This window comes from Lactuca serriola, chromosome 4, assembly GCF_051521515.1.
Source record: "Lactuca serriola cultivar US96UC23 chromosome 4, Lser_US96UC23_V15, whole genome shotgun sequence".
NCBI classification, from domain to species: domain Eukaryota; kingdom Viridiplantae; phylum Streptophyta; class Magnoliopsida; order Asterales; family Asteraceae; genus Lactuca; species Lactuca serriola.
In genome coordinates this window covers 36407271-36479359 of record NC_136411.1, presented here as the reverse complement: position 1 = coordinate 36479359, position 72089 = coordinate 36407271, and the positions used below count along the sequence as shown (strand labels likewise).

Here is a 72089-nt window from a genome sequence, read left to right as displayed (position 1 = left end):
AAAGAAGAAATACCCAAAGACGGAAGAAGACAAGGAATAGATGAATAAAGTTCCCTATGCATCTACAGTTGGTAGCTTGATGTATGTTGTGGTATACACCAGACCAGACATTGCTCATGCAGTGGGAGTTGTGAGCAGGTTCATGTCAAATCCAAGAAAAGAGCATTAGGAAGGAGTAAAGTGGTTGCTACGCTACTTGAAAGGAACATCTGAGGTTGCCCTATGTTTCAAAAGAAAGGGTGTGATCTTAGAAGTGATGGGCTTTGAGCATTCTAACACTTCATAAGTGTACATGCAACCCTAATAAACCTTGGATCTATGTTTGTCAAAGATACATGCAAATAATTATTTTTCCAAGGTTCATATCCTAACTAGCATGGCATGGGGAACATGATTCAAATAAAGCTAGTAGAAATACTTACCTTGTAGTTGTAGTTGATTCCTAGGAGTTTTAGTGCCTAGCACCAATAGTGTGGATGCCTCATATGGAAATCAAAAATCACCACAAACTTGGAACTTTGAGAGAATAGTCACTACTATCTTGAAATCGGCCCTCTTGCTTTACTCACCTCAACTCGTGTGATTTCAAGAACCAAAGCCTCCTTTATATAGTGTGGTGGATTAGGGTTACATCCATGTAAACCCTAATACCCATGTCTCTTCCTTTCCATGAGATCCATGGGTTAAAGCTCCATGGAATATCCATGGACTTTCCATGCAAGCCTAGCTCATTCCAAATAAGCATTAGCCCACACTATATAAATATAGAAGCCCATATTTAATTAGTAATACTTTTGATCTCTAAATTAATCCTAGATTAATTATAGATCAATACTAATTAAATAATATGATCTTATATTAATATATTAGAACTTATAATATATTAATAAATCATAACTTGTACTATTCTCAAAAGCTTATCCATAAATTGTTCGGGTGAAGTGCAACCCAAATGGACCATGTCGGGTCGGGTCAAGTACATACCAAATATAGTTATGGACTTAGACACTATATCCAACAATCTCCCACTTGGATAAGTCTAATAACTATAGTTTCAAGTATGACTTCAGGAACCGATCAGCAATCGTAGCTCTTTAAACTCTGTTGAACTAGAAAGCGCCATTTTAGATAAGTGATCATATAATCCTCTGTTCTAGATATCAGCCGGACAAATACATGGAACATGGTCTTACTTATTGTCCAACATTTGTTTCCCGATTTCCGATTTGTTTGACATTGAACTTAACTGAACACATCAATTTAGTTCTGACCAGGCCCGGTACATAGGTCAAAACAAAATCATCGAGGGGCCTAGATATCGCTTCTAATCCTAGAAGGAACATATAAACTTCGACTCATATGTTTGTTCTACCACTCATTGAATTATACACAAAGGCAAGTTTTATAACATCGAGTTACCAATGCGTTTTCGTACAATCAATGCATAACCAAATCGTAAGTAAAAAACCATATCTCTAGGTTTGAAGACTTATATGATATTACCGTCTCACGATCACTCGAGATAAATTCCATGAAGTGATTCCAGTGAGCGTGGGTTGAGTCCAATGCTCAGAACTTATGAGCACTCATGATTGTTGTAGCCATGTCCAACAACTTAGACCTCTGCAACCAATCATGACAGTCTTGATTCATACCTACTTCCGACATATGACCGACTGTGGAGGTTTGAATAATATGATATACCAAACATAATTATTCTGGAAGTCAAAACATGCAAAAGAAATATAGTAAACGATCGACAAGAGATAGCAACACTTTACTCATAAATAAAACACCTTTTATTCATCATCTAATGTTAATTACACTTTACAAATTTCATAATTTATCTAACTACTAAAACTTATATCATCTTTCAGCCCTATGCTCCGAGCATGCTGGAGATGCTTAACCCTACTCAGTCCCTTCGTGAGGGGATCTGTTGGGTTCTCATCCGATGATACCCTCTTTGCCATGAGGATTCCTTCTTCTATGCGATGTCTGATAAAATGATATTTTCTGTCGATGTGCCTGGATCTCCCGTGATCCCTTGGTTCCTTGGCTAAGGCAACCGCACTATTGCTGTCACAGAAAATCTCCATTGGCTCTTTTATAGTTGGTACAACTCCAAGGTCTCCGATGAAGTTCTTTAGACATATAGCCTCCTTTGCTGCCTCGCTTGCTGCTATATACTCTGATTCACAAGTGGAATCAGCCACTGTCTCCAGCTTGGAACTTTTCCACGTAATTGCCCCTCCGTTTAGGGTAAAGACCCAGCCCGACTGAGAGCGGAAATTATCCTTGTCAGTCTGAAAGCTAGCATCACTGTACCCTACAACTCTCAAGCTATCACTCCCACCAAGGGTAAGGACCTAGTCCTTAGTCCTTCGCTGGTACTTGAGGATATTGTTTACCGTAGTCCAGTGTGCCTTGCCAGGGTTCCCCTGATACCTGCTAACCATGCTCAAAGCAAAAACTACATTAGGTCGAGTACACGTCATAGCATACATGATCGATCCTACAGCTGAAGCATAAGGTAGTTGACTCATTTCTGCTATCTCAGCCTCAGTACTAGGGCTTTGTGTCTTACTCAATCTGGCGTTACTCTGAATGGGTAACTCACCTTTCTTGGAGTTATGCATGTTGAATCTTTTCAACACTTTGTCCACATAGGTGCTTTGACTAAGTCCAATTAGTCTTTTACTCCTGTTTCTCAAAATCCTTATCCCTAGGATATAGGCAGCTTCACCAAGGTCCTTCATAGCGAAACACTTCCTAAGCCAGGACTTTACTTCCTGCAGGGTTGGGATGTCATTTCCTATGAGTAGTATGTCATCCACATACAATACCAAAAAGCTGACTATGCTCCCACTAGCCTTGATATAGACACAAGATTCATCTTCACTCCTTGAAAAGCCAAATTCCTTGACTTTCTCATCAAAGAAAAGATTCCATTTGCGAGGTGCCTGTTTCAATCCATAAATGGATTTCTCGAGTTTACACACTCTATTGGGGTACTCTGTACTGAAAAAACCCTCTGGCTGAACCATGTAAACATCTTCAGCCAACTTTCCATTAAGGAAAGCGGTTTTGACATCCATTTGCTATATTTCATAGTCATGAAATGCAGCAATGGCTAACAGAACCCTAATAGACTTAATCTTGGCTACTGGTGAAAAGGTCTCATGATAATCAACTCCCGGAGTTTGAGAATAACCCTTTGTAACCAGTCGTTCCTTATAAGTGTGTACATTACCATCCATGTCGATCTTCTTCTTGAAGATCCATTTGCACCCAACTACCTTTCGATCAGGTACATTGTTAACCAAGTTCCAAACTTGATTGTCATACATGGACTGTATCTCGCTATCCATAGCCTCTTTCCATTTAGTAGCCTCAGGGCCTGCCATGGCTTCCGTGTAGCTGTTAGGCTCATCCAGATTTACCAGTGTGTTATCACTGATAATTGTCTCACCTTCTCCAGTAATATGAAAACCATAATAATGCTCAGGTGCATTCCTAACTCTGGTGGAACGCCTCAGAGGTATAGATTCTTCAGTTGGCTCAACAGGAGTTTCCTCCTCAGGTTGAGGGCTAGGGTTTGAAGTTCCTTCACCACTTGACTCTTGAATTTCTTCAAGGTCAATTTGCCTCCCACTGTCTCCTTGGCTTATAAACTCTCTCTCTCTCTCGAAAGACTCCTCTTCTTGCTACAAAGACCACATTATTACTAGGTCTGTAGAAGAGGTAACCAAAGGATATTTGTAGGTAGCCGATGAAAATACACCTCTCGCTTCGGGGTTCTAGCTTATCATGAGTCTCGCGCCTCACAAAAGCCTCGCAACCCCAAATCTTGATGTGGTCTAGTTTGGGTACTTTACCAGTCCACATCTCGTGAGGAGTTTTGGCAACTTTCTTTGTAGGTACTAGATTAAGGATATGGGAGGCAGTCTCTAAGGCATACCCCCAAAATGATATTGGTAGCGAAGCTCGACTCATCATGGAACGAACCATATCCAACAAGGTTCGATTACGCCTCTCAGCTACACCATTCAACTGTGGTGTCCTGGGAGGTGTCAATTGTGAGACAATCCCACATTCCCTAAGATAGTCGAGGAACTCTGTACTAAGATACTCACCACCTCGATCGGATCGAAGCATCTTAATGTTCCTGCCCAATTGATTCTCGACTTCCTGTTTAAATTCCTTAAACCTTTCGAAAGTCTCTGACTTATGCTTGATTAAGTAGACATATCCATATCTACTGTAATCATCAGTAAAAGTCAAATAATAACGATTAGCATCCCTTGTGGCATGTTTGAATGGTCCACACACATCCGTGTGTACAAGGTCCAACAAACCTTCATCCCTCTCACACGAGCCTGTGTAGGGTGACTTTGTCATTTTCCCAAGTAAGCATGATTCGCAACTATCATCTGACCTTAGGTCAAATGACTTAAATACTCCATCCTTTTGGAATTGTCCTATGCGTTTCTTGCTTATATGTCCAAGATGACAATGCCATAGTGATGCTTTATCCAAGTTATTATTATTCACAGAATCAATACACAATACATTATTTCCTAAGTTATCAACCGCAGATACTGTTTCATACACGCCATCACAAGGTAATGCTTTAAAATAAAGAACATTATTAAAGAAAGCATTAATCGAACCAACTTCATTATCAAATGAAAAGGTGAAACCTTGTTTATACAATTCATGAAAGGAAATAATATTTCTTGCCATTTCTGGCAAATAACAACACTTATTCAAATCTAAGCTAAACCCACTACTTAGCGATAAAGTATAAACTCCAATCTTGGTGACAGGTGAAGCTTTCCTGTTTCCCATGATCAAGTTTATTCTTCCTTGCTCCACATTCTCACTTCTTCTTAGTCCCTGTTAATCAGAATAGATATGAATACCACAACCGGTATCAATGATAGAATGGGGTGAGTTATTAGATAAGATAGTGTAAGTACCTACATGGTTGGGTTTAACTTTCCCATCCTTCACATCTTGCTGGTACTTTGGGCAGTTCCGCTTCCAATGTGCCTTTTCATGACAATAGAAGCATTCAGCCTCTTTGGGGTCAGACGAAGGAGTGATGAAACCTTTCTTGGTTCCACTTGAAGAAGAGCCATCAAGGGTCCTAACCTTGGTACCCTTCGAAGAACTCTTTCTCTTCTTCCCTCGTCCTTTCCCGATTGCCAAGACAGGGGCAGAGTTTGTAGGAGTAGGAGTAAGAATCGCCTTACCCTTAAGACCACTTTCCGCGGTCTTTAAGAGTCCTTGAAGTTTGCTGAGTGTGACCTCTTCCTTTTTCATGTGGTATGTCATGCGGAATTGATCATAACATGAAGGTAAGGAGTGCAAAATGATATCTATTGCAAGCTCCTCGGGGAAGTTCAAATTAAGCTTCAGCAAACGGTCCACAAATCTTTGCATTTTCTGCATGTGGCCCGTGATGGGTTCACCATCCTTCATGCGAGTTGTTATCTTGGCAGAGATGATTTCATACCTCTCTTGACGAGCACTTTGATGGTATCTTTCCATCAAGTCTTGGTGCATATCATAGGGGTAGAAATCTTCATAGGATATTTGGAGATCCGCGGTCTTAGTGGCCATCATGATGCATGCCACCTTGGTGGCATCCCTTTCATGTGCCCTAAACTCAGTGATCTCTTGAGGAGTAGCAACTGTCTCATCAATCTCCTTAAGCTCCTTATCGAGGACATATTCCTTTTCCATGTAGCGAGTAATCATTCTGATGTTTCTGATCCATTCATTCAAGTTGGATCCATCAAAAGTGACTTTCCCACACAAGTTCATAAGAGAAAAGGAGCCACTAGGATTAGAGCCAGAAGCAGCGTTGTTTGCAGACATCTAAAAAGAGAAGAAAGAAAGGATTAGTTTAGATATAGAGATAGTCCTTAATAATTAAAACACCCAAATGTAGTATTAAGGCTAGGACCCAATCACAATATATTATACTTAGAAGAGGTATGCCGTAATCTAAGTAATAACATATTTGAAAGGTAGGTGAATGGCGATTCACCAATTTCCACAAAAGACGAAATATTAAAAATATTTAATTTGGTTCTTAGAAACTCCTAGATTCTTTTGAGATTCAATGAACTTTTCAAAGGCATGTTTCAATCTCGAGTGTGCCCTCCAAGTTTTGTGACTGGGATGCCGAGGATCACAAAATGAGGTGTGAAGTAACCATGCAAATTACTTGGTACCCTTAATGTATTACCCCTCAATCGATGTGCCGGTTAACCACACACGCTCCATTGATACTATGATAAACATTAAGTCACCCTTTACCTACCTTGTTAAATCCAAGTTAGTGTGCCGGTTAACCACACACGCTCCACTAACGACTTAGACAAAGTTTAAAGTGTAATTTCATGGATTAGCACCTTATTCACATTTTTCCTAAAGTAACTAAGATTGGGAATTTAATAAAACATTTAGTTACTTTATAATATTCATCATATTTTTAATGAGAATTTATAAGTCCTTGTCCTACCCGTTCGGCTAACGACCCTCCACCAGTCAAGCAAGCGGTGGGTGAGAGTGGACATCCATTAAGTTGCCATTTTATAGGCAACAACCTTATACCCACCTTATAAAATAGCTCCGTGAATGAGGCGCACTAGCGGTAAGACGACTTTGCTCTTATACACACACATATATATATATATATATATATATATATATATATATATATATATATATATATATATATATATATATATATTATTATTATTAACTTATAATATTATAAGTATAAGGGTTGAATTTTAACTTTTAAAATTCTAAGGGTTGGAACTAAAGTTTTTAATATGACTTTACTTGTTCCAAAACTTGAGGGCAAGTTTTGTAAACTTTCAAAACTTTTCATTTCTTGTAACTTATGAGTTAAATAGAGTAATAAAAATGAAGACTCTTCATTTTTCTAACTCTTGTGTTCTTTTAATGGTTTTAATTCAAGTGTGACTCTTGGTTTTCCATAACTTGAGGACAAGTTATGGACTGCATTAAAACACATTATGATCAAGAATTAAATTACCAAGTAGGTTACAAGTAATTCCTATGATCATCTAAATTCATAAGATCAAGAACATGAATATCCATATCAAAGTTTCAAGATCATATGAACACATATAATCATGAAAAATTGATATTAGCCATTGTAAATGGATTAGAACAAACATTACACCATCTAAAACAAGTTTTATAACACCAAAATAGTTTAGGGTAATTTTTCTAGTCCATTTCCAGCAGCAAAAGTCAAAAATCTACATTCTGTGGCTCCTACTCGTCGAGTGCACGAACCTACTCACCGAGTAGGATGAAGATACACATGAACTCGGCGAGTCCCCCCATGGACTCGGCGAGTTCATCAGGCAGACAACAAGTTTTTCGACTTTTTCCAATATTTTGCATCAAGTATCAAACAAACAAGCCTAGGCTCTGATACCACTAATGGGCTTTGAGCATTCTAACACTTCCAAAGTGTACATGCAACCCTAATAAACCTTGGATCTATGTTTGTCTAAGATACATGTAAATAATTATTTTTCCAAGGTTCATATCCTAACTAGCATGGCATGGGGAACATGATTCAAATAAAGTTAGTAGAAATACTTACCTTGTAGTCATAGTTGATTCCTTGGAGTTTTAGAGCCTAGCACCAATAGTGTAGATGCCTCAAATGGAAATCACAAATCACCACAAACTTGGAACTTTGAGAGAATAGTCACTACTATCTTGAAATCGACCCTCTTGCTGTACTCACCTCAACTCGTGTGATTTCAAGAACCAAAGCCTCCTTTATATAGTGTGGTGGATTAGGGTTACATCCATGTAAACCCTAATACCCATGTCTCTTCGTTTCCATGAGATCCATGGGTTAAAGCTCCATGGAGTATCCATGGACTTTCCATGCAAGCCTAGCCCATTCCAAATAAGCATTAGCCCACACTATATAAATACAGAAGCCCATATTTAATTAGTAACACTTTTGATCTCTAAATTAATCCTAGATTAATTATATGTAGCACCTGGTTCCTGGTACGTAAATCTTATTTGAGTATTTTCCATTTTTTTAGCCTTGGACTCGACGAGTCATAGGTCCGACTCGTCGAGTAGAGACGGGACCCCGTGACACGTTTAAGTTGGTGACTCAGCGAGTCCATATTCCGGACTCGACGAGTCACCGCTGTTGGATGAAACCCTAAGTTTCAGGGGTTTGCACCCTACTTAAACAACATATCCGCCCCAAGCCAGCCCCCATTCACCCCCCAGAGCTTCCAACCCTCGTTCTAAGCTACTCATTGAAGAGTTTGAAGCAATTGTTGTGTGTTCTTGAAGGTTTTGAGGCAAAAGGGAAGTAGATCAAGAGGAAGGGAAGGAATCCAAGCATCTTTGTGCTCTCTCAGTAGTTCCTTTGAGGTATAACCCGTTTTCCCCCTGTTTCTATGCTTATTACTTCATTTAAGTCATTCTTGAGCCAATCCCCAAGCTTGTATGTGAAAATTATTTCGTAATAAGCTGATTGGCCCTTAGATCTAGGCATGGTTGAGCTCCAGGAGCTCAGATCTGTTGCCTTTATGGACCCTCATTGCATGAAGACCCTAGATCTACCCTTTTGGGTGCATTTTGAACCCTAAAATCCTTATTGGTGAATATCTACATGTAAAGTTGGAAACTTTACGTGTGATTCATGCTCTAGGAACCCAGATCTGTGAATGGCATGGACTGGAATCGAGCAAATCCGTGTAGTTAATGGTTACATGGCAACGACTCGGCGAGTCGTTCATCTGACTCGGCGAGTCGGTTCGCGAGTCTCCGAGTTTTTCCCCTTTTCGGAGTGTCGAGTGAGCAGTGAGTCACGGGGTGTGACTCAGTGAGTCGGAAGCTGAACTCATCCATGGAGGAACTCGGCGAGTCAATGCCCTGACTCGACGAGTTCAAGGCAATCTCCTTAGATCAAGAACGGACTCGGCGAGTTGTTCATACAACTCGGAGAGTCACAACATAAGTGTTCTTCGGATGAAGATGAACTCGGCGAGCTGTTCATACAACTCGGCGAGTCTTAGCATAAGTGTTCATCGGATGAAGATGAACTCGACGAGTTGTTCATACAACTCGGCGAGTAGGATGAAAGACTTGAATATCAGTTTAGAAGGAGAACTCGTCGAGTCATCGCCTAACTCGACGAGTAGAAACGGGATTCAGGACAATCGTTTGGGTAGGGACTCGGCGAGTTGAAGAGCCAACTCGGCGAGTCGGGTCAACTGAAAGTTGACTCTAACTTTGACTTAGGGCATGATCAGGGGTAAAATGGTCATTTTACCCAAAGGACAGTTAGCAGTGTTTGATTGAGTATGTTGTGGGAATTGCAGCCGGAGGATTTCCAGAGCAGCAGCAGTAGTAGACAGTCAGTTCCCGATCAGATCAGCAGCTACTTCGAGGTGAGTTACCTTCCAGTAGCGGTGGGTCTACGGCCACAATGCCGGCCCACCAGTAGGAGTTGTATGTAGATGATTGTCTCTGTGATATTCATCTAGGGATTACTACTACCTGTGTTGTGTTTATGTGCTAGTATGATTTGATGCTATGTGCTAGTGACAGTAGGGGGAGATAGTCCCCGAGATATCCGGTCGGTAGGGCCGAAGGGGTAGTCATACCCAGCCATGTTAGATAGATTCTGATATTATGATACATGTTATGTAGTAGTAGTAGAGGGGAGAAATAGTTCCCTAGTATCCGGTCGAGACGACCGAAGGGGAGGCTAGCACCCAGATACGCTAGGCAGTATCCGGTCGAGAGGACCGAAGGGGAGGCCAGCACCCAGATATGCTAGGCAATATTCGGTCGAGAGGGCCGAAGGGGTAGGTCGGGCACCCAGATATGCCTGACAATATGTGTATGTTATGAGATTATATGGTATGTGGTACAGTGGGGGAACTCACTAAGCTTCGTGCTTACTGTTTTCAGTTTTGGTTTCAGGTACCTTCTCAGCTAGGGGAAAGGAGCCGGCGCGGTAGCAGCATGTCACACACACACTCTCTTGTTTCCGCAGTTACGAGTTTATTCTGGGATTGATACTCTGATATTTGATTGATCGAATGTTGTGGTTTTCAATTTGGTTTTCGATGTGAAATGGTTTAATCAAACAATGTTTTAACTATTAATGCTTTTATGTAATGTTTATAACGAAATTTTTGGACGTGAAAATTGGGTCGTTACAAGTTGGTATCAGAGCCCTGGTTTGAGGGATTCGGACACACCTTCGGGGGTGAACTCAAATCGAGGGATTAAAAGATCTTCTAAAAGAAAATGTTTTCTAAAAGTTAAGAAAAGAGTTTTGAGAAAGAACGAAGTCTGTGATGTGCGCGACCGGCCGAGCTCAAGTAAGTATTCCCCAAAGTACCCATACAAGTTTATGTTATGTTTATCAGCTTTTGTAGAACAGCATGCTAGGATAGGACTAAGGATCTAGGAGTGATGCCTTCTGTGCCTGCTTTATATGTTTCAGTTGTATGAGAATTGCATGCTAGTATCGAGTAGACAGCAGTAGGGTAGCCTGTTTAGGTTATGCCTGATAGTATGAGTTTAGCACTGTGTGCTAGTTCAGTTTTTCTCTATGAGAGCGGAGTTGCTTGAGGTTGTTTCCCTTGTCTGAATGCTGCTTGGTTCGTGCTATGTGGGACTCTGAATAATGGGAATTAACCATTAGGCGAATACGTCACGTCACATGTGATCAGGGTTGAATAATCTTAGAGTACAGATTTGATCCTACTGCGCAGCTCTTGTTTGAGTCCAACTGTTGTAGGGAAGAGTCGGGTACTCGAAGGATTATCAGAGCCTCGTCATGTGTGATGGTATTCGGGTAATGGCTAATTGGCATTACAAGGAGGTCTGCAGCAGCTGAGGACTGGATCGAGTAGAGTCGGAGATTTCCCTAGGGCGAGCCTAGGATGAGTATAGTAGTGATCAGCCATAGTGAAAGGGATCTGGTGGAGTCGAGGCAGTCCTTAAAGAAGGTACGGATAGATGTGGAAGGTAGTATGGGCCTGTACTACTGAAAGCAGAGGATCAGTACCCGAACCAAGGAAGGTCAAGATAAGACCAGGGAACTTATAAGTAGTTGTGATCCCTCAGGAAGTATCAGTATCACTAATGATTGTTGTGATGTATTGCAGAATGGTGGTACTTCGATCGAGGCCGGTAGATGGCGGTTCAGGAGAGGGGTCAGGTTCGGGATCAGGTTCCGAGCAGGTAGATGAGGGACTACGCGAGTTCATCGCGTCAGAGATCACCAGGGGTATCCTTGAGTCGACTCCCATTATCTTCGGGTCGATCAAGGAAGGGATCATCGAGTTGATGGAGGATCGCCTCAGGGCGTTCAGGAGCGACATGGCATCTGGCCAGTCGGGTCCTCGCACACTGTCCTTTAAGGACTTCAGGGGTAGTGGTGCGCCAGATTTCCACGGGGTGAAAGACCCCATTGCTGCCAGGAGATGGATTGCAGACATCGAGTCTGCACAGTTGACTAGCTTCTGCCCCGAGGGGTCGAAGGTGAGGTATGCAGCAGGGTGTTTACGGGACCGAGCCCGGGATTGGTGGGAGTCAGTGGGTGACTCGTTGGGAGCCTCAGCTATCGAGGCTATGACCTGGTCGGACTTTGTGACCAGGTTCAGGGCAGAGTTTACGCCGGCTGTTGAGCTTCAGCAGCTGGCCAGGGAGTTTCTGGACATGAGACAGACAACGGAGACTGTGACGGAGATCACCGCCAAGTTCCGGGAGAGGGCTTTGTTGGTGCCCCAGTATGCTGGTGACGAGGATATGAGGAGGACCCGCTATCACGACATTCTCCGAGCTGACATCCGGGAGCATGTTAGCTTTTCGGCTTGCCCTACCCTGGACTCCATGATTGTCAGGGCGAGGGAGAGGGAGATAGATTTGGAACACATCCGGAAACGGAAGGCAGAAGAGGGTCAGTCAGGAGGGGCTTCGGGGAAGAAGCCCAAGGGACCAGATGCGGGGCCGAAAGGCCAACAGGGACGGGGACGCTGCAGGAAATGCGGCAAGACGCACAAGGGGGCGTGCAGGTTGGGATCATCAGGCTGCTACAAGTGCGGAAAGTCTGGGCACTTTAGCAGGGATTGCACTGCTCCGGCAGCAGTTATTCAGACGTCTGAGTTGCTGTGTTTCCACTACATCCAGAGGGGCCACAAGAAGGCCAATTGCCCCCAGTTGACAGTTTCAGCGCCAGTGAAGGCGCCAGCTCCAGCGACCCTGCGGATCACGGATGGCCGGCAGGGCAAGGCAGAGGCTCCAGTGGTGAGGAGCCGAGCATTTCAGCTGACTACCGAGGAGGCACGCGCTGCACCCGATGTGGTGACGGGAATGATTCTTTCCCTCTCTTTTATTTTTATGATGTTATGATATTGATATGTGCTCCGTATGTATATGTATGCATTAGGATCGTTCCATGTGAACGGCATCCCAGTTCAGGTGTTGTTCGACTTGGGTGCATCCCGATCATTTGTTTCCCTTGCGCTTAGCAAGAAGTTTCATGAGACTTCGGGCGAGTTAGATTGCCCTTTAAAGGTAGAGATTGCTGATGATCGATCGGTGCGAGCATCGATGGTGTTTCGAGATTGCGTATTGCGTTTGTTTGAGGAGCGCTACTTGGTAGACTTGGTTCCCATTCCGTTGCGCGGGAACAAGGTGATTATAGGCATGGATTGGTTGAGCCCTAATGGGGCGGTGATAGATTGCGCGCAGCAGCTAGTGCGGGTCAGGACCCCAAGCGGGGGAGAGTTAGAGATTCATGGCGAAAGGCCGCAGTGTGGACCCGCAGTATGTTCAGCAGCGAAGGCGAGACGCTACCTTCAGCCGGGATGCGCAGGATCTGTCGCGTACGTGATGGATACCCGGGAGGCGGGTAAGGCGACAATGAGCAAGGTTTCGGTGGTGCGAGAATTCGCAGATGTTTTTCTAGAGGAGCTTCCTGGGATACCTCCGGAGCGACAGGTTGAGTTTAGGATCGACCTCGTTCCTGGTGCGGCTCCGATAGCCAAGGCACTGTATCGGTTGCCTCCTCCTGAGATGCAGGAGTTGTCTACACAGCTGCAGGAGCTGTTAGACAAGGGATTCATTCGACTGAGTAGTTCACCCTGGGGAGCCCCAATTTTGTTCGTGAAGAAAAAGGACGGGTCGCATCGGATGTGTATAGATTACCGGGAGCTGAACAAGGTAACGGTGAAGAACCGTTACCCGCTCCCGAGGATTGATGACCTCTTTGACCTGCTTCAGGGAGCATCTTGGTTCTCCAAGATTGATTTGCGTTCGGTTTATCATCAGATGAGGATCAGGGAGGAGGATACGCAGAAGACCGCGTTTCGGACACGCTATGGCCACTATGAGTTTGTGGTGATGCCGTTTGGGCTCACCAATGCTCCTGCCGCATTCATGGACCTCATGAACCGCGTGTGCAGACCGATGCTGGATCGGTTTGTGATAGTCTTTATCGATGACATCTTGGTTTATTCTAAGACTCAGGAGGAGCATGAAGAGCATCTGAGGGAGGTGTTAGAGACCCTGAGGAGGGAGAACTTGTATGCCAAGTTCTCAAAGTGTGAGTTTTGGTTGTGCGAGGTGAAATTTCTCGGACACCTTGTCAACCAGAACGGGATTCTGGTCGATCCGGCCAAGGTCGAGGCCGTGATGAGATGGGAGGTTCCGAAGTCTCCATCTGAGATTCGGATTTTCCTGGGATTAGCAGGTTATTATCGGAGATTTATTCAGGATTTCTCCAAGATAGCCGTACCCCTGACGCGGCTGACGAAGAAAGCCGTGGTCTTTCGATGGGGACCCGAGCAGCAGGCTGCATTTGAGACACTGAGACAGAGGCTGTGGGAGGCGCCGATCTTAGCCCTGCCAGAGGGCGTAGAGGATTTTTTGGTATACTGCGACGCGTCCATTTCAGGGTTGGGTGCGGTACTGATGCAGAGGGGGCATGTCATTGCCTACGCTTCGAGGCAGCTCAAGCCTCACGAGGCGAACTACCCGACGCATGATCTGGAATTAGGGGCGGTGGCATTTGCCCTCAAGATTTGGCGACATTACCTCTACGGGGTTCGATGTACCATCTACACGGACCACAAGAGTTTGAGGTACCTCATGGATCAGCCGAATCTGAACATGAGGCAGCGTCGGTGGTTGGACGTGGTAAAGGATTATGATTGTGAGATCCTTTACCACCCGGGGAAGGCCAACGTGGTGGCCGATGCGCTTAGCGGCAAGGCGACGCCGATCAAGGATATGTGCATGAGGATGTCTGTAGTGACTCCCTTGTTGGAGCAGATTCGGGAGGCCCAACAGGAGGCTATCAAGGAGGAACATCGGAAGAGTGAGCGTGTGGTGGGTCAGGTTTCCTCTTTTGATTATGATAGCCGAGGACTATTGACACTACACCGTAGGGTGTGGGTGCCGTATCACGGAGGAGTGCGCCAGATTTTGATGGAGGAGGCGCACAAGTCCCGATTCTCTATTCATCCCGGGGCGACAAAGATGTATAGGGATCTTCGTCCAGATTATTGGTGGCCCTGCATGAAGCGGGATGTGGCATGGTACGTCGAGCGATGCTTGACCTGCAGGAAGGTCAAGGCTAAACATCAGAGGCCACATGGCAAGATGCAGCCGTTGGATATTCCACTGTGGAAATGGGAAGATATCACGATGGATTTTATCACGAAGCTTCCCAGGACCGCGCGTGGAGTGGATTCGATTTGGGTCATCATGGATCGATTAACCAAGAGTGCTCACTTTATCCCGATTCAGGAGAGCATATCGGCCGAGAAATTGGCCGACATCTATATCAGGGAGATCGTGGCGCGGCACGGGGTGCCAGTATCGGTTATCTCGGACAGGGATGTGCGTTTTACTTCCAGATTTTGGAAGATATTTCATGATGACTTGGGCACTCGTTTGCATTTTAGCACCGCCTTTCACCCGCAGACGGATGGTCAGAGCGAGCGGACCATCCAGACTCTGGAGGATATTTTGCGGGCGTGCGTGCTAGACTTCGGTGGTAGCTGGGATACTTATCTTCCCTTGGCCGAGTTCTCCTACAACAACAGCTACCACGCGAGTATTGACCATCCCCCATTCGAGATGTTGTACGGTCGGAGGTGCAGGACCCCGATATGCTCGGGTGAAGTAGGCCAGAGAGTCATGGGGAGCACCGAAGTGGTGCTCAAGACGACCGAGAGGATCTAGCAGGTTCGGAGCAGGCTTCAGACTGCTCAGAGTCGGCAGAAAAGTTACGCCGACAAGCGCCGATCCGACCTGGAGTTCCAGGTTGGGGATATGGTTCTCCTGAAGGTGTCGCCTTGGAAGGGCATCATTCGATTCAGGAAGCGGGGCAAGTTGGGCCCGAGGTTTATTGGGCCGTTCAGGGTTGTAGCCCGGGTGGGCAAGGTGGCGTATAGGCTGGATCTGCCAGTCGAGCTCAGCTAGATCCATAGAACTTTCCATGTTTCTCAGCTGCGAAAGCGCCTAGTGGACGACTCAGCAGTAGTGCCGTTAGAGGATATTCAGGTTGATGACAACCTGAATTACATTGAGCACCCAGTCGCAATCCTCGACAGGAAGTCGAAGGATTTGAGGAACAAGAGGGTGGAGCTAGAGAAGGTGCAATGGCAACACCACAAGGGTTCGAAATGGACTTGGGAGCCGGTGGACGAGATGATGGAGCATTACCCCGAGCTGTTTCAGGATCGAGCACCAGACTTCAAGGACGAAGTCTAAAATAAGTGGGGGAGATTTGTAGCACCTGGTTCCTGGTACGTAAATCTTATTTGAGTATTTTCCATTTTTTAGCGTTGGAATCGACGAGTCATAGGTCCGACTCGTCGAGTAGAGACGGGACCCCGGGACACGTTTAAGTTGGTGACTCGGCGAGTCCATATTCTGGACTCGACGAGTCACCGTTGTTGGATGAAACCCTAAGTTTCAGGGGTTTGCAACCTATTTAAACAACATATCCGCCCCAAGCCAGCCCCCATTCACCCCCCAGAGCTTCCAACCCTCGTTCTAAGCTACTCATTGAAGAGTTTGAAGCAATTGTTGTGTGTTCTTGAAGGTTTTGAGGCAAAAGGGAAGTAGATCAAGAGGAAGGGAAGGAATCCAAGCATCTTTGTGCTCTCTCAGTAGTTCCTTTGAGGTATAACCCGTTTTCCCCCTGTTTCTATGCTTATTACTTCATTTAAGTCATTCTTGAGCCAATCCCCAAGCTTGTATGTGAAAATTATTTCGTAATAAGCTGATTGGCCCTTAGATCTAGGCATGGTTGAGCTCCAGGAGCTCAGATCTGTTGCCTTTATGGACCCTCATTGCATGAAGACCCTAGATCTACCCTTTTGGGTGCATTTTGAACCCTAAAATCCTTATTGGTGAATATCTACATGTAAAGTTGGAAACTTTACGTGTGATTCATGCTCTAGGAACCCAGATCTGTGAATGGCATGGACTGGAATCGAGCAAATCCGTGTAGTTAATGGTTACATGGCAACGACTCGGCGAGTCGTTCATCTGACTCGGCGAGTCGGTTCGCGAGTCTCCGAGTTTTTCCCCTTTTCGGAGTGTCGAGTGAGCAGTGAGTCACGGGGTGTGACTCAGTGAGTCGGAAGCTGAACTCATCCATGGAGGAACTCGGCGAGTCAATGCCCTGACTCGACGAGTTCAAGGCAATCTCCTTAGATCAAGAACGGACTCGGCGAGTTGTTCATACAACTCGGAGAGTCACAACATAAGTGTTCTTCGGATGAAGATGAACTCGGCGAGCTGTTCATACAACTCGGCGAGTCTTAGCATAAGTGTTCATCGGATGAAGATGAACTCGACGAGTTGTTCATACAACTCGGCGAGTAGGATGAAAGACTTGAATATCAGTTTAGAAGGAGAACTCGTCGAGTCATCGCCTAACTCGACGAGTAGAAACGGGATTCAGGACAATCGTTTGGGTAGGGAATCGGCGAGTTGAAGAGCCAACTCGGCGAGTCGGGTCAACTGAAAGTTGACTCTGACTTTGACTTAGGGCATGATTAGGGGTAAAATGGTCATTTTACCCAAAGGACAGTTAGCAGTGTTTGATTGAGTATGTTGTGGGAATTGCAGCCGGAGGATTTCCGGAGCAGCAGCAGCAGCAGTAGACAGTCAGTTCCCGATCAGATCAACAGCTACTTCGAGGTGAGTTACCTTCCAGTAGCGGTGGGTCTACGGCCACAATGCCGGCCCACCAGTAGGAGTTGTATGTAGATGATTGTCTCTGTGATATTCATCTAGGGATTACTACTACCTGTGTTGTGTTTATGTACTAGTATGATATGATGCTATGTGCTAGTGACAGTAGGGGGAGATAGTCCCCAAGATATCCGGTCGGTAGGGCCGAAGGGGTAGTCATACCCAGCCATGTTAGATAGATTCTGATATTGTGATACATGTTATGTAGTAGTAGTAAAGGGGAGAAATAGTTCCCCAGTATCCGGTCAAGAGGACCGAAGGGGAGGCTAGCACCCAGATATGCTAGGCAGTATCCGGTCGAGAGGACCGAAGGGGAGGCCAGCACCCAGATATGCTAGGCAATATCCGGTCGAGAGGGCCGAAGGGGTAGGTCGGGCACCCAGATATGCCTGACAATATGTGTATGTTATGAGATTATATGGTATGTGGTACAGTGGGGGAACTCACTAAGCTTCGTGCTTACTGTTTTCAGTTTTGGTTTCAAGTACCTCCTCAGCTAGGGGAAAGGAGCCGGCGTGGTAGCAGCATGTCACACACACACACTCTCTTGTTTCCGCAGTTACGAGTTTATTCTAGGATTGATACTCTGATATTTGATTGATCGAATGTTGTGGTTTTCAATTTGGTTTTCGATGTGAAATGGTTTAATCAAACAATGTTTTAACTATTAATGCTTTTATGTAATGTTTATAACGAAATTTTTGGACGTGAAAATTGGGTCGTTACATTATAGATCAATACTAATTAAATAATATGATCTTATATTAATATAGTAGAACTTATAATATATTAATAAATCATAACTTGTACTATTCTCAAAAGCTTATCCATAAATTGTTCGGGTGAAGTGCAACCCAAATGGACCATGCCGGGTCGGGTCAAGTACATACCAAATATAGTTATGGACTTAGACACTATATCCAACAAGAAGGGTTCGCCGATACTGATTTGGGTGGATGTGCTGATTCAGGAAAGAGCACAACAGGTTATGTGTTCACGATTGGAGGTACATCAATCAGTTGGATGTCTAGGTTACAAAAGAGTGTTGCTATCTCAACCACATAAGCAAAGTATATGGCTATTGCAGAAGCAACCAAGGAGCTTATATGGTTCAAGAACTTCCTATTAGAACTTGGAATGCATCAGGAGGATTGTGTATTGCATTGTGACAACCAGAGTGCAGTTTACTTGGCAAAGAATCTAGTGTTTCATACTAGAACGAAACACATTCAGATGATGTACCATTTTATTCGAGAATTAATTAATGATGGAACTCTAAATCTGAAGAAAATCCTCGGAACGAAGAATCCAACAGATATGTTCACCAAGTTGGTTACTACTGAAAAGTTGAAGCTTTGTATGGCTTCAACTGGCCTTTCAGAAGTTTGAGAAAAGGCATGGCAGAGAGAGAGAGAGAGAGATTAAGGAATGTTGCAAAGCTTTTGAATGGCAGAGAAATAATAAGTCATTTAAGTCTCCAAGTGGGAGATTGTTGGGCTAGTGAAGCCATAAAGGAAAAAGTTCAAGGGCCAATATTATAACTTTACAATTAATTGGTTCATGTGTGAAGACTTGGAGTACTTTCTAATGAAAAGCATGCTACTGGTGAAATTGGAAATTTGTGCGTAGCTTCAAAGTCAAGAATATGTAGTAGGCATGTGATACATTAAATGCATGAGACACACAAGTCATAATTTGCAGCAACATATATGTATATGTGTGTGAATTGAAGAAAAAGGTTACGGCTCAAAAGACTATAAATATTCATTTTCTCTTCATTTCTTAGATACACAATAACCATAACATCATAGAGAGTAGATACACAGATAAATTAGTGAGGTATTAAGTTTTGTGCAGAGCCGTAATTTTTGGCAGCCAAAAATTACGAGTGATATCTTACAATCAGTGATCAGATTACAAGTGCAGATTTTAGCCTTGTATGATTGTAATTTCCTTGGTGTTAATAAAATCCCCACTCTCTCATTCGCCCGTGGATGTAGGTCAGATTAGACCGAACCACATTAAATATTGTGTTCATTTTCGTTTGTAATTTTTCAGTAGTTTTTATTCCGCGAGTGTTACCGAAATCATTTATCAAATTTTAGAAGTGCTTAACTTGTCTCGTTGCATTCCTAACACTTCATTCACGACCAAGAAAATCCACCGGATGTGGAGCCGTTTTCCCGACCACCAAGACATCAACAACCCAAACACTCCCTCCTTTGTATCTCCTGCCCTACTTCGACCCCCTGTCACCTTCCTATATACGCGTCTTGTTATTCTCGTTAAGGAGAAATTCAGACACAACATCAGGAGGCTGTCGGAGCAACCTCTGCCACCCACGACCGCCAGTACTTGTGGTCGTCATTAGCCTCCTACCACCATAGTTTTTGACCACTACAAAACTCTCCCCTCCTCCCTCGTCTTCCTCGTCGTGTACTGCCAGATGCAAAAGGAATGAGGCAGTGGAGCTGCTATCACTAGCCACCCGTCATCGATCACCACCTCGTTGTTGCCACTGTTGTGAACCATCGCCACCTCCGAATGCTGCTTCCGTCTACCCTCTCTGTCCAACCACCACTCTAATTTGAAGGTGATTGCCTTCCCCCTCTTATTTGCTTCTTCCGATTGAGACAAGAGACTCACTATGATGAGATTATTTCCAATCGATGTGGGTGCTTTGCGTTAGAATGTGTGTGTCTGCGTGTTTGGGTTTCAATTTCTTTCTATTGCTTGATTTTGGCTTTTATTCATCAATTTGGGCATATCAAAGATGAAGTCCATGAGATTTTTTTGAAGACAAAGAGAGAGATAGATATATAGATAGATAGATAGATAGATAGATAGATATAGAGAGAGAGAACTGTGGGTGGGGTGGGGATACTTTTTTTCTTTATTTTTTAATTAAATCAACATTAGAATAATTATAAAAAATAAAAAAATAAAACAAAATGGCATAATCGTCCTTTTAAGTTTTTTTGGACCAAAAACCCAGAAAAACCTTGATTTTGGACCTTCCATGCAAGTTGGAAACTTTTTGGACCCCATCCAAAGGTTTTTGAAAACCACAAGGACCAAATTCGAAGTTTTGTCTATTTTAAAATTTTATGAACGGTAAATATGATATTTAGAAATTTTATGAAGAGTAAATATGATATTTAGAAATTAAGTTGGGTAAATATGATATTTTGATGTTTAAGAAGGGCATATATGAAATTCTCCATTTTTTGAAACTTCAGAGTAATTGTATTTTTTTTAGTAAAACAAAAACTTTTGGTTGGTCGGATGAATAATTCCGAATTTATTGATCATTTGAAAAATGTTAATATTGTTCTTAATATTAATTACAATATGGTTAATTATATTAATATCCCTTCTAATAAATATCTAATATAGATCTAACTGATAATTTCTCTAAATTATAAATTGTTCTACAAAGCTCTTAGGGCTTGAATGTTGAGACATTCCATAAAAAAAGACAGTCAGATTTCAGACACTTTTTGTGCTAATACCTGTCGAGAGTAAGACAGTATAAAACTTTATCTCAATAATTTTAATTTTTACCTATTTATACTCACTCTACTCCAAGATTCCAATCCAAATTATATTACAATGCCCCCTTGTTAAACATTCTGCCCCACATTCTAAATAAGATAGCCGAAAAGTTTGATTTTTATGAAGATCTCATCAATTTTCTTTTGTGTATGTCCCTATTTTGGAATTGTTCTTAATTTCGGAGTTTTTTTTTTTTTTTTTTTTTTTTTGCATTTCTTCTTGCCAAAAAACTGTTTTTACTAATGTACGAAGGTTATTTTGAATTATTTAATATCACTGTTTTTCAGTCAAATGTCTGATTTTAAGTCGTTATATAGTATATACTTCCATTTCCTATATTTATTATTATTATTAATGTTAGATTTTAATAATAAACAAACTATTTTTTCTCAAAATTTCGAAATTGTTCATTGGATTTAAGAGTTCTTTTGAAGGGAGAATTTTATATATGTCCTTTTTAATTTCAAAATATCATATTTACCCAGCTTAATTTCTCAATATCATATTTACCCTTCATAAACCTTCAAAATATCATATTTTCCCAAATCCCTTTCTATCATGTTTTTAATATTTTACAATAATTTTTTATACCGTAGAATTATTATAATAATTAAAATTTTTAACCATATTATCTTTACGTCTATGATAATAGAATGTGAACTTCTAAATTGTTCGAATGTCATCGTTTTTACAAACAAAATGATTTCATCTTCAATCTTCTCTATGGAATGTATATTTTGATTGTTTAGTTTTTTTGTTGTTGTTGATTATTTTCATGTTGTAGATGAATGATATTTTAGATATTACCATTGATATTTTGATGTTTAAAAAGTACATATATGATATTTTGATATTTATGAAGGGCATATATGATATTTTGATATTTAAAAAGGACATATATGATATTTTGAAATTTTATGAAGTGTAAATATGATATTTAGAAATTTTATGAAGGGTAAATATGATATTTTGATGTTTAAGAATGGCATATATGAAATTCCCCCATGATATTTTGATATTTATGAAGGGCATATACGATATTTTGATATTTAAAAAGGACATATATGATATTTTAAAATTTTATGAAAGGTAAATATGAAATTTAGAAATTTTATGAAGGGTAAATATAATATTTAGAAATTAAGTTGGGTAAATATGATATTTTGATGTTTAAGAAATTAAAAGGACATATAAAAGTTGCTCTCAGAACAAGCTTGATAAAGAGGTCGGGGTGGTGCAAAGAGATAATAGGATGTTGATCGGGTTGAAGAATTCTCTAGAAGGACTTAGAGATTCGGGGGTGTGTTGGAATCTTAAGTCGAGTAGGACTTGGAGACCAAGTAATAGCAACTTAGTTTTTAGGAAATCATAAACAAGTAGGTTTCTAGTTTCCTAATTGTAATCTAATTACAAGTCGGTAGTTAGGAGTATATATACACATGGTTTTAGGTCGAGTTATGATCATTGGAAAACATTGTAATATCGTGAGTTTTGAAAGGGTTTCTCATATGATATTTTGATATTTAAGAAATTAAAAGGACATATACTTTTGGTTGGTCTGATGATTAATTCCGAACTTATTGATCATTTAGAAAACGTTATTATTATTCTTAATATTAATTAAAATATGGTTAATTTTATTAATATCCCTTCTAATAAATATCTAATATATATCTAACTGATAATTTCTCCAAATGCAAAGCTTTTGGGGCTTGAATGTTGAGACATTCTATAAAAAAAAAGGACGGCCAGATTTCGGACACCTTTTTTTGTGCTAATACCTGTGTAGAGTAAGATATTATAAAACCTTATCTCAATAATTTTAATTTTTACCTATTTATACTCACTCTACTTCAAGATTGTCGGACAATCCGGCGGACATTCTAAACAAGATAGCTGAAAAGTTCGATTTTTATGAAGATCTTATCAATTTTCTTTGTGTTTGTAGTTCATGGAGATCTTCGGCCACCACAACTAAAAAGTTCATACACCACCTTCCTTCTCGCTTTCCATTGTTGATGCTTGCAGAGTCCAACACCGAAGAAGACAATGATCAATATTACCGTAAGTTCTTTCTTCTTTCAAGCGGCACGATGCGTAAGGTGCAACTACCAGAGGCTCACTGGCAACGATGTATATCAACCCATGGGTGGTTACTGACCACCGGTGAAGAAGAGTTCTACGCCAAGCTCATCCATCCACTTTCTCGTACTCAAATCGATCTCCCTGAGCTTTATATGTTCGAGGAACTCTACTTTGATCAAGACGAGTGGATGTACTATGGGCACTGCATGAGGAAAGTAGTTTTTACGTCATCGAACCCTCTATTATTGGATCCCGACTTTCGTGTTATCATCATCTGGGGTCAAACTATAGGGTTTTGCAGACTTGGTGACGTTTCATGGACTCGTATAACAGGTTGCGATGGACATCTTCTCGACATTACGTATCATAACATGCGAAAACGGCTATACACAGTGACAACCATCGGATAAATCTACGAATGTGACGTTCTTAGTTGTGGACGAGGTCCTCTAAATTTGAATCGATTGTCAACATTACCACGAAAAGAATTCGACTGTTCGTGCCTCCAATCAGCTTATCTTCTCGATTGGGGTTATGACAAGTTGCTAATGGTTACACGTGAACATCAGTGGTACAAGAAACATAGTGAGGAATTTCGTCGTTATGGACCGTATAGCACTAAGAGGTTTCAATGCTTTGTGTTCAGTTTGGATGATGGAAAGTGGTCGAAACTCCTCAGTTTGGGAGACAAAGCTGTGTTTTTGGGTTTCAATTCATCATTCTGTTATGAAAAGTAAATTCTGTTTTTTTAACCGTTTCCATCTTCAGTACATTCTGTTATTTATTTCTAAACCCGAAGGATGAAGTTGTTTGAAGACTCTCAAAGAGAAGTCATGTATTATCATATTGGTATAAATTAAAGTAACTGCTTCATTAATGTTTAATGAGTACTTTTTTTTCAATAAAATGCTTCATTAATGTTTTTTTTTTCAATCTATTATTAAGGTAAGCTTAATTTTGGGCTCACTATCTGTTTAATGAGTACTTTTTTGCAATTTTTATGATCATGCTGTTCAGGTTGATGTATGTGACAAATGATGCCTCCTTCACCATGCTTCTTTAAATTAAAGAATTTTTCAACCATATCTAACTTCCAGTAAGCCTTTTGTTTACTTCAATTTGTTGAACTCATCATTCTTACGTCCTTACTGCTGAATTTGTTTTTGTTTCAGCCCACTCTTTTTTTTTGTCAAATCTTTTCTTATTTTCACTATGATTTAATAGTTTTGTTTAGTATATTCTTATGCTAATCGGATATCTTATAAATCTTTTACACATAATAACTAATAATCAGTGGTTTTACGTTTACATCAACTGTTTACATTGTTCAAAAATTTTCACATATTCATGTATTGTATATGTAAGGTTAAAGCTCCAGATTTGACCATCAGTCCTGTTTATTAGGTTGAAATTGATGCAGTTGACTATAATAAGGTACCATTTTTAAGTCGGTATATATGTCTTACTTATAATTTTTTTTTATTCGTTATTAATCGTGACATGTCCAAACTATGAAAAGAATGACAATTCAACCTACATGTCCATGGCTTGGTCTTTGAGGTTCCATGTTTCAGGTCGAACTCCTATGTTTGCCTCCTGATAAAGTTGTTGGTGGAATAGAGATACACATCATTGTCTCCTTATATTATCTTTTTTTTTGTTATTAAACAATAAGTGAATGAAAAAGAAGATAAAATGGTGAAATGACTTTTCTTATGAGATTATGGTCCACAGGTTGACCCGTTATCAAGATCACCAAGTCAAACGTAAGTACACGTTAAAGTGATGAATCTTTGTTTAACTTTTGTTAAAAAGAGCATGTGAATAGGGAGGAATATGAGTATAATGATGAGTAATATGTTTTACATTGCAGTACATAAATTAAGGAAAAAAAGAGAATAGTAATTTTCTTAAAGAATCAAAATGTCTATTTTGTTCTCTTTAGGTTTAGTTTAATGGTATATGATTTTAGTGATAAATGGTTAACTGAGAAAACAAATATTTGGAGATATTAATTTTGATTATATTTTTAAATTTAGGGATTTTTTCGTAGTATCCAAAGATTGTTGAAGGTTATTTATTTTTGTTAGTTGTTTATAAAATAAACATATTTTGTTGTTTCCCTCATAACTTAATTTATTAGAAATTAGTTAATCGGTTAACGAAATCGAATTTATGTTAAAAAATATTGAAGCAATGTATTGAGTTAACTTCCTTAAAGACAAGCTGGGTTAACTATCCATGAACCCAAATATAGTCTACTATAGTTGGTGAAATGTAATTGATGTAATCGAGATTCTCACAGAAACAATAAAGCAAGGTGAAGATGGAGATAAATTGCTTAAACAATATCACTCCTATAGAAGATAGTCTTGTATAAGGGACATCTATTGAGCAAGTAGTGTCACATACATCTCCTACTATGCTTCTTTTGAGATAATTAATGCTGACATGGCAATTAATTAATTTATATTTGATTGGCAGGGATATTTCCATGTACTATTGTTTAGCTGCAGTATGAGATTACTTTCGTCTTTGAATACAAACAAGATTGTGCTTCCGGCTGCAGATGATGCTAAATCCATATGGACCAAATTAGGCTTCGAAACAATAGAAACACAAGAGTTACATTTTATCATCTTAACTTATGAAACTCTATTACTTGGATAACTTTATAAAATATAATTACTTTTTCTTTGGGTTGGCTTGGTGACCTAAGGCGAAGATGCTCGGCTATGATGACATTTAAAGGCACACAAAATGGGACACACAGAAGAATAACCTGGAGAAGACAAATATATTACATAGTTCTAACCAAATTTAGCAGTGTACTTTTTATTCTTTTAGAACAGGAAAAGATGAAAGATTGTATTCTCTATTTCATGTCGCATTATCTTGATATAACTTCAAATTATCAGATCGACCATCTGACCTGTGCAACGCACGAGTCTCTACACTAGTTTCTATTACAAACGGTCTTAATTTTTAGTGTTTTTATTAGTTTTGAATTATTTTTTATTAATTCTCTAAACCGAGCACCAACATGCTTATCAACCATGAATTCTCAAAAAACCACTCTATTATGGATGAAATGTTTTGTAAAGTAGGCAACCATAATACGCATCAATCAATAAAAACAATATCAAAGAAAGAACATGTATGTAGGTTGGGAGTTGGGAGCATAGATATTTCATGCTATAGACTATAGGAGTCAATAATGCACTATATTTGTCCGATTAACATATATTTATAAAACAAAAATATAAAAATAAAAAATAAAAAATAAAATATATATATATTTTATTTAAAGAACTCGTATCCATAGAAACTAAAACTTGCAAACATTACCTAAAACATTGATATGCTCTTCACTATAGAACTCAATAATGGACTACATTTGTACGAATAACATACATGTATAAAACAAAAAAATATATAAAATAAAAAAAATAAAACATTTTTTTAAAGAACTCAAGCCATATAGAAACTAATGTGCTGTTTGTTTTTTCGAAGCGAAAATGTTTGAAGTCTGTGGATCACCTCGGCAGCCCTCTGTAGTAGCAGAGAAGAGGGTCAAACGTCTGTAGTATGTAATAAAATATCTGTTTGTTTTTTAATATCTACAGACTGCTACAGTAAGTTAAAGTAAGGTGTGAAGATATTTGAAGCAGAGGGTCAAGTGTTGCGTCACGCAGCACACGCGCAACAGTTTTAAAGTCATAAGTCTTCTGAAAAATTGTAACATTCGAACTTCCAGGTATATTGTTTATTTATTTATTCATTTATTTTGAGGATCATTGAACTACTCGACGAGTCGGTGCTACAATTCGTCGAGTAGAGTCGCGATGCGCCACGTGGGATTAATGACTTACTCGACGAGTCCGAGAGCCCAATCGCCGAGTAGACGCTGAGATGAGAAACCCTAAATCCCTGGGTTTGGGGGCCTATTTAAAGGCAATTATATCCACATTTGTGGCTATACTTCCCTGAGAGTAAACCCTATTTGGACTGTGAGCTTAGAGAGAGAGTTTTGAGCTAACCTTGAGTATTTGGTGCATCTTTTGAAGAGAAGAGAAGGATTCCAAGCCAAGATTCGAGAAGGAGATGCTAGATCTGTGGCTATTTCACCTCAGAGCTTCTAGGAAAGGTATAAAGCTTGCACCTTTCTCATTTTGTTGAGTAGATCTCATGATTTTGGGAGTTTAGGGTTTTTTCTATCTAATATGAGGACCTTGAGTGTTTTGAGTTCATATTGAGATTTGAACTTCAGATCTGGACCATGTGAGGTCCCTAGAGTCCAAAAGTTTATGCTTTATTCAGCCATAATAATGCTATTGAGTGAAAAACCCTTTTTAAGGTGTGTTTTGGCATTTCAAGCCCTAAGTGCCATGCATGGACGTAAAGTCTGTGACTTTACGTGATAAATGAACCTTGAAAGTGTAGATCTAGAGTTTGAGAAGGTTTTCTGCCTTGAAATCGTCTGAATGAGAAAAGAGTCTAAGTGGACTCGACGAGTCGGTTAGGGTTTGTCTCGATGAGTTTGCTATGTTGTTACTCGGCGAGTTAGGGGTTAACTCGATGAGCAGGACCCTCACGAAGACTTCTGAGGAATGACTGGACTCGACGAGTCACACGAGTACACTTAGTGAGTCAGGTCAAACTGGGACTGTTGAACTCGAGTTTGACTTCTGTTGACTTTAGGGTTTGGTCAACATAAGTAATGGAGACCATGGAGGGGTAAAATGGTCTTTTACCCATTCCAAGAGTTAGAGAGGATGAGAGAACAACCTTTGGTGTATTTGAGTATGAGTGGAGTATTGATTAGAGATACATATCTAATGTGTTAGGCGGAGACTAGTTCGAGATTCCCGAGTACGAGACTTTTACTTGCTAGCTTACGAGGTGAGTCTTTTCACTATACTTACCAAGAGTGGTATATTTGCATGATTGAGCTGTCTTATGTGCTTACCTGTGTATTATGATATTCTTCATTATGTCTTTGTGATTATGTTGAATATTGTTATTATGAGTTTGTTGAGTTGGGACCGGAGGGTCCCACTGAGACACACTGACCGGAGGGTCTTATGGAGTTATGGCCTAGAGTGGTTAATGAGCTGTGTGTGTGGTATTTTGGGGAACTCACTAAGCTTTGTGCTTATAGTGTTATGTGTTATGTGTTTCAGGTACTTCTCAGGACCACGAGAAGGCGCCGACTTGATTGTACACACATCAGAGTTTGATTTATGATTGAGAGGATCCTGGAGTTATATATATATATATATATATATATATATATATATATATATATATATATATATATAATATATATATATATATATATATATATATATATATATAGTTTTTTGACATGAGTTTTGATAATTTGACATTATGACACTTTGTGGTTTTATTATTGGAATAAATGTGTTTTGAAATTGAAAAATTTGGTTTGAAAATTTACGTTGTTACAAGTTGGTATCAGAGCCTTGGTTTGAGGGATTCGGACGCACCTCCGGGTGTGTTTGGACTCATATTGAGGATTTGAGAAGAATTTTCAAAAGAAAAGAATTTTTCCAACATGAGAACGAGTTTTAAGAGAAAATAAGTTGAAGGAGTGTGTACAATCAGCCAAAGCTCGAACGGTGATTTCCCAAAATACCTTCACTTTGTGATATTTATGAGATATTTTGTTAAGATTACATGCTAGAGGGTAGGCTAGGTATTTCATATTCTAAGGCTCAAGATGCCTGATTTGTGATGCCTTAGCCTAGGAGATATTTTGATAAGTGTTATCTGTTATTTGCTTGTTTATGTGTTGAGTTCTGAGTCGGGAGATGATCTAGGAAGAGATACTTAGATGAGCTTAAGAGAGGGGTCTACTAAGAGAGTAGCTTATGATTCGTGAGATATAGAGTAATTTTGAATTAGAATCCTAGGAGGAGGACTTGGGGTGACTATAGGTGGGTTGTGGAAGGTAGTTTTGGGCCAGCACTACTGAAAGCACCAGGTATGTGTGCAATCCAAGTAAGAACCATTGGGATGCTAAGGAGCAAGTAAGGATGAGTAGTCGAGTGTGATTATGCTCAAGCGAGTCTCTAATGATTTTGTGTTGTGTTTCAGAGACATCATGGTAGGTACACGCCACACCCCAGAAAACAGTGGAGTTAGCGATGATGAGATTCGCAGGATGATTCATGACGAGGTAGCCGCAGCCATACGTGAGGCAATTACGGAGATGTTTGGGTCTATTAAGGCCACTTTGATCGAGATGTTTGACGAGCGATATGCTGCAGTCTCTAAGGTGGCTGCTGCTGCTGCCACCACAGCTGTTGTTGCTTCCAGGCCATAGGGAGGTGACTCGTTGCTATACCGAGAGTTCAGCAACACGAAGCCACCAGAGTTTGATGGGACTCAGGATTTTATTGTTGTGATCAGATGGATCTCTGATATCGAGGGTTGTTTCTACACTTGTTCATGCCCGAAACATTTGAGGATGCGGTCCGCACTGAACCAGCTTCGCTTGGGAGCGAAGGACTGGTGGAAGTTTGTAACGGCGAGTTTTACTCCTGCAGATCATGCTGTAGTGACTTGGGAGAGGTTTGTTGTGATGTTCTGAGATGAGTATGTTCCCCCGGTAGAGAGGGAACGGTTGGCCCAGGAGTTTCTGTCTCTCAGGCAGAAGACAGAGTCGATGAATGTGATTAAGCAGATGTTTCACGAGAGGGCGTTGTTCTGCCCTGAGCATATGTCGACTGAGCAGGCATGCATGAGCCAGTATTTGAGCATTCTGAGGAGGGATATTCGAGATTTCGTGGCGAACTCGTCTTATCGGACATTTGTTGAGCTTCAGGCAAATGCTAGGAGGAGGGAGATCGAGTTGGAGACTCAGGTACTTTTCAGGATCACAGGACATATATATATATATATATATATATATATATATATATATATATATACACACACAAAAACATCAATTATGCTAACCATTTTATTCTCTATCTAGTCGTGGTAGCGTGTATGATCCCACAATGTTAATTGGGTATTATTATTGACACCCTTAATGATTGTATATTTACTTACCATACCCCTTTAATAATTACTTTATAGGTAGATTGCAAAATTCAATATTGATAATTAACTAATCATTGTGAGTGGCATAATAGTGGGCCCATGCAACCATTTGGTTCTTACTTTTATATTTGGGTTATATGTTAATAAATATTATAAATTGTAAACAGTTAAAATATATTATAAATTTTATCATAGTTAATATATTCATGGAAATAATAATAATAAGAGTTGGACGTCACAATTAAAACATTTTATATTTATATAGATATCGATGTTTTAAAATTAAATAAAATATTTTAGTCTGATGTAATTTAAAAATTATTATTTAAAGGTTGCTAAATCATTTAAATGGCAGTAGTGGCAGTTGGGAATTTAAAATGATAGTATCGGGTATTACATTTCTAACACCCAATCAAACTTAGGCAAAACGTAAAATGATTATGTAATAATTATGACAATATAAGGAAAAAATAGATGTAATGATTAGGGGGTATGGTTAGACTCTAAAGAGGGTATGGATAGGGTAACCTAACCCTTTTAATTTAGAACAACTTCATGCCATTAGCAAGACCTTATATGCAATAATTGGAGAAAATTTTGGATTGCAATAATTAGGTTTGTCGGTGCATGTGTATCAATTCATTTGTAAGGCCTTCCCGTATACATGCAATGAGGCCGGTTGTGGTTGAACTGGCCACGAACAACGGCTGTGCACACCATGTTGGGTTTTATACATAGCAAACAATCATATGTGTGCATGCAACCCTAATTTGAGGATCTATGTTTTCACTATTAGACATACAAGCATTGAACACAAAACTAGAAACCCTAGGAGGCACATGTAATTTTCGAAATTAACATATAATTGTTGGAATAGTGTCTAAGGCTGTAACTATATTAGACAAGTATTTGACCCGGTTGTGCATGGTCCTTTTGGGTTGCCTTCACCATAGCAACTTGATAGGATGATTTATTAAGAGAGAGTAAATATTATTAGTATATTATGAGAATAATATAAAGAATAATATATTGTTATTTGATTAATATAAGTCATAGAATTAATTGGAATTAATTTGGTGACTTAAAGAGATTAATTAAATAAGAGGGTATAAACTGTCAATTGTTTGATAGTTAAACTTTAGACTGTAAATCCATATAGATATGGATTGTATGGATTCTAGAAGCTAAGGATTGCTTCAAATCGTCCAAGAGTTATCTAAGGAATGGATTTGGATAGCCTTAATAGAAGATTATCCAATTAGGGTTTAGGTTGTAACCCTTAAGGAGTCTACAAGTATAAATAGACCCTATGGCAAAGGGAAATCGATACTTCATCTAAAGTAAGAGAACCCTGGCCGATTTCCTCCCCTCTCCTCTCTCCCAAATCATCCTCCTTGCTAGGTGGTGTTTGTAAGCCATTAGAGGAGTGACAATTGTGACTCTAGAAGCTCCAAGACAACAAGATCAACAAGGAATTCAAAGGTATGATTCTAGATCTGTTTTAATATTGTTCTTACACCTAAATAGTCATTAGAAGTCTTGGATTCAAAGCATGTTTAATTAGAAAGCCTAGATCCAAGCATTAGGGTTTTGCATGCGCACATAGGAAAGTTCTAATGGCTAAAACCCATCAGAGGTATCAGAGCCTAGCTTGGTTTTCATTAAATTGTTGCTTAATTGTCTGAAACTAAACTGCAAAATTCGATTTTTGTGTTTCTGAGTCATGGACTCGGCGAGTTCTATAGTGGACTCGGCGAGATGGCCTGATTCGGCGAGTCCCTTGGTGCACTCGGCGAGTCCAGGAATGGCCAGATTCGGGATTTCTTCATGATTATCTTATGGAAACTTACCTTAATCATATTAGATCAACCCTAATCCGATTTTTTGATATATATGACTATAATCTTGATCTAATTAGAGATATTTATCAACTAATAAAATATTTAATTTCCTTATATGATAAATAATTAATTATTTTGATTATTTTGGTAATTATCTTGCAAGAAATCTTGAATAAATCAAATATAGATAATTAGGAAATTAATTGTTAATTGAAATTATTTGTTATTTGATCCTCCATGTTTTAAAGGTTTAAAACTTGTCCTCAAGTTTAGAAATTTATATTTTGTAATTAAAAGTTTTAATTTAGACAATTTAAATTTCAAACCCTAGATTTTAAAATGTTTAAAATACAACCCTATACTAATATAATATTACAAGATTAATATATATATATATATATATATATATATATATATATATATATATATGTATAACTAAAATGCTAGTCTTACCGTTAGTAGGTCTCATTCACGAAGCCGATCTATAAGGTGGGTATAAGGTTGCGGCCTATAAAATGGCGCTTAATGGGTGTACACTCACACCCACCGCTTGCTTGATTGGTGGAGGGTCGTTAGTCGAACTGGTAGGATAGGGCAACCTCATCCTCTCATTAAAAGTATAATAGGAAATACAAAGTAACTACACATATTTTAAAATTTCCCAATCTTAGTTACTTTAGGAAAAGTGAATTGATGCAATCCCATGAAGTTACACTTTGCACCCTTGCTAAGAAGTTAGTGGAGCGTGTGTGGTTTACCGGCACACTAATTGGTTCTAAGCAAAGGTGGCAAAGGGTGATTCATTGTTTATCATAGTTCGATGGAGTGTGTGTGGTTTACCGGCACATCGAATAGGTGATCGTTACAATGAAGGCACCATGTGAATTTGCATGGTAATTCACACCCGCTTTGTGATCCTCGGTATCCCAGTTACAAACTAGAGGGGCATATCGAGATGTAAACATGCCATTGAATAGTTTCAATGAATCTCATCCGATCCTAGGAATTCTCAATACATTTAGGACTAATAGTTAGGTTTTATGGTGGAGAATTAGTGAATCGTCATTCACTTACCTTCAATTTATTTGCATGTTAGATTACGGCATCCCTTTTCTAATATGTAAATGTTATTGTTGGATCCTAGCCCTAATTTTCTTATTGGGTGATAATTAGGGATTCATATTCTAATCTATCTTTGTCCTTTCTATTTGTATATGTCGAACGCCAACAACGCTGCTGCTAGTTCTTTCACGTTGATGAGCCTTTGCCAAAAGGTCACCTTCGATGGAACGAACTTTAATGAATGGATAAGATACATTCGCACCATTTCTCGTTATGAGGATAAGGAGTATGTCCTCGATGAGAAGCTCGAGAAGATTAACCCTGAAATCGCTAGTCCGACTGAAATTACCGCTTTCGAAACTCATGAGCGAGATGCAATGAAGGTACATTGCATCATGATAGCCACCATGAACTCCGAATTCCAAAAGTCCTACGAGGACATGTACCCGTACGAGATGCATCAAGACTTATTGGAGAGATACCACCAAAATGCGAGACAAGAGCGTTATGAGATTTTCACTAACATGATTTCCGCTAAGATGGGTCATGGAGAATCCCTTACCGTGCACCTGCAAAAGATGCAAAGGTATGTCGACCGCCTTCGCAAGTTAAATGTTGACTTTGGGGAAGGCTTGGTGATCGACATGGTGCTTCACTCTTTGCCTCCGATGTACAATCAATTTAGGATGACCTACCACATGAACAAAGAGGAGGTCACCCTAAGAAAACTCCAAGGTCTCTTGAGGGTCGCTGAGAGCAACTTCAAAGACAAGTCTGTTGCACCAACTCCCAATCCACCCGCTGCTCCTGTCTTGGCTATTGGTCAAGGAAAGGGAAAGAAGAGGAAGGCTTCGTCTAAGAACTATCGCAAGGTTAAAGCCCGAGATGGTGCCTCTTCTAGTGGGACCAAAGTTGATCCCGCTAAGCCCTGCCCTAACCCGAAGGAGGCAGAGTGCCACCACTGCCACAAGATAGGACATTGGAAGAGAAGCTGCCCGGAATACCTGCAAGCCATCAAGGAAGGAAAGATCAAGCCATCTTTCGCAGGTATATATACAATCAAATCTAACGATTCTATTCATGTTATTTCTTGGGTTCTTGATACCGGTTGTGGTTATCACATTTGTTCTAATGTGCAGGGACTAAGAAGAAGTAGGGATGTGGAGCAAGGAAGAATCAATCTAATCATGGGGAACAGAAGATCGTCGCCTGTGACCAAGATTGGAGTGTATTCTTTAGTGCTTAGGAATAATTTATGTTTAGATTTGAACAATTGTTGCTATTCGCCAGAAATGGCTAGAAACATCATTTCATTTCATGGTTTATATAGACAAGGTTTTAGATTTTCTTTTAATAATGAGAATGGTTCTATTTTGGCTTATCTAAATGGTGTCTTTTACTTTGAAGCTATACCATGTAATGGAATTTATGAAACTGTTATGATTGTTGATAACTTAGGAAATGATGTTTTGAATATAGATTCTTCCATTAGTATGGATAAAGAATCCTTGTGGCATTGTCGTCTTGGACATGTCAACAAGAAACGCAAAGCCCAACTCCAGAAGGATGGAGTGTTGGAGTCATTCGACCTTAGGGAAGATGACACGTGCGAGTCTTGTCTACTTGGAAAGATGACTAAATCACCCTTCACAAGTACGTGTGAAAGGGGTGAGGGTCTATTGGACTTAATACATACCGATGTATGTGGACCGTTTAGATCAACCACGAAGGATGGGAACCGCTTCTACGTGACTTTTACCGATGATTATAGTAGATATGGGTATATCTATTTAATCAAGCAAAAGTCAGAAACTTTTGAAAAGTTCAAAGAGTTCAAGAATGAAGTGGAGAATCAATTGGGCAGGAAAATCAAGATGCTTCGATCCGATTGAGGATGAGAGTACCTAAGTCTTGAATTCCACGATTATCTCAAGGAGTATGGAATAGTTTCGCAATTGACGCCTCCTAGGACACCGCAGTTGAATGGTGTGGCAGAAAGGCGTAATCGAACCTTATTGGATATGGTTCGCTCTATGATGAGTCGTGCTTCACTACCAATCTCTTTTTGGGGGTATGCCTTAGAGACTGCCGCCCATATCCTTAACCGAGTCCCTACTAAGAAGGTTGCCGAAACACCTCACGAGATGTGGACAGGGAAAGCTCCCTCGTTGGCACATATCAAGGTTTGGGGTTGCGAGGCTTTCGTAAGGCGAGATACTCACGACAAGCTCGAACCCCGAAGTGAGCGATGTATTTTCATCGGCTACCCGCAGACATCCTTTGGATATCTCTTCTATAGACCGAAGGACAATGTTGTCTTTGTTGCGAGGAGAGGAGTTTTCCGAGAGCGAGAACTCATAGGCCAAGGAGACAGTGGGAGGCAAATCGAGCTTGAAGAGATTCAAGAGTCGATTGATGAAGGAACCTCTACCGCTGGCACTCAACCTGAGGAGGAAACTCCGGTTGAACCGATTGACGAATCCTTACCTCTTAGACGTTCCGATAGAGTTAGAGTTCTACCCCAGTTTTATGGTTTTCATATTACTACCGAAGGGGACACGTATATTAGTGATGGTACACTAATAAATCTTGATGAACCTAATAGCTATAAGAAAGCCATGGCAGGCCCGGAGTCTGCGAAATGGAAAGAGGCAATGGATAGCGAGATCCAATCCATGTATGATAACCAAGTTTGGAATTTGGTTGATTATGTGCCCGGACGTAAGACCGTTGGGTGCAAATGGATCTTCAAGAAAAAGACCGACGTGGATGGAAATGTACACACATATAAAGCGCGATTGGTTGCGAAGGGCTTTACTCAAACTCCCGGAGTTGACTATGATGAGACCTTCTCACCAGTTGCGAAGATAAAATCTATTAGAGTGATGCTAGCGATTGCCGCATTTCATGATTATGAAATTTGGCAAATGGATGTCAAGACCGATTTCCTTAATGGAAAGTTGGCTGAGGATGTTTACATGGCTCAGCCAGAGGGGTTTGTGGATCCGAAGCATCCGGATAGAGTGTGTAAACTTGAGAAGTCCATTTATGGACTTAAGTAAGCGTCTCACAGATGGAATCTTTGCCTCAATGAGAAAGTCAAAGAGTTTGGATTTGTACGAAGCGAAGATGAGTCTTGTATATATGTCCAAGCCAGTGGGAGTATAGTAAGCTTCCTCGTTCTATATGTCGATGACATATTACTCATAGGAAACGACATCCCGACTCTGCAGGAGGTTAGGTCCTGGCTCGGGAAGTGCTTCGCTATGAAGGACCTCAAAGAGGCTTCTTACATTTTGGGAATAAGGATAGTAAGAGAAAGAAGTAAGAGACTAATTGGACTTAGTCAGAACACTTACTTGGAGAAGGTACTAAAACGTTTTAGTATGGAAAACTCAAAGAAGGGAGAATTACCGATACAAAGTAATGCCAAGTTGAGTAAGACTCAAAGTCCGAGTACCGAAGCTGAAATAGTAGAAATGAGCCGAGTTCCATACGCTTCCACAGTTGGCTCAATCATGTACGCTATGACTTGTACTCGCCCTGATGTAGCCTTTGCTTTGAGCATGGTTAGCAGATATCAAGGGAATCCTGGCAGAGCACATTGGATTGCGGTGAAGAATATCCTTAAGTACCTTCGGAGGACAAAGGAATGGTTCTTAGTCCTCGGAGGGAGTGATGACTTGAAGGTGCGAGGATATAGTGACGCCAGCTTTCAAACCAACAGGGACAACTACTGTTCGCAGTCGGGCTGGGTCTTTACCCTGAATGGAGGAGCAGTGACATGGAAAAGTTCCAAGCAGGAAACCGTAGCTGATTCAACGTGCGAATCAGAGTTCATTGCAGTGAGCGAAGCGTCGAAGGAGGCAATATGGCTGAAGAACTTCATCGGTGATCTTGGAGTTGTACCTGCCATAAAGGAGCCCATGGAGATTTTCTGTGATAACGAAGGAGCGGTTTCCTTGACCAAGGAACCGAGGGATCATGGTAGATCACGACATCTCGACAGAAAATATCACTTCATTAGACATCGTGTAGAAGAAGGACAACTCGTAGTGAAGAGGATATCATCAGAAGATAACCCAGCAGATCCGCTTAGGAAGGGACTGAGTAGGGTTAAGCACTTGCAGCATGCTAGGAGTATTGGGCTGATGGGTGATATTAGCATAGATTAGATAGTATTAGAAACGTGTAATAGATAAATGTAATTAACATTTGATGATTAAATAAAGGAGTTTTATTTATGAGTAATGCTACTATCTTATGTTAATTGTTTAGCTATTGTTTCACTTTGCATGTTTTGACTTCCAGAATAATTGAGTTTATTAGGAATAATCGAATTGTTCAAATTGTCCACAATCGTTCATATGTTGGAAGTAGATATGAATGAAGATTGTCATGAATTGGTGCGTAGATTGTCTAAATGGTATTAGACATAGCAAAGGGTTGCTGCGACATTCATGAGTGCTTATGAACTGGTTTTAAGCATTGGAACAAACCCGCGCTTGCTGGAATCACCTTATGGAATATAATATAAAAGGGTGATCGCAAGACGATAATATCATATAGTCTTAAAACCTAGATATATGGTTTGTTATTTCCTAATTGATTGTACATTGATAATGCGAAAACGCATTGGTAACTCAATGTTATAAAACGCATTGTTGTGTATAGTTGATTATTAAATAAGTAAATGCATATAAGTCGAAGTTTATCTGTAACTTTTATCTAAGAAGGTAAAAGCGATATCTCGGCCGCTCGATGATTTGATTTGACTTATGTGCCGGGCCCGGTCAGAACTGAATTGATGTGTTCGATTAAGTTCTATGTCGAATAAATCAGAGATCGAGAAACCTAAATGCTTGACTAACCATTCCATAGGATTGTCAGCATGATATCTAACAGAGGATTGTACGATCCCTTATCTAAAGGACAAGATTGATTAGATCAGAGTTTGACAGCGTATTTGAGAGCTACGATTGCAAACCGAATTGTACTTGTGCATATAGTTACTAGACTTATCCAAGTGGGAGACTGTTGGAATAGTGTCTAAGGCTGTAACTATATTAGGCAAGTATTTGACCCGGTTGTGCATGGTCCTTTTGGGTTGCCTTCACCATAGCAACTTGATAGGATGATTTATTAAGAGAGAGTAAATATTATTAGTATATTATGAGAATAATATAAAGAATAATATATTGTTATTTGATTAATATAAGTCATAGAATTAATTGGAATTAATTTGGTGACTTAAAGAGATTAATTAAATAAGAGGGTATAAACTGTCAATTGTTTGATAGTTAAACTTTAGACTGTAAATCCATATAGATATGGATTGGACGGATTCTAGAAGCTAAGGATTGCTTCAAATCGTCCAAGAGTTATCTAAGGAATGGATTTGGATAGCCTTAAGAGAAGATTATCCAATTAGGGTTTAGGTTGTAACCCTTAAGGAGTCTACAAGTATAAATAGACCCTATGGCAAAGGGAAATCGGTACTTCATCTAAAGTAAGAGAACCCTGGCCGATTTCCTCCCCTCTCCTCTCTCCCAAATCATCCTCCTTGCTAGTTGGTGTTTGTAAGCCATTAGAGGAGTGACAATTGTGACTCTAGAAGCTCCAAGACAACAAGATCAACAAGGAATTCAAAGGTATGATTCTAGATCTGTTTTAATATTGTTCTTACACCTAAATAGTCATTAGAAGTCTTGGATTCAAAGCATGTTTAATTAGAAAGCCTAGATCCAAGCATTAGGGTTTTGCATGCGCACATAGGAAAGTTCTTATGGCTAAAACCCATCAATAATTAGGGTTATGATACATACCTTTTTTGTTATACTGTAATAACAATCAAATCCTTGAAGATCTTGAACTTTGGTAGCAAGCGCCACATGCATCGCGCCTCTAATGGCTCACAAACAAACGTAGCAACCAATGATTACTATATAGAGAGAGAAGTAGAGTAGAATTTTGGTCCTTAGCCTTTCTTGGAGTGCATGGGACGAAATCCAACCCTATAGGGGTTTATATAGGTGATAAGGAAGGTTTAGGATAAGGCAGGTGTATCTTAGATAACCCTAATCCCTTAACTTCCTCCCTAAGGCTTCCAAGGCACCCTTAAAGCCCAAGGAAACCCTAGGACACTCTAGATTTCGTTCCCCGCCTCTAAGGGAGGTTCTAGAATGCTCAAGGCTCAACTTTTGAACATTGTCACCTTTAGTGCCTGCAATTTCAGTTAATTCCTTTAATCCTAAAAGTAATTCCAAATTAATTTCTGATTAAATATTAACTAAACAATATGATTTCTAATTAATATATTATATACATAATACATTAATAAATCATTTATCTTGATTTCAAATTAATTTAATAACCAATTAATAAATTAATAAATCATTCTTCTCTCTCTAACATTTATCCTATTCAATTGTCAGGTTTGAAGGCAACTCAAAAGGACATTGCTACTATCAATTCAAGTACATACCGATTATAGTTATGGGCTTAGACACCTAATCCAACAGTCTTCCACTTGGATAAGTCTAATAACTATAGTTACAAGTATAACTTCAATAATTGACTAACAAATTTTAGCTACCAAAAGCCGCTATCAAACTTTGACCTAGTCAGTGACGTGTTCTTAGATAAGGGATCAAATATTCCTCCATTCTATAAGATATCGTATGGACATGAGACATGGATTATAATCAATCTCTTTCCAGTAGTTGTTTCCCAATTTCTGATTTATGACGACTGACTAATTGAACAAATCAAATCAGTCCAGGCTTTGCCAAACGCTTAAGAGTGTCATCACTAAATCATCGAGGGACCCATATATATCGCTTTTATCCCACATTGGGTAAAAGGAACGGATAAACTTTGACTCATATGTTTGCTCTATTTACTCATCAAATCACACACAACAATATGTTTTATAACACCAAATTACTAGTGCGTTTACATATTATCAATGAGCAACCAACTCGTAAATTGCAACTATATGTCTCCGTTTCAAGAATATAAGATATTATCATCTCATAATCACTCGTGATAAAATCCATGAAGTGATTCACGTGAGCGTGAGTTTAATCAAATACTCAAATCTTATTTCATGAGCAATCATGAACACTGCAGCAGACTTTTGCTATGTCTAAAACGCTTTAGACAATCTACAATCAGATTCATAACAGTCTTGCCTCAATACCTACTTCCAAAGTATGATCGACTGTGGATGATTTGAATAATTTTATTATTCGGGAAGTCAAAACATGCAAAGTGAAACACAAGAATAATTGAATCCAATATGGCCTCAACACTTTGAGTATAAAAAAACACATTTTATTTAATCACCATGTCGATTACACATTAATCATTGTATAATGTTTCGGATAATCAACTTAATACTTGAATTGAAAAACAATAGTTATCTCATGCTCCAAGCACGCACACTATGTTTACTTATGGTCCTTACTCTATGAAATAGATCGATTGAACATATTTCCAATGATGCTCATTTCACAATTCCCAATCCTTATCACAAGTGTAAGAATACCAAATTCTTGCAATGTGTTAGATTCTAGCATTTTACGCAATGATCCTTTTATAATGACATAACACTAATGTTAGAATTTGCTAATGATATTACAAAGTGCTCCATTGGAGATTGTTACAAGACAACTCCATAGACATGAAGTCTCAAATTCAAAGTACATTCCTTTGAACATCCTTCCTGTATAAAAGTTTCTAATCTACATAAATCCTTAATATCCAACTCTCATTATGGAAACGTTTCTATATTTTCCATATGACAACACATTCTAAATAGAATCCTATTTATTCATAATAATGTCAATATGGTCCATCCATTACTATACTTCCAACTGCCCATAAGTGACCAATCCTTGGCGAACCTTAGATCGTCCTTGACAGTTGTTTAATTTACTTTAGTAATATCCGGTTCTAGTCCTTTTCCCTCTTAATGCCATAGGCATTTGGAATAGACAGAATGGTCGAATATTACAATATATGCAATCGATCCTATACCCGAAGCGTATGGGATACGTTACATTCATATATGTCATTTGACTAAATTTGATTAAAATTTCTCGTTCTAAGCTTTTAGGTTTGAAATGAAGTATAAGTTCCTCTCCTTTATTTATAGCAAAACAACTTTTCAACCTCTACAACTTTGTGAATTGAAACTTTTTTTTTCTATAATTAATATTGCTAACTTGCAACACTTAACATAATAATCATGCTCCTACTTAACATGATAATTATATCCTTACCAACATAACACTTATGCTCCCACTAGCTTTGACATGTATTCAGAAATCAACTGGACTTCTAGAAATCAATACTTATTGACTTTCATTACCAAAGTTCATATTTATGATATGTGATGCTTCGGTAAGACTTTATCTAAGCTTCTCAAACTCATACACCTTTCCTTAGATAACTCATATGTGCGTCTAAACAATTCTAGAACTTATAGCAATAAGTCTTAAATGTTCAAACTATTTGCCTTTTCTCACAATTCGAACTATGAAGATGGAAGCCGTAATCATAATTGAATTCGAGAATGCAAATACCACAATTTCTATCTCCTTAAAATCTTCTTAGTGAAAGCATTTCCTCACAATCATTTTCATGAAGCGGAGAGAAACCTTATGACACTTATATTTTATGGTGCATGTGTTCCTATCCATGTGAATTTGTCATAACCATAATCACAAGACAAGGCTAGTGACAAATATAAACTCACATGGATTGAACTTGTTCAATCTTTATTTCTTGCCATCTAGCAGCACAAGGGTCTACCATGTCTTCCAAGTAGTTAAGCAGATCACCCATACAGATCATTTAATTTTTCATTGATTAAGATGCTTTGCCTTATGAAGTCAAATGGGAACTCATAGAACTGACATGCATAGTCAACATTAAATGGAATGGGCACAGAAACAAGAATGTGTCAACAAGATAGGTTACAATCCTCAAGTCGTGTGCTAGTGTTTAACAATAGGTTTACTCTTGATTAGTTCTTGAAACTTTTCAAGATCATTTAGACTCCCACTGACCTCTTGACATATAAAATTCTCGTCCTGAAAATTCCATAACAAAAAAATACTGAAGAGTTAGTGCGGGTTCTCATCAAGACAAACACTTCACACAATTGGTCTTAGTTGGTCTTTGTCTTATCCAAGACATCACAACTTACCAATTTCAAATGTGAAAGAGTAAAACATTTTCTACTCCACATTTGATGAGTGTTATAAACCTTCTTAAGATGATGTCACTCAAGTCACAATCTTGGAGTACGACTCTAAGACTTGATTTTGGAACGAAGTATGATTCACTGTTTGTCTTAACCATTTCAAAAATATTCGATTCCTCTTCTTATCCATACTAATGCACTAAGGTGTCCTTACAGGATCAATTGTGATACGGTTTCATAATCACTAAGTTAATCATAAAACACAATACTTAAGTATTCTCCCTTCTTTTCATATTGGAGAAACTTTTATCTTTCTACCTAATTGATTCTACCAATTTGTTCTGCCATACATTGAAACTTTTCAATGATTCAAAATTACACTTAATCTTGTAAGCATAACCATATTTACTAAACCTTTAACAAATCATGACGAATACTCTTGTCGTTCTTTGTGGCGGACTTGACCTAGTGCACAACAATGCGTAATAGATCCTTTATTCCTTTACTTGACTCACATACTTATTTGAACAAGGAATTAGTCTTAATTTCCCAAATACGAAGGTTCTCATTCATCATACAATACAATTCGCATGATTCCAAGTTTCTGTCCAATTGAAACTTGGTTGATGAGAATCTTCTTTATTTGTAAATTTCTAACACTTCCACAAATATCATAACTAAGAATCACATCCATTTTCAATATTGCTAACAATAGAAACACACAAACATCAATTTTCACAAAAGCCATTGCAAGGATATATAAATAAATAATACATAACAAAGTTTATTTTATTTATAAAAGTGCGGAAAAACTTGTCCTTACAATGCAATTATAAATGAAAACTATGTTACTAAACATTTCTAAACAATCTATCCTAACTCTCAAACATCAGCTCAAAAATCCGGTCTTCGAACCATGCGATCGAAATCCATTTCTTCATGATCAGACTCAGCTCACTCTTCCTTTAAGCTTCTTTTTTTTTCTTCGATCCTACATAACATCAAAATGCAATCTTATCACATCATGTATTAAGAATCTATAAATAGGAACTTAATAGAGTTAGATAGTGGATTTACCTGAAGCAGAGTCATACATGTTGACTCTCCCATCTTCACGATCCTTCAGGTAGATACGACAGCTTCACATCTAATGCCCTTTCTCTTGGTAGTAGAAACGAATGGACTCTTTTGGAACAACACATGGGACAATCTCAGATTTAGCCTTTCTCTTTACCATCCGGTCGAACGGTTTGACTATGGTCAATCCCTTTCCATTGGGTAGAGAAGAATTTTATGGATTTCCAATGTTTCCATTTTCAATGTCCATGGAAGTTTAGGAGGTTGATCTACCAGTCAAATTTGCTTTACCAGTGTGCCAAGTCATTGCTGATTCAACAGCAATAAGCAAATAGGTAGATCAATGAGGGTCACGTCGTGGTCCATCATATAGTAATCTTTAATGAGCTCACTATATGAGTCAGGAAGTGATTCAAGAACAAAGTCAACAACCAACTTCCTTGAGACATCGACACCCAACATTCCCAACTTGTCAATATGTAACTTCATCTCTAAGACGTGAGCACATACAGACTTTCTATCTTCGCGTTTGCTTGCCAATAGGGCTTGAGTGACCTTGAACTTTTCAAGTCGACGGACATGTGGGTCAAGGAGAATTATTAGAGTAGGTGGAGGAAGTGAAGCATGATTTCCATTTCCATGATCCAATCGTGGAACATCATCTTCACATGGAAAGCTTTTTCAACAAGGTTCGGGAAAACCATAGTTGTTAGATTTCGACATCTACAAAACGAGAGACATTCAAGGTCGTTGATTCAATCCTTAATATAACACCCAAATGAAAATATTAACGCTAGGACCCACCACAATATTCTACAACTCGGAAGAGGGATGTCGTAATCCAACTGCAAAATATTTGAAGGTAGGTAAATGATGATTTACCAATTTCCACCATGAAAAACGAAAATGAAGATTAGGTTTTAAATGAATTGAAAGTCCTAGGTCTTTTAAGATTCATTGAACTTTTCACTGACATGTTTAATCTCGATTATGCCCTTCAAGTTTGTGACTGGGATGCCGAGGATCACAAACAAGGTGTGAATAACCATGCAAATTAACTTGGTACTCTCGAAGACGTATATCACCTAATCAATGTGTTGGTTAACCACACACGCTCCATTGATCTATGATAATATACGAGCTACCCATTGTCATCCTTTATTGGTCCCATATTAGTATGCTGGTTAACAACACATGCTCCACTAACGACCAACAAGGTGCAATGTGCAATTTCATGGATTTGCACCAAATTCACTTTTTTCTTAAAGTAACTAAGATTTGAGAATTTATAAAGGTGTTTAGTTACTTCGTATTTCATTATACTTATAATGGAAGGTTGTGTCCTATCCTACCCGTTTGGCTAACGACCCTCCACTAGTCAAAGGTACGGTGGGTAAGAGTGGATACCCAATGACGGTCATTTTATATGCTGATTCATTAAACACCCCTTATAGATCAACTTCGTGAATGATGCCTACTAACGGTAAGACTGACATTTACTTATACATATATAATATTAAACTTTTAATTCTATATAGTATAAAGGTGTATTTTATACTTTTCAAATACTAGGTGTTTTAATCAAAAATTTATTTTTTTCAAAAATTAATACTTTTTAATTTTAAAATTTTAAATATTAAAACTTTGATTTAATAATTATCCAATATTAAACAATTAATTTAAATTATTAAATCTTAAAGGATTATCCATTAATTTAAATAATTAATTTAACCTAATCCCTTTATCCCTAGATTTCAAATTTTTAATTATTAATTAAATAATTAAATTAATAAGTAATTACCTCCGGACACTTTGCTTCTTCTAGATTTCATCCATTAATGTTACTCCTTAATATTTTTTTAATCAAGAAATAGAAGTCAAAATAAGATGCTATATTATCTACTGTTGTATACAAAAAAGTGATTGCAAATATATGATTAATGACTATATTTTTGTTATCAAGTGTGTAGTACACGGGTGGTTTATGTTAAGCACATTTGCTTTTCATTGGTTCGTTATGAATTGTATTTTTAAACATAAAATAAGTAGGAAGCTTCAATTTTATCCAGATTATTAAGTTCTGATTCTTGTAAAAAGCATATTAACTTTTACATTTCAGTATGTTACGGTTTTTAACCTTTGGTTATGAAATTTTAAAGTTATTGCAATATATTACACCTTAACCTTCAATTATCAAATTTTAAACTAATCCAATTATGATTTACTTTTAATTAATTTATGCAAATTATTGCAGGTTTTTTAGGCATCTCATGTTCAACAACAAGAGGATGGAAATTTGATTTGATTGATTGTTTTATAAAAAGAAAGACACAAATTGATTTTTTTTAGATCCATTGAATTAAATGGAGAATTCATCGCCTCATTGAATAGATAAGATTTAATTTGTTAGTCATTTCGATTTCAAATTATTAATACTAATTTTATTTTTCAACAATGGTTTTCACGGGTTTAAATCTAATAAAGTAATAAATAAAACTAAGGTATGTACCCATCATTAGCCTTATGGTGTTGAAACCAATTATTGTGTCCTTGTGCAAAATTGGTGACATTCTTGGACAAAATGTTGAATTGGATTATTGTGTCATTGTGCAAAATTAGTGATTTGATTGATTGTTTTATAAAAAGAAAGACACAAATTGATTTTTTTTAGACCCATTGAATTAAATGGCGAATTCATCGCCTCATTGAATAGATAAGATTTAATTTGTTAGTCATTTCGATTTCAAATTATTAATACTAATTTTATTTTTCAACAATGGTTTTTACGGGTTTAAATCTAATAAAGTAATAAATAAAACTAAGGTATGTACCCATCATTAGCCTTATGGTGTTGAAACCAATTATTGTGTCCTTGTGCAAAATTGGTGACATTCTTGGACAAAATGTTGAATTGGATTATTGTGTCATTGTGCAAAATTAGTGACATTCTTGAACAAAATGTTGAATTGGATTTTCTTTTAGCTTTGTTCGTAATATCATTGATCTTATCAAGATCAAAACTTGCTTAAGAATCGATCTCTGTAACTTGAATTACCACCATAGACTTGAATTACCACCATAGACTCAAGTTTGCTTTTTTCCCATTTCCAGTATAAAGGAACACTTTCTTTGCAGACGTTGTAACATTCATTGACATGTCACTACAGGAAATATGGGCATTAGCGGCGACATGTCATTGACGCGTTATATGTCGCCGCTAATGTCATGCGCCGCCGCTAATAGTCACATAATAATGATCCGTGTCAAACGAGCCCCATCCGTTCGATTTGTTTTCAATCGTAGGGTTGTAACGAGACAAGAAAAGGCGCTGACTTTTCTCTCCAAGTTGTCGCTGCTAATACCTATGCGCCGCTACTAATGCCTATGCGCCACCGCTAATGCTCGTCGTCGCTAAAGTCCTTTACAGATACCCCCCCCCCCCCTTCAGCTTCCTTTCTATGTATCGTGTCTTCTGTGAAACCTCCCAGCCGACTCAAGATCCTTCGACCATCGATCGTGTCCAGCCGTCATTCCTGCCACAAGACCACCAGCACCGCCAACCCAACCTCCATTCCGTCAATTCCGTCGAAGACTCATATCACCGGCGAAGACGAATCATAATATCGGTGACGAGGAAGTAAAACCGGCGACCACCGGTGGTTTTTGCCTCCTTCTCCGTTGATTTTTTTTTATTTTCTTATCCCACTAATTTAAGAGTGGTATTGTTGCAGCCCTTGTGGATTTTTGCAACCTCTAGCGGGTTTTCTTATTTTTTGCCGGAATTTAGCCGGTAAGAACTTGTTAGTCGGAAAGCTACCAGGATACAGCCACCACCACCCTTCTCCACTAGATTACACAACCAGGTTCCTTTATAACATATGTATTTGTGTATTTATATTATGTGTATGTACATATGAATTTGGGGATAACTACAGTAAAGTCCTTTTATTTTTGCAAAATTTTCAAAAAAGTCCTAAATTTTTTTTTTTGAATAAAAAAAAATGAAACTAGTGTAGCTAGCTAAGGCCATTGTTTGGACAGCCCAGTTCGAAACATGTTGGCGTCATTTTGTCCACAAAACCCGATTTTTAAAGGTATAATAAAGTTTACTGATGTGGCATGCCACATCATCTACCACGTCAGCAAACTGTCCAAGTTGGCATGCCACATAGGCGGATGACCTGCTTAATAGGTAAAAAGGGACTAAACTGAATAAATTTTCCGTTTTTTTAGATTTTACTTATAAAATTCAAGAAAAGATGGGATAGGGAGGTTCGAACCTGCGCTCCTTCCCCTATCAAAACAACTTACCACTTGATCTGAATGACATTTAATATCATTTTCCTTCACACTTATATTTAATGTATTTAGTGTTGTAGATTTAAATACGATTAGTATTATTATTATTATTTTTATGGATAATATTGTTACTATTAAAAACGAAATTAAATAAATAATTTTAAAATTCAAGTTTAGTATTATTATAAAATAAACACATGTATAAATAATTTTAAAATACAGTTTTAACAGGATTTTGTAGGACCAGAAACTGGACCAATATATAGAACTGGTTCCGATTCAGTTCCGGATACGGGTAAAGTTGGTCTAGAACCGGAGAACCCGAAAACATCAAAATGGATTGGGTGGAACCGAGTAAAGTGGATCTAGAACCTGAAAACCATGGAAACCATAATTGTTTAGTAATTACTTAGTCGGTTGAACTTTGAAAATTTTCAGCTCTGATATCCCGACTTTGGAGGGCTATAAGTCAGTGAATATTAAACCAAATATAACAAAATTATAGTCTAAAACAAGGTTGTGAAAAATGTTCGACGTTAGCTAGTCGGTAAACTATGGTTAAGGGATTAATCGGCTAGACGGAGATTAATCGGAGACCATAAATTGCTAATTTATTGAATTTTAAAAAATTAAATATGACCAATATCATAACAATGTTCATAAATACCACTAATATTATAACAAAATAGGTTAGTGTGATTAATACAACACTAATCATTATTCAAATAGTTTATGTTGTTATGAAACTTCTTTAAAGTGTTAAAATTTCATCATTTATTGCTTTTTCACTCACCGTGTATGTAGGGTTTAATCGTTAGGCGCCTTTTAATCGGTCAAGTAGTGCTTAGGGACTAATCGGAGATTAATCGGGACCTAGTCGAGATTTTTACAACACTAGTATAAACTTATGCGCAAACTCTAAACTACATGTTAGAAAAAAAAACATCATGGCAATCCGACTTCAAACGAGTTACATATGCATGTATTAAATTTTTCACAGAATACAAAAAAGGCTAAAAAATAGAAAATTCCCCATTTTGATATCTCGACTTTGGGGGAATATAAGTCAATGAATATTAAACCAAAAATGATAAAACTATAGTCTAAAATTATGTACAAACTCTAAAATACGTGTTTGAGAAAACCGCATTCTAATCCGACTTTAAACGAATTAGATATTTTTGTTTTAAAATTTTCGCAAAATACAAAAAAAAAAAAAAAAACTAAAAAACATAAAACTTCAAGCTTTGATATCCTAACTTTAGGGGACTATAAGCCATTGAATATGAAACCGAAAATAAAAAAAAATTATAGTCTAAAATTATGTGTAAACTTTAATCTACACGTTGGAAACAACATGTCAATTCGACTTTAAATGAATGTGATATGTATATTTTAAACTTTTCATAGAAACCAGTTCCGGTTCTAAAACCCGGTTTACCCAGACCCAAAGGACCCGAAACCCGGATTACCCGGAACCCACGTAAAGTCATTCTTTAAATCCGAAACCCTTCTACACGTTCTGGTTCTAACGATTCTTGTTGTGTTCCGGTTTTTCGTTTTTAACTCTCATCCCTAGTCAAGAGTGGATCTAATACATTTACTATGTATCCTATATTGGTTACAGATGTGAACTATGTTACTTGGTCTATTAAAAGAAGGTGCTTGGCTATATAAATTAATGGTTCTTAAATCTTAATGACATAAATGGATAGCAAAGTATCTAAAATTATTTCATTCAATCAGTAGAGCACCAAACATTTAGAAAAGAATAGTAAATTACATTATTCGTCTCTTGTCCGAATGCTAAAATACATGTTTTGGTCTTTATTTAAAAAAATTAATTCGAACCGTCCCTCTTATGTTTAAAACTTGCAGGTTTCTCCCTACATGATCTGAAATGACTATTGTCTTTCGTCATTTCCTTTTGGATTTTTTTAGTTTGCTTTGTATTATTAATATAAAAGAAGAAAAAAAAAATGCGAACCCACACCAAATCACTCCACCTTAAACTCATGTACGTACATCTCATCTATTTCACCGTCTTCCAAAACCCCATTTATGAACTCTAAAGAGCACCACCACTGATGCACCGACGACACTGATTGAGCACCGGAGAACACTATATCATCGGAGCAGCTTTCTTGCATCCCTTCTCTTGTCGGTCTACTTCCTCACCCTGTCTTACTTAGTCGGCCACCAATGGATTTCGAATTGAAGTTGGGATTCTTGAAATCAAGTTTTGCAATTGAGGTTTCAAAAATCAGATTTTGGAAATTGAGATTTCAGAAATCAAGTAACCGTCAATTTTCAAAGTTGGGATTTCATTTCACCATCTTCACCTCCGTCGGAAACCACCTCTCCCCCTCTTCTTTGATTCTTTGAATATAAAGTTATGATGTTTACTTTCATTTTATAATCTTGTTTGTTTGTAGTTTAAGTTTTGGGTTTCGATTCTGAAAGTGAAGCTGCAAAGTTCTTGTTGGAGAATACAAGCATCGGATTCTAGAAAAGAAGCTCTAGAATGACGACCACCACCATCTGTAGGATGAAGAATGCAACTTTTAATCATACGACAAATTAATTTTTGAAAATAAGAACTACATACAATTTGTTGACACTTGAATCAGGGACAGATCGTGTAATTTACTCAAAAAAAGAAAAAAAAAGTTAAAAAAGACAATCTAACCATTAGGGAGGAGGGAGTCGTTCCCTTCCAACCCACCGAACCCACTGCCACATCAAATTTTGTCTCTTCTTTTTTCTTCATCTTTCCCAACCCACAACACACGGAAATCCTATATTTTTGAACCCACTCAACCCACTCAATTAAAAAAAAGAGACAATAGAGAGAGATGATGAAGTGGGTTAGTGAAACCAATCAACCCACTCGTTGAAGCGGGAGTGGTACCACCAATAACTCTATTGCTAATTAAGATTTTACATTTGATTGTTTTGTATTTTTTTTAATTGAGTGGGTTGAGTGAGTTCAAAAAGATAGGGTTTTCGTGTGTTATGGGTACGGAAAGATGAAGAAAAATAAAAGAAAAAAAGTGATGTGACAATGAGTTAGTGGGTTAGGAGGCAATGACTCCATCCTCCTTTAGTAGCAATAAATTCAACAGGTGTTATGCCAATATGGCATCATATGGGCTCTAATGTGGCATTGTAATGATATGTATTTGCAAAAAAATTAAATGAATTCTATTCATTTAGTCCTTAAAGTTGTAATTAAATCCAAAGATAAAGTTTTGTTATAATGTTGCCTCAAGTGGAAAAGTTTCTTGAAAAATTATGTTGTCATTATGTCATTATAAAAATTAAAATGCCATGTTGGGTAGGGATGTCAACGGGGGCAAACGGGACGGGGAGTGCATCCCCCACCCCCGCCCCCGAAATTTCCTTGTTCCCCCGTCCCTGCCCCCGCCCCCATTCCCCCACCTCCGATTTATTTTGGGCTGTCTTTTTTTGGCTAAAAGAAGTTTTTATTTACAATAAAATAAACTATTTCTTAGGTAACAAATAATTATTTATAGTAGAATTTTACATGTTAAAAATTAAAAAGTTATGACATCTTAAAAACATTATACTAACAATTTAAAAACATGTTTTTTTGATGAATTTTGGATGATCAAAATCATGTTATAGTTTATTATATTTATATAATTAATATATGCAAATATATGTGTAATTTATTAACGGAGTCTCCATGGTGGTTTCGGGACGGGATTGCCTATCCCCGCCCCCGCCCCCGAAATTAAAACGAGGGTTAACCATGCCCCCGTCTCTGATTTTTTTAAAAAATTTCCCCCAAACGGGACGGGGCCCCCACATGACTTTTTGACATCCCTAATGTTGGGCTATATATAAAACGTCTTAAACCCACAACACGAACATTAAATGCAGAAATTATAGAAAAATTGTTACCTATTTATGACATTGAACCTAAAACTATAAAGTATATACAAATTTTGACATTTTGAAGAGTTACAAATGCGTCTGAATGAGTATAATCTTCATCTTCCGCCAAAACACTTTCTACCAAGAGGACACGATGGTAATTTTTTTGTAATGTTTATCTTAACTTGATAGATATTAATGCATGTATGTTATTTATATATGAACGTGTAAAAAGGGTACTTCGACTTGGTACCATTATACTTTGTTTTTATAATCCTTTTTCCTTTATTCCATATCATGTGGTTATGCTCTTGGGATTTATACGGTTGTCAGTCTATCAAAGAAAACGAAGGTCGTCATTAGATGAAGATGCAGGGGCAAAACCATCATTTTTAAAGAATTAGCTAATATCCTCTCCTATCCTTGGTCAAAGTCCCAGTCAATGGTCAAGGTCAACAGTCCATGTTGACCCGAATCGTCGAGTGTAGTTCACCGACCCGTCGAGTCCTTCCTGAACTCAAGAAGTCATGAAATCCTCCGTTGAATCGTCGAGTTTCCCTGCAACTCGCCGAGTTCATACATGTCCAAATGTCGGGAAAACCCTAGCTGACTCGCCGAGTCATCCTACTGACTTGCCGAGTCCATGCAAAAATCGTTACACGGTTTGTTTATTTTAAGTTTTTATCCATTTACATTTATATGCACATGGTGACCCTTTTAGTGAGGGATCTAGCATCCTATCTTTATTTGTTCCTTTTTTAGCATTACCAAATACAAAGCATTGTTTACTATTATAAATAGATGGATTTGTCATGGAATTGAAAGTACAATGCTATAAATAAGTATAATTTTGAAAGTACAATGTCTAAATAAATAAAAATTGAATGTACAATAAATAAAAATTGAATGCACAATACTTTAACGGAAAAAATTGGATGTAGTATGATATAATATACAAATAACTAAAGCTACATTATCATTGTTTGCATTTGTCTCTTAATCTATAGTTCTTGCTTCTACGTCTACAAATGACTATACTCTTGTTATATTCTATATTATTTTAATTTGTCAACCGTGGTTTTCATGGGTATTAACCTAGTCTTCTCTTCTAATAAAACAGTACATTAACCGCCACGTGGCATTCTCTTAGCCCCTCCCAATCTATTTTTCCCGCTCCTATCATCTAACTAAATTTCCGAAATTGCCCTGCTTCCTTTGACTTGTAATATATACCGTATTGAAGTAGTAGTTTCCGTAATCATTCCTCTCTAATTCAAATCAAAATCAAAATTCAAATCCTCCCAAATTGAAGCTGTGATTTACTTATTGATCGCAAAACAAAGATCATCTATCTGTATCAAGGGATTATAATGGGATGTTATGGCATCAGAGCATAATCATCGACTAGGGTTTATGCATTTTCTAAGAATCCGTCTCTTATAATCGTTTTATTTCTCGATTGAATATATGCATTATCGATCGAAATACAGTTCCTTTCAACTTTTCGCCAAGCTTCTCATGATGGTACACCGTTCCTTTCAACTTCAACAAATTTGTTTGTGTTTATTAATTTTGTTATAATCGATCGAAATACAGTCGTGTTCGCGTATGAAACCTAAACCTCCAATCGTTTCTATGGATGATTGCTGATCTGATTGCTAATTGCTAATTGCTAATGCACAAATTAGAAATTCAGTAATTGAATTGTTTCTATAGTGATTGATAGTATGATCATTCAACATCACCAGAAAGGATAGAGAAGAAGATACAGAATGCTCCACCTGGTCAAGGCACTGTTAGGATGCTTTCTCGAGAGGAATGGGAAAAATTTAGAGAAGTCCAACCAAGAACTCCATTTGAATCTAAACTTGCTCGACCTAATGCACGAATAAGAACATGGGAGCCTCTACACATGGTAAATCTTCAAACTTTATCACTAACATTCATTTCTTATTTTTGTTCATAAGTTCTTCAACTATTTGCTTAATCATATTACTATAAACAGTAGAAGAATGAACACAAGTAAATTGTTATCAACTTATTATATGTGAAAATACAAAGTGTGTTGCTATTTTGCTAGAGGATGTTAAGGATTGGACAGTTGATGTGTTGACAGATGCTTTTACAAGGGCTAAAGAATGTGTGAAATAGGGATCAAAGTAGGGAAAATTGAGCTTTTAAATGTTGTTTAGAAATGAAACTAATTTACATGTTTTGATGTAATATTCACCATAGAATATACAAAACTAATTAATTGAGAAATGGTTGTTGATTAACTTTGTTAGTATATGTGCAAAATGATGAAGCTTTTGTGAAGATGAGAAATATCAAATTGGAAGATATATGTTTTTAAACTAATGATTTGTGATTTGAATAATCAAAATAAACTTCCACTTTTTATCAATTATTTCTTTTTTACTTGATGCAGTTTGAGTTTATAATAGTTATTAGACAAGCAATCATTTCTTATTCATCATCACTTATGGTTAGAAGGGTAAAATTATCCATTCTCTCTGTATCCCTACTTATGATGGGTGAAATGCGTTACTGTTTACCGTGAAAAAAGAAACTAAATTGCTCTTTTTGTATCAAGCCTTAAAAAATAGAAAAAACAAAATGCATTGCTATTTAACTAGAAAAAAAAAGAAAGAAACTAAGTCGTATTTTTTGCATTCTTGCATTAGGTAAGAAAAACTAGACAAAGGAAAATACATTACAATTTAGCCTGAAAAAAAACCTTTTCGGATCATTTAAAAAAAAGAATACAAAAAGGAAAATACATTGTTTTTTAGCGTGAAAAAAAGAAACTACCTTGTCCTATTTTTTGCATTAGTTACAAAAAAATGACAGAAACTAGGTTGTTATTTAGCTCGAAAAGATAAAATAAGTTTCCTTATTATGCATTAGGTTGCAAAAATATAGAAAAAGAAAAATATGTTGCTATTTAGCATTAAAAAGTGAAATTAACTTGCCAATTTTGCATCTGGGCACAATAAATAAGAAAGGAAGATGCATTGTTATTTTGTGCGGGAAAACATTGTTATTTAGCATGAAACATTTGTCATTTCCTTTGAATCAGGTCACAATAAATAGACAATGAAAATTACGTTGTTGTTTACCGTGAAAAAAAGAACTTGTTGTTTTTGTATGAGATAAAAAAGTGTGTTGCTATTTAGCTTGAAAAAACTAACTTTCCCTTTTTTTACATTACTTCAAAATACAAGTAACTTGCTATTTACTTCACAATTTGTAAACTTCTGTTGCAAACATTATACTATATTATATCATTTTTAACGATATCATAGATCCACTCAAGGGGTACTCAGACAATATCGATCATGTGGCATCTCAATTAACACCATGTACTCATGTAGTACCATTTAAGGTATCTAATTTGACCTGTACCAATTAACTTCAAGCATATTGATCTATAGGATTCTATTCCAACATGAAAATAATGTAGGGAGGAAGTAAAACACATTATCCATAGCAACTGAGGTACTTTATACCAATCTTTATCTATTTGCGTTTTATTTCATTGATAGCATCTTAAAATCCAACATTAAATTCTATTATTTAAGTTTATTACAGTTCAAGAACTTTACTCATAATATGAAAGCTAGTTAGGGATTAACAATGGATGCGAAGGTGCTCTTCCTTATATCACATCAACCCTCAAACAATGAAAGGTTCGAATAATATTTTTTAATTAATTGCTTAATTTTTCCACTTATTTCCATTGTTGTTGATCTTTCAGATTTGATGATAAAGCATAAAGAAGCATATTTCTTTACCATTTAGTTAATCTTTCTAAAAACTAAATGAATGACCTGCAAAATACTTTGTTCACCTTTCTTATTTTTTTAAATGTATTTTATGAAACGAATTGGGGTTACCCATTCCAAGATGCACGGTATGTCTAAGTTTTGGTAAAGGTTTTTACTAATATCTCCATGATTGAATTTCATTTCAGGACATAATGAAGGATGCTCCGTTTATACACTGAAAATTGAAAATTTTAGCAAAGACATGTAAGTAAATTTACTACAAATAGCTCCTGTGTGCTGCAATTCAATTTGCACATCTGCATTTGCTCTTTTTTGGCATTTGAAGATAATTTGTGGTCTTTTCTTTCATCGGCTTTTAGAGATTCATGGTTTTCAGAGTTTAGTTATATTATTGATACTCTTAAGTCTTATCCAAAGTTGTAATTGGGTACTAAGGATTTTTATCATTCTATAATGCAGATCGAATCAGAGTTAGCTGCCTTGCCCCCTGTCTTATGCTTCTATCATTTCGAGGCCCTTGCTTATATGAAGATAGTGGCATTAGAGGTATCTTTTTTAAAGATGAGGTTGGAAACACAAGGTTAATATTAAAAGTGGGATACTAAAATATAAAAGATACATGGGATGGATGTTTATCGGTCAATATTTTTATTTCTTTTTTCCAAAATAGTCTTTTTATAGTCAGAAATAAAATGCACTACATTTCTATTTGATTTTTTAGTTTTCATAAAATCATGCATTCAACATTAGGCAAATGAAATTATATTGCTATTTCTTTAATTTTTATTTCTAAAATATAAGTTATGTTAATTTATCACCCGTGGGTTGCATGGGTTTTAACCTAGTATCCTAATAAAAGAGTGCAAAATTGCCATGTGGCAATTGCTCAACCCCCAAAAGCTTACTTTCCCGCCTAAAATGTCTAAGTGATTTTCCGTAAATGCCCTTATCCCATATACTATGTCCAACAATTCAGATGTTTTTGTTCCTGATTTTTAGCAATCACAATAATATAATGTTGACCTTTTAAAAATTTAATTTCTTTATATATTCAATACAATCAGGGATTTCGAATTTGAAATCGTTAATAATTTCAACCTAAATTAGTAAATTACAAAAGGGAGCTGATCCATACACAACAATTTTTTTCCATACACAATAATTGGTGCTTTAAAATGTTGTATTGTACAACTATATAATGCATAATTTGTTGTGTATTGCAAAAAACTGTTTGTGTATGAATCACTATGTGATTATTTGAATGTGAGCAATATTAGGCAATAAATCAGCTTAGGTAATCTTATCATAAAATTTGAAACGACAACCCATTTACTTCCTTTCTTATATGTCTCATGCGTTTCCAGATTTTAACATTTTTCTCCATTCACTTTTTTGCATCTGTAAGGTAGCATCCATTCACTATCTGCCATCAGTTTGAAGATTATATTTGTCTGACATTTGAAGAATTGGGACATCACGTAATAACTAAACACCCCTCTAAAAAAGAAATCAGTAAAAAGGAACGACTTGGTTCATTCCATTCTATTAGGCTAATGAAACAAGTCCCTTTTCATTTCATTATGCTAATGAACCATTTCATTCCTTTCTGAATTCCATCATACACTTTCTAGAAAAAAAAATGCAGAAAATATCACTTCACTTTTGGTGATGTTTTTTGTGTTGTTGTTTATTGTTAGTTTGTCACCGACCGACTAACGGAGATATGATGATTGCTTTAATTACCGCCGTATCGTTCCATCCTAATGGTGCCACTGGAGGGTTTCAGGCGGGGACTCATGATGTCTAACCTAAACTACGGTTGGGAAGACGAATAAAGGGGAGTGATGCTGCTGGCGGTGGTTGATAGTTGTTGCCGAATTACTTCCTTTCTTGTACGTAGACTTCGTCAGTGGGTATTTCAATCAATTTAAAAAAGGGACCTAATTCTTTTGTTTATTTTAAACGCGTCCTTTGATTACATAAAATTGAAGTATGATGAACCATGTATTTTTATTTGCCGACATACATCACCCAAAGTTTCTGAGTAATAAACCTTCATGCTATTATTATAACTTCATTAAATAAAATGGAAGCATAAATAATTTGACGATGACTAGGTATATATGTTAAATGAAAATAAAATTAACTATATATTTATATATGAAAATGAAAATGAAATTCTGATTGTATGTTTCTATAACAACCGACAAATCCTAAATCTTTGTAAATTACTCCCTCCGTCCCAAAATTATTGTCCACAGACAAAAAACACACAGATTAAGAAAAGTAATAATTAGCTTTGTTTTTTTGAGTAAAATGACTCCCTTGTCTTTTTTTAAAACCAATTGGAAAAGTGTATTTATAATTATTATAGTTTACTTTATTAAATGTTAAGGGCAACATGGTAAAAATGTATATCTATTTTTGGTAGTGGACAATAATTTTGGGACAAACTAAAATAGTAAGGTGGACAATTATTTTGGGACGGAGGGAGTAATAATTTTTTACAAATTAAACTTTATAAATAATATTTTTCTTTTTTAATCATGGTTTCCACGGATTTATAGATGGTCAGCATTCAAATTAGACGATTCGGAATAAACCAGACATTCATTCCATAAATAATGGTATTCCGAACCAAATTGTATAATTTCAACAAGTGTTTAGTAGAAATGAAATATAAATGTATTTTCACAGTGCGCCTGCTATTTGTTCTTCACCAACATAGAATCTCCTGCACGCGTTTATGCATGCGCTTATACCGATAATAAACAATACAAAAAAACCTTCGTCATGACGAACCACGAACATGTCTCATAATTAATAATATAAGTAATAACTGCTTCATAAATATCATTTGATGCATGTCTTTAACTTGATTTACTCATAGTATTTTTTTTTTATTAATAAAATTGATTTGTTATTATTTTAATTTAATATTTATTTATTTATATTTTATCTTGATTAAATAAAATATACTTCAAGTCTGGTTATTGGTATGTTAAAGAAATCAACCTACCAAAAACCACATATTTGTCGTTCATTACGTAAGTACCAATCATAACGTCTACTGAAAAGAAACTATACATCAAAAGAAAATATTTTGTCGCACATCGAATTGAAACCAGTTGTCACCCAAAAACTAATCGACGAAATGAAACAAATAGAAGCCGTTGTATCGCGCGATAACCTTATTGGTATGTGTGTATGTATGTATGTATAAACAAACCTTAGTAACTTAAAAAATGTGGCAAACGTTTTCCAATTTCAACCTTTTTATCTGATTCCAACATTTTATCCTTGACATATTTATATTTTTACAGAAGAAAAATGTTTGATGCATATATGGAAAAATCTCCAAAATCTATATCTAACTATTGGGTTGTCCGGTTGGAATTTTAGTTTTAGGTATAATAGGAAGTTTTGCATTATTTGAGTCTATCTATTTCACGTTTTAGTATTAGAATAGATTTCTAATTTTTCTAGTATAAAATAGGTTTCAAACAACCCATTGTTTCTCTTAATCGAGCTTGTGAGAGACTAACCGGATGCACATAATCAACGGACGGGAAGATGTCAAAGCGGGTGGCTTTGAATCGGTTCATTTTGCGGGTGACAGAAGATGGTAAGGTGGTCGTGACCTTGTCTTCTTGTTCGGTGGAAAAGTGCTCTCGGAACAAGCTTGATTAAACAGGTCGGGGTTGTCAACAAGAGAATAGGATGTCGTTGGTTAAAGAAGGAGGTTCGATGACGTATCAAGTTCTGGTTTGACTCCAACGAATTACCCGGTATGGGCGGTCAAAGTCAAGTTGATTACAGATACACACAACATATGGGAGACGGATTAACCGAAAGCATTACGTGAAACATCGGATCAAAACAAGTCAAAACAAGTTCTTGTTTTTTTTTTTTTTTGTTTCAAGCAATACTCAAAGACATGGTGTTGCAAATGGCGAGTTACACCGATCCAAAGCAAGTGTATGATGGGCTAATACATGGTATTTGGGAGTGGATCGGGTGAGAACGACTCAGCTTGCAACCTTAAAAAGGGAGCTTGAAAGCTTGCGCACGAAGGAGGGTGAAACGGTCGATGATTTTGTGACGAAATTATCCGGTTTGGCTTCAAAATCAAGGAGTCTTGGTTACGAGCTTTAAAAAGTCGATTTGGTGAAAATGTTACTTGATTCGATGCCTAAGTCGTTTCTTCAAATCATGGCTTCAATGGAGCAATGTTTCGAGTTGGATTTGATGTTATTCGATGAAGCGGTTGATAGATTGAAGGTGTAACACCTAGAATCAGAAAGACCAAGAAAGGAAAGGAAAACCCTAAGTTAAAGGGGTCAACTCGTCGAGTCCATGGGTGAACTCGGCGAGTTGGAGCAGGACCAGTGTCAGGGTTTAAGTGACCGACTCGGCGAGTCGGAGGGACCGACTCGGCGAGTCAAGTCTGGGTTGGAAAACCCTAATTTCCGGGCTTGGTGCCCTATTTAAGCATCTCATTCTCCTTCTATCAGCCTCATTTGTAGCCCTTATTGTCCAGAAGCTATTCCACGAAACCCTAGTGTTCTCTTTGAGTGTGTGAGCCATTGTTGAAGAGTTGGAGTGTTCTTGAAGCCTAGAAGGAGAAGAAGGAGTTGAGGGTTCAAGAGGAAGGTTGTGGATCCAGAAGATTCATCTCTTTAGGTACTCATTTTGGTAATCAAGTTCCTTCCTTGCCTTGATAATTGTTTGATCATTTCATGTCCTTCTTTATGAGATTTTGGACCAAGTATGATACATTTTGGGTTTGGACATCCCCAAGTTGAATCCCTTCTGCTCCAGTTGTGTCTTGGCCCCGAGAGTCATAAAGTATCAGCCTTGAGAGTGTAGGTGAAGCATGGTTGTCTTAAACCCTAGTTTGTGGTGTGTTTAGCATAAATCTCCTTAGTTACACGTAAAGGTTGCAACTTTACATGGGGAATGGGCTTTGGGAGAGTGGATCTATGAGTTGGATCCCCTGTTTGGCTCGAAAAGCCACTGCATGGATTAAGAGCTGAAGCGACTCGGCGAGTCACATGGATGAGCTCGGCGAGTTGGATGAAGTTGGGCAGGAACTCGACGAGTTGGAAGAACAACTCGGCGAGTCAGTTGAAGTTTGCTTTGGACTCGACGAGTCTGTTCTTGGACTCGGCGAGTCAGGTCGCGAAACCCCGAACCCTTCGAGTTAAGACTCGAATCAATGAGTCGAGTGGAGACTCAGTGAGTTGGACAGGACAGGACTCGAAAATCGGTGGACTCGGCGTGTCATGGGTTGACTCGGCGAGTCGAGTCGCGAATGGAAGGACTCTAAGAATATGAACTCGGCGAGTCAGTAGGAAGACTCGGCGAGTAGGGTTGACCTGGAAGGTTGACTTTGACCAGGACTTTGACTTTGACCGAAGTTGACTTAGTTTGACCTCTGGAGTTTAGTTTGGAACTAAGTGTTATGTTGATACTAGCAGCTAGTGGGGCTAGTGGAGCAGCGGTTCAGAGGGTTGTCGATCAGCAGCCAGAGGATTATCAGCAAAGTTCAGCAGTACGAGGTGAGTTACCTTCCAGTAGCGGTGGGTCTAAGGCCACAATGTCGACCCACCAGTAGGAGACGTATGATAGATGATTGTGTATGTGATATCATCTAGTTTTGCTACTACCTAATATGTTGTATGCTAGCATGATATGTTGTATGTGATAGTAGTAGAGTTCGGTTGTTAGGACCGACGGGTAGTCAGACACCCCAGATACGCCTGACAGTATGTGATGATATGTATGCATGCTGGCTTGTTATGTTATATGCGATAGAGGTAGTAGGAGGGGATCAGTCCCCGAGTTCGGTTGTTAGGACCGAAGGGTAGTTTAGGAACCTAGATATGTCTAATAATATGTTTATGTCATGTTATATGTGGTATTAGTAGTAGGGGTGAAATAGTCCCCGAGGTTCAGTTGTTAGGACCGAAGGTTAGTCAGCGCCCCAGAATGGCTCGACATTGGTAGGTCAGCGCCCCAAAATGGCTAGACACGGGTAGGACGACACCCCAGAATGGCCGCATGGGTAGGTCGGCACCCCAGAATGGTCGTACCGGGTAGGTCGGGCACCCCAGAAATGTCTGGCAGTATGTATGTGATATGATTGTATGGTATGTGGTACGATGTGGGAACTCACTAAGCTTCATGCTTACGGTTTTCAGTTTTGGTTTCAGGTATCCAGTTTTCAGAGAAGGAGCTCGGGAGGGTTGCAGTGCACACACCATGACAAGTCAACCAGGGATGTTTTACTCTGATAATTAAACAAGTGTTTGGAAATGAGACTATGATTTGTAATATAAACCCTTTTTGTAAGTTTGAACGACTTAACTGTGAATTAGTAATGTTTTTTTAAAGAAATTTTTGGACCGTATTTTTGGGGTGTTACAAGTTGGTATCAGAGCCTTAGTTTAAGAGATTCGGGCACACTCTCGGGTGTGTCTGAACTCAAACTGAGGAAGTGGTATAAAATTTTCAAAAAGAAAGACCTTATAAAAGGATTTTTGAGGAAAGAAAAGGGTTGTAGATAAAGCAAAAATAAACTTTGGAAAGGGAAAAGGGTGCGGTGCATGCAATCAGCCGAGCTCAAGTAAGTATCCCAAGATACCCATACAAGTTATGTTATGATATGATTATTAGAACTGCATGCTAGATTTGACTAAGGATCTACGAGGATGCCTTATGTGCCTGTTATATGTGTATGAGCTTTATGAGATGCATGCTAGAATAGATTCCTGAGTAGAGGATAGAGCAATATGATTGGATTATGTGGTTGGATTTTCCCTTGTCTGAATGCTGCTTGCTTTGTGCATTGTGGGATTCTGAGTGATGGGAGTTAGCCATTAGGTGAATACGTCACGTCACATGTGGTCAGGGTTGAATAATCTCAGAGTGTTGGATTTGGCCCTATTCCGCAGCTCTTGTCTGAGTCTAACCGTTGTAGGGACGAGTCTTTTACTCGAAGGATTATCTGAGCCTCGTCACATGTGATGGTATTCAGTTGATGGCTAATTGGCATCACAAGGAGGCCTTCAACAGCTAAGGACTGGTTTGGGTTGAGTCAGAGGTTTTCCTAGGGTAAGCCTAGGATGAGATAATGCTGAGAGTTGTAGTAGTAGAGAAAGGGACCTGGTGGAGTCGAAGCAGTTCTTGAGGAAAGTACGGATAGATGTGGAAGGTAGTATGGGCCCGTACTACTGAAAGCAGAGGATCCGTACTAGATTCGAGAAAGGCCAAGATGAGACTGGGAACCTTAGAGAGTGTGTTAGACCTCTCGGGAGTATGTATGATCCTGACATTTACGCGTGTATTTTGAGCATGGCGACCACGCAACACGGAGCAGGAGGATCAGGATTCGGTTCAGGATCAGGTTCGGGCGCGGGATCCGAGCAAGTTCATGATGGGTTACGCGAGTTCATCGCGTCTGAGATTACAAGAGGCATCCTTGAGGCGACCCCGGTCATTTTCGGGTCGATCAAGGAGGGAATCATTGAGCCGATGGAGGATCGTCTCCGAGCTTTCAGGAGTGATGTAGCATCTGGCCAGACGAGTACGCACACATTGTCCTTCAAGGACTTCAGAGGGAGTGGTGCGCCGGATTTTCACGGGGTGAAGGACCCCATTGCTGCCAGAAGATGGATCGTAGACATTGAGTTTGCACAGTTGACGAGCTTCTACCCGGAGGGGTCGAAGGTCCGCTTTGCGGTGGGAGGTTTGAGAGACAGAGCTAGAGATTGGTGGGAGTCAGTTGGTGACTCATTAGGAGCCTCGGTCGTCGAGGCTATGACCTGGTCAGACTTTGTGACCAGGTTTAGGGCGGAGTTTGCGCCGGTAGTGGAGCTTCAACAGCTGGCCAGAGAGTTCCTAGACATGAGATAGACGACATAGTCGGTGGTGGAGATTACCGCCAAGTTTCGGGAGAGGGCCTTATTAGTGCCTCAGTATGCAGGGGATGATGAGATGCAGAGGACCCGCTATCATGATATGTTGAGAGCGGATATTCTGGAGCATGTCAGCTTCTCGGCATGCCCGACCCTGGGCTCTATGATTGCCAGGGCTTGGGAAAGGGAGATCGATCTGGAGCACATTGCGAAGAGGAGGTCAGATCAGACGTACACTTTGGAGGGTCCCAGGAAGAGACCCAAGACTTCATATCAGCGATTAGTAGGTCGGCAGGGGCGAAGTCAGTGCAGCACGTGCAGGAAACCGCACGAGGGAGTGTGTCGTTCCAGGGGTTCAGGATGCTACAAGTGTGGCAGTGATGGTCACGTCAGCAGGGACTGCCGACAGGGGGCAAGCCCATTATGTTTTCACTGCAATCAGGTGGGCCACAAGAGGATCGAATGCCCGACGATGTGACATCCCCAAAATCACGGCCATAAAAGACCGATTTTCATTTATGCTTTTAAAATAATTTGAGAGTAAATCCTTTTGATTTGAAAGAGTTGCGGAATTTGTTCCCAAAAACAAAGTATGATAACATAATATTTACCAAAGCATTTCATCATGAAATGTATTTTCATTAAATAATCAAAACTCGGGATGTCATGTTCTGATACAGACCATAAAGCATAAATGATAACATTCCAAGTCATTCAACAAATATATACATATACAGACTTGTAAACAAAACAACTTGATGATTCATCCATCTTATGCCCTTGCGCCACTTCCTATAATACAAATAAACTGAGTGGGTCAGGCTTGGGAGCCTGGTGAGCATATAGGGTTTTCAACCCACAATAAATAATTATATTTAAATCCACCAACCAACAATAACCCAATTACCCAATCCCGTTATTCTCACTTTACGTCCCTAAAACAACTAACACAAGGGACCTAGTCTTAGAATATTTCATCGGGGCGACAACACATGCATTCGGGGGTTTCCCAACAATATATGTCAAATAAGGCAACCATGAGGGGGATGGAGTACAACGAATGAACTCCCAAGTTCATTAACACCTACAGGTGGCGAACCTGCTAGCGTTCCACAGGACTGTCTAGAAAAGTCTGTGGTCATCATCTAAACTCCGCTAGATGACTAAATCAAAACAACATCGAGGCCTCTCATCTGTTTATCACACAACTATCTACCCATGTTCTACCCGACATATTAGTAGATAAAATATATTTTTTTATACATAGTTTAAAACCTGTATAGCATTCTCATTCAATACATATTCCAAACAACAGATGAGACACATACACATGACACATATTTCATAGAGAATAAATCAGATCCATGAGATAGAAGAAAGTGAATATATATATATTCACACATATAACAACAAAATATACACATAACACGTATTTTATATAAAATACTTCTTAATAATGCGTTAGAAGAAAGTAACCACACACTCACTTGATCAGAAGATGTTCGGACAGCACTACGGCTTATAGAAGTAGTATTCTTCGGCAGATCTGGAAGATCTTCACAAAAACCGGACTTCTCGGGATCTTCGGGTCCTCGGGACTTGCTTCGGGGCTCAGGAATGATACCGGGGCTTCGGGATAATTCAGGCATGAAAAACAATGCAAAACGGGAGAGAGAGAAGAGAGAAAAGCAAAAATATTGGCTGCCCTCACACCCCTTTTATAGGAGGCTGAGGCGTCGCAGTACGCTGGGCGTACAGCTTTACGCGGGGCGTACTGCCTCGGATCGTCATTGCATGCGTCATCGGAGCACTCGAGTCCGAGGCGGTGCATGCATCGGGGTACGCTGGGCGTAGTTCGGATCAGAACGGTGACTCCTCCCCCCTTCGGATATTATCCGATATATATATATATATATATATATATATATATATATATATATATATATATATATATATTAATTATTTAATAAACTTCAAAAATTCATACCTTCATCATACGAACTCCGTTTTTGACGTTCTTTATATCCACGCGTAGGTGAGACTACGCTCTATAACTTTTGTTTAGACTCCGTTGGCTAATTTTGACTTTTATCTTTATTATTTAGTTTTAGTAAGCCGGGATAGGAAAACTTCGTTATAAATTCATAACTTCTTCATCTGACGTCCGTTTTCGCCTATCTTTTTATTGTTTCACTACTATCGATGAGATCTTCGATTCTCATTTAGATTGTTTTGGCTAAAAGCCGCTCGGTCTCAAATCGAGTATTCGGGCTGCATACTACTAGGTCGAAACTTCGAAAAATCATAACTTCCTCATACGAAGTCAGATTTGGGCGTTCTTTTTATGCACGCTCTCGGTTTAACGAACTCTACGATTTTTGTTTAGATTACTAAGGCTAAATATTGCTCTAACGTAAATTTCACTTTTTACGTCATTCAGTGTTGCCGGTTCTGTCGCGTAACTTCGACAGGTCATAACTTCTTCGTTATAACTTGGATTTTGGCATTCTTTATATATTCGGAAACCTCGTTTCAACTACTACAACATTATACATAGATATCAGCTTTATCTAACATTTTTTGACGCTTATTTTTTTTCTTAATTACATTAAGACACACAATTTAAGCACAAAACACAAAATACACTTCTATTATCTCAAAACGGGTTACAAAGGTTAACCTAGACTATTACATCAACAATAATGCCTAGCCTGGAAACGTAGGTGTTACAATTCTCTCCACCTTAGAATGATTCCGTCCCCGGAATCACACATCAACAAACAAATGCAGATAGCGATTCAACATGTCACTCTCTGTTTCCCAGGTGAGATTTGACCCATTCGTATGTTTCCAACGAACAAGCACTAACTCGACCATCTTGCGTCGAAGCTTCTTAGTCTTTCGGTCAACAATTGCCTCAGGTTCTTCAATTAACCTCTTGTTTTCATCAATTCTCAATTCAGAAATTGGAATTATATCAGGAACTTCTCCCGTGAACTTCCTCAAATAACACACATGAAAAGTGTTGTGAATTCCATTCAGTTCTTCGGGTAATTCGAGCTTGTAAGCTTGGTTCCCAATTCTCTAAAGAACTTTAAACGGTCCAATAAACCTTGGACTCAACTTTCCCCTTTTACCAAATCTTATAAGTCCCTTCCACGGCGAGACTTTAAGCAAAACCGAATCTCCAACCTCAAAAGTCATCGGTCTTCGCTTCTTGTCAGCATAGCTCTTTTGACGATCCTGAGTTGCTAACATTCTTTCCCTGATCACTTTCAACTTCTCAGCAGTTTGATGGACCATCTCGGGACCATAAACTGCTTTTCCCCAGCCTCAAGCCAACAAGACGGCGTACGACACTTTTTTCCGTACAAAGCTTGATAAGGTGCCATCTTTATGCTCGAGTGGAAACTATTATTGTAGGAAAATTCTACCAAAGGTAAATGTTCATCCCAATTACCTAGGAATTCCAGTGTACATGCTCTTAGCATATCTTCAAGTGTTTGTATTGTTCTTTCACTCTGACCATCAGTCTGCGGATGGTAAGCTGTACTTAAACGTAACTTGGTACCCATTTCCTCTTGTAGAATTTTCCAAAACCTTGAGGTGAAACGGCTATCACGATCCGATATAATGGTTAACGGAACACCGTGAAGCCTCACAATTTCCTTCACATAAGAATTCGCGAGCTTTTCCATAAACCATTTCTCATTGGCTGCTATGAAATGCGCACTCTTAGTGAATCGATCAACAATCACCCAAATCATATCGTGACCACTTTTTGTTCTGGGTAGTTTAGTGACAAAATCCATCTCAATGTCTTCCCATTTACCCATAGGAACAGGTAAAGGTTCTAAACTCCCATATGGTTTCTGATGCTGTGTCTTGACTCTCGCACAAGTCACACACTCGACCACATACTTTGCAACATCAAGCTTCATCGTCGGCCACCAGTAGTAGGGTTTCAGGTCCCTATACATTTTAGTGCTGTCGGGATGAATCAAGTACATGGTTTTGTGAGCTTCTTCCATCAGAAGATCTCTAATTCCTCCAGACATAGGTACCGAAATCCGATCTTGGAACACCTTCAGTTCGTGACTGTTTATACCGAACACCAACATTTTGCCCAAACGTTATTCCTTTCGGTCATTCTTCTCAGAAGCTTCCTCTTGAGCTTTCTTTATACTCTCCACAATTGTTGATACAACTTCTATTCACAACGCTCTTGGCCTCTTCCTTTCAAGATTGATTTTCCGACTGAGAGCATCAGCAACAACATTAGCTTTACCAGGATGGTAAAGTATCTCACAATCATAGTCCTTAAGTAACTCTAGCCATTAGCTTTACCAGGGTGGTAAAGTATATCACAGTCATAGTCCTTAAGTAACTCTAGCCAGCGTCGTTGCCTCATATTTAACTCTTTTTGATTAAAGAGATATTGGAGACTCTTATGATCAGTGACAAGTTTACACTTCGTGCCATAGAGGTAATGCCTCCATATTTTTAGAGCGAAAACTACCGCTTCCAACTCCAAATCATGAGTCGGGTAATTCTTATCATGCTCCTTTAGTTGTCGAGGCGCATATGCTATCACCTTATATATTTGGGTCAAAACACAACCCAATCCAACCCCAGACGCATCGCTATAAACAGCGAAGTCTTCAACTCCATCGGGTAGAGAAAGTATCGGTGCCTCGCATAGCTTCTTCTTTAGCTTCTCGAATGCTTCTTTATGCTTATCACTCCAAGCATAAGTAGCTCCTTTGTGGGTCAAAGCTGTTAATGGAGTAGAAATCGAAGAAAAGCCTTGGATAAACCTACGGTAATATCCGGCTAATCCTAAAAAGCTTCGGATCTCCGTGGGACTCTTCGGTTGCTCCCACTTTGTCACAGCTTCTATCTTTGCTAGATCAACCATTATCCCCTCCTGGTTGACCACGTGACCCAAGAATTGGACTTCACGAATACAAAAATCACATTTGGAGAGCTTTGCATACAGCTTCTCCTTCTTCAAGACTTCTAACACTTCTCGCAAGTGTCTGCCATGCTCCTCTTGGCTTTTCGAGTAAATCAGAATGTCATCTATGAACACTATCATGGATTTATCAAGGAACGGATTACAAACCCTATTCATTAAATCCATGAATGCTGCTGGAGCATTGGTTAGTCCAAACGACATAACCAAGAACTCGTAGTGTCCATATCTAGTTCTGAATGCAGTCTTCTCGATATCTTGCTCTCTTACTTTTAGCTGATGATATCCTGACCTAAGATCGATCTTCGAGAAATAGCTCGAACCTTGCAATTGATCAAACAGGTCATCAATCCTTGGCAATGGGTATCTATTCTTTATTGTTGCCTTATTCAGCTCTTTGTAATCAATGCACATTCTCATGCTCCCGTCTTTCTTCTTTACGAATAACACCGGAGCTCCCCAGGGCGATGAACTAGGTCTAATGAAACCTTTGTCCAATAACTCTTGAAGTTGCATCATCAGCTCCTTCATCTCCATCGGTGCTAATCGATAAGGTGCTTTTGCTATTGGTGTGGTTGCTGGTAGCAAGTCTATTCTAAACTCCACTTGTCTGTCAGGTGGTAATCCAAGAAGATCTTCGGGAAATACTTCCGGATAATCACACACCACTGGAATACTCTACATCACCTTATTTTCCTTCTTAGCATCAATCACGAATGCTAAATATGACGTACATCTTTTGGTCAAACACTTTCTGGCTTTCATTAGGGAAATGATTCCAGAATTTACCTTGCGTTTGTCCCCGTACACCATAAATGACTATTTCCCAGGCGGGTTTACTTTTACTATCTTCTTTCTGCACAATATCTCGGCGTCATTGGCACTGAGCCAATCCATTCCCAAAACGATGTCGAAACCATTAAGTTCGATAGGCAATAATTCCTCGTGAAACTTATTCCCATTAAGGTCGATTAAGATGTTTTTTATACGATGGCTAATAGGTACAAACTTGCCACTAGCGACTTCGACTAATAAAGAATTATCTAGTCTATCAACAGGCAAAGCTAGTTTCCTACCAAACTCATGCGAAATAAAGGAGTAGTTGGCTCCAGAATCAAACAAAATTTAAGTAGGTGATTCGTTTACGAGAAAGGTACCTGAAGCGACATCAGCTTCATCTTTCGCAGCCTCAAGTGTCATCTGGAAGGCTCTCGCCTTCGGCTTTGGTGGAATGTTGGGCTTAGTTGCCTCCTTCTTCTTCGGACAATCTTTCAAAACGTACCCCTCTTTATTGCAACCAAAACACATCCTTTTGTTGGACGGACACTCATTGGCAAAATGCCCAATTTCACGAGGAATTATTTCCTATCGAACTTGCCACTAGCGACTTCGACTAATAAAGCATTATCTAGTCTATCAACAGGCAAAGCTAGTTTCCTACCAAACTCATGCGAAATAAAGGAGTAGTTGGCTCCAGAATCAAACAAAATTTAAGTAGGTCATTCGTTTACAAGAAAGGTACCTGAAGCGACATCAGCTTCATCTTTCGCAGCCTCAAGTGTCATCTGGAAGGCTCTCGCCTTCGGCTTTGGTGGAATGTTGGGCTTAGTTGTCTCCTTCTTCTTCGGACAATCTTTCAAAACGTACCCCTCTTTATTGCAACCAAAACACATCCTTTTGTTGGACGGACACTCATTGGCAAAATGCCCAATTTTTCCACACTTGTAGAAGGTTACATCCTCACTACATTTCCCAAAGTGCTTTTTCTTGCACTTCTCACACCATTTCGCTTCTCCTCCTTTTCCTCCAAACTTTTTCGAATCAGACTTCAAAAATTTGCTTTTCTTATTGGAACCTGAAGTTCCTTCAAACTTTCTCTTCTCTCCAACTTCAACGTTGCTGGCGGATCTTCCCTTGATCATTTCCTCAACAGACTTGACAGCCCAAATAGCTGCCTCTAGAGTAGGTGCCTGACGAACTGGAACTGCGTACTCCCATGGAAGTCCCTTTGCGTACCGGTCAACCTTTGTCAGCTCATCTGGAACGATGCGCAAGGCAAACTCCATCTTGTCTGTAAAGTTATTAGTGTATTCATCAACTGACATGCTGCCTTTCGTCAATGTCAGAAACTTATTCTCCAATTCCAACAGATTTTGAGCCGAGCAGAACTTGCGCTTGAACTGCGCCAAGAACTCTGTCCATGTCAATTGCAGTGGCTCATTAGGGCTTAAAGTCTTCCCTAGAGTGTTCCACCATCGAACGGCTCCACCTCGGAACTGACGCACTGCGTACGTGGTCTGCAACTTGCCTCTGCAGCCACAAGTCATAAAGGCCAATTCCATCTCCGAGATCCAATCCATAACTCCGATAGGATCCTCCTTTCCAGTGAAGGTCGATGGTTTGCAAGTCAGAAAGTCCTTGTACTTGCATCCCATTCCATCATTCCTTCCATCATGGTTGTTTTGCCTAACTATCGGTGGGTTGGCTTGACCAACAGACCCACTAAAGTTTCCACCTTCAGAGTGCCCTTCATTTAATTCGGGCTCTTCCACATGAAATGACAGTTCTTCACGATTCTGTTGAAGCAACCGCCTAGTCTCCTCCATTTGACGATCCAACATTGTTTGAATCATCATTTGTACACCAGCCATTGTTACCGGCTCAGGTGCTGCTGCTACGACAGGTATTTGCTCAATCACTGGTGGTTGATTCCTGTTTTCATCAGCATTTCCAACTCCACTTCTTATTCTCACCATTTTTTATCTACACACCAAATAAGGTGAAATTAGATCCTCATTCACGATAGATATTCAAATCATCCTTATCACTCTGAAACGTTTACATGCTAGTTTTAATATCATAGACGTACGCTTAGAATCCTACACACATAAAGTTTCCAGATCCGGTCGGCAACAGACCATAGATATAAACAAATAATATCATATATGGCAACATATAACATTTAGCACATAAAGCAGTTTAGGCAACTTTCCTAAAACAAACTAGTGCTAGTGTCTAAAACATAACAGACACACATCACAAAATTTCACTTAGCATTTTAAGTTTAAGTCTAGAAATCCTTCAAATTCCTACTTCGCTTAAACTAATGCTCTGATACCAACTGTGACATCCCCAAAATCACGGCCAGAAAAGACCGATTTTCATTTATGCTTTTAAAATAATTTCAGAGTAAATCCTTTTGATTTGAAAGAGTTGCGGAATTTGTTCCCAAAAACAAAGTATGATAAAATCATATTTACCAAAGAATTTCATCAAGAAATGTATTTTCATTATATAATCAAAACTCAGGATGTCATGTTCCGATACAGACCATAAAGCATAACTGATAACATTACAAGTCATTCAACAAATATATACATATACAGACTTGTAAACAAAACAACTTGATGATTCATCCATCTTATGCTCTTGCGCCACTTCCTATAATACAAATAAACTGAGTGGGTCAGGCTTGGGAGCCTGGTGAGCATATAGGGTTTTCAACCCACAATAAATAATTATATTTAATTCCACCAACCAACAATAACCCAATTACCCAATCCCGTTATTCTCACTTTACGTCCCTAAAACAACTAACACAAGGGACCTAGTCTTAGAATATTTCATCAGGGCGACAACACATGCATTCGGGGGTTTCCCGACAATATATGTCAAATAAGGCAACCATGAAGGGGATGGAGTACAGCGAATGAACACCCAAGTTAATTAACACCTACAGGTGGTGAACCTGCTAGCGTTCCACATGACTGTCTAGAAAAGTCTGTGGTCGTCATCTAAGCTCCGCTAGATGACTAAATCAAAACAACATCGAGGCCTCTCATCTGTTTATCACACAACTATCTACCCATGTTCTACCCGACATATTAGTAGATAAAAATATATATTTTTATACATAGTTTAAAACCTATATACCATTCTCATTCAATACATATTCCAAACAACAGATGGGACACATAC

General features: G+C 38.5%; 1 long non-coding RNA gene and 1 pseudogene across 6 annotated transcripts; both read left to right on the top strand.

Annotated features, from left to right (window-relative positions):
* Positions 1–18402: 18402 nt before the first annotated feature.
* On the top strand, positions 18403–23705 carry LOC145098217 (putative F-box protein At5g55150; annotated as a pseudogene).
* A 28875-nt stretch (positions 23706–52580) lies between these two features.
* LOC145101316 (uncharacterized) lies at positions 52581–57303 on the top strand. 6 transcript variants are annotated; one of them, XR_013705595.1, is made up of 5 exons: positions 52581–52953; positions 53146–55118; positions 55403–55460; positions 55677–55763; positions 56915–57303. It is a non-coding gene; the product is annotated as an uncharacterized LOC145101316 (long non-coding RNA). The 6 variants fall into 6 exon arrangements; XR_013705597.1 differs by lacking the exon at positions 56915–57303 and adding an exon at positions 56623–56843; XR_013705596.1 differs by lacking the exon at positions 56915–57303 and having other exon boundaries at positions 53146–53344; positions 53510–55118; positions 55677–56611.
* The last annotated feature ends 14786 nt before the right edge of the window (positions 57304–72089 follow it).